We start from the raw sequence: 69899 nt of genomic DNA, 5'->3' as shown, positions 1-69899 counted from the left end.
CCGGCTAGGGCTATATTAAGCCTTGCTCGGAAACAACGAACCCGGAGGGTCCAGTTGCATGTGGGGCTCCGTAAAGGCTCCCCTGGGGAGTTCACTTGTACCCAAAGCCTTCCTTTGGGGGCATTTTTGGATGGGTGAAAGGGGCTCGCAACGCGTTTTCTGGGGAATGATTTTCAGTTTTCTCCCAATCCGGCTAGGGATGTATTTAGGTTTCCTCGGAAAGATCGAACCCGGAGGTTCCAGTTGCATGTGGGGCTGCGTAAAGGCTCCCCTGGGGAGTTCACTTGTACCCAAAGCCTTCCTTTGCGGGCACTTTTGAATGGGCGAAAGGGGATCGCAACGCGTTTTCTGGGGCCCAATTTTTCAGTCGTCTTCGATGACGGCTAGGGATATATTTAGGGTTGCTCGGAAACAGTGAACGCAAAGGGTCCAGTTGCATGTGGGGCTGCGTAAAGCCTACCCTCGGGAGTTCACTTGTACACAAAGCCTTCCGTTGGTGGCACATTTGGATGGTCCAAGGGGAATCGCAATGCGTTTTCTGAGGCCCGCTTTTTCAGTCTTCTCCCTTTGCGGCTAGGGATATATTTAGTCTTTCGGTGAAAGAGTGAACGCGGAGGGTCCAGTTGCATGTGGGGCTGCATAAAGGCTCCCCTGGGGAGTTCAGTTCTACCCATAGCCTTCCTTTGGGGGCACTTCTGGATGGGCGAATGGGGCTTGAAACGCTTTTTCTGTGGCCCGTGGCTCGAGTTTTCAGTCTTCTGCCATGCTGTCCAGGGTTATATTTAGGGTTGCTCGTAAACACCGAACACGGAGGGTCCAGTTGCATGTGGGGCTGCGTAAAGGCTCCCCTGGGGAGTTCACTTGTACTCAAAGCCTTCCTTTGGGGGCACTTTTGGATGGGTGTAAGGGCCTTGCAACGCGTTTCCTGGGGCTCGATTTTTCAGACGTCTTCTATGCCAGCTACGGCTATATTAAGGCTTGCTCGGAAACAACGAACCCGGAGGGTCCAGTTGCATGTGGGGCTGCGTAAAGGCTCCACTGGGGAGTTTACTTGTACCTAAAGCCTTCCTTTCGGGGCTCTTTTGGATGGGTGTAAGGACCTTGCAACGCGTTTCCTGGGGCCCGATTTTTCAGTCTTCTCTGATGCCGGCCAGGGATATGTTTCGGGTTGCTCGGGATGAGTGAACTCGGAGGGTCCAATTGCATGTGGGGCTGCGTAAAGGCTCCCCTGGGGAGTTCACTTCTACCCCAAGCCCTCCTTTGGGGGCACTTTTGGATGGGCGAAAGGGGCTCGCAACGCGTTTTCTCGGGCTTGGTTTTTCAGTCTTGACCCAAGACGCCTAGGGATATATTTACGTTTGCTCAGAAAGAGCGAACCTGGAGGGTCCCGTTCCATGTGGGGCTGCGTAAAGGCTCCCCTGGGGAGTTCACTTGTACCCAAAGCCTTCCTTTGGGGGCACTTTTGGATGGGCGAAAGGGGCTCGCAACAGTTTTCCTGGGGCCCAATTTTTCAGACGTCTTCTATGCCGGCTAGGGCTATATTAAGGCTTGCTCAGAAACAACGAACCCGGAGGGTCCAGTTGCATGTGGGGCTGCGTAAAGGCTCCCCTTGGGAGTTCACTTGTACCCAAAGCCTTCCTTTGCAGGCACTTTTGGATGGGCGAAAGAGACTCGCAATGCGTTTTCTGAGGCCCGCTTTTTCAGTCATCTCTGATGACGGCTAGGGTTATGTTTAGTGTTGATCGGAAAGAGCGAAACCGGAGGGTCCAGTTGCATTTGGGGCTGCGTAAAGGCTCCCCTGCGGAGTTCAGTGGTACTCAAAGCCTTCCTCTGGGGGCACTTTTGGATGGGCGAAAGGGGCTCGGAATGCGTTTTCTGGGGCCTGAGTTTTCAGTCTTCTCCAAAGCCGGCTAGGGTTATGTTTAGTGTTGATCGGAAAGAGCGAAACCGGAGGGTCCAGTTGCATGTGGGGCTGCGTAAAGGCTCCCCTGCGGAGTTCACCTATACCCAAAGCCTTCCTTTGGGGGCACTTTTGGATGGTCGAACGACACTCGCAATGCGTTTTCTGAGGCCCGCTTTTTCAGTCTTCTCGCTTTCCGCCGAGGGCTTTATTTAGGCTTGCGGTGAAAGAGTGAACGCGGAGGGTCCAGTTGCATGTGAGGCTGCATAAAGGCTCCCCTGGGGAGTTCACTTGTACCCATAGCCTTCTTTTGGGGACATTTTTGAATGGGCGAAAGGGGCTTGTAAGGCATATTCTTTGCCCGATTTTTCAGTCATCTCTGATGCCAGGAAGGCTAGATTTAGGCTTTCCGTGAAAGAGCGAATAAGGAGGGTCCAGTTGCATGTGGGGCTGCATAAAGGCTCCCCTGGGGAGTTCAGTTCTACCCATAGCCTTCCTTTGGGGGCACTTCTGGATGGGCGAATAGGGCTTGAAACGCTTTTTCTGGGGCCCCAGTTTTCAGTCGTCTCCCATGCCGGCTATGGCTATGTTTAGTGTTGCTCGGAAAGAGCGAACCCGGAGGGTCCAGTTGCATGTGGGGATGCATAAGGCTCCCCTTGGGGAATACAGTTCTACCCAAAGCCTTCCATTGGGGGCACTTTTGGTTTTGCGAATGGGGCTTGTAAGGCGTTTTCTGGGGCCCGATTTTTCAGTCGTCTGCCATGCGAGCCACGGCTATATTTAGGGTTGCTGTGAAAGAGCGAAACCGGAGGGTCATGTTGCATGTGGGGCTGCATAAAGGCTCCCCTGGGGAGTTCAGTTGTACCCAAAGCCTACCTCTGGGGACACTTTTGGATGGGCAAAAGGGGCTCGGAAAGCGTTTTCTGGGGCCCGAGTTTTCAGTCATCTCCCATGCCGTCTAGGGCTATGTTAGTGTTGCTCGGGAAGATCGAATACGGAGGGTCCAGTTTCATGTGGGGCTGCATAAAGGCTCCCCTGGGGAGTTCAGATGTACCCAAAGCCTTCCTTTGGGGGCACTTTTCGATGGTCCAAAGAGACTCGCAATTTATTTTCGGAGGCCCACTTTTTCAGTCATCTCCTTTAAACCTAGGGATATATTTAGGCTTGCGTAGAAAGAGTGAATGCGGAGGGTCCAGTTGCATGTGGGGCTGCGTAAAGGCTCCCCTGGGGAGTTCACTTGTACCCAAAGCCTTCCTTTGGGGGCACTTTTGGATGGGCGAATGGGGCTTGTAACGCGTTTTCTAGGGCCCGACTTTTCAGTCGTCTGCCAAGCGGGCCGGGGATATATTTAGGATTGCTGTGAAAGAGCGAATACGGAGGGTCCAGTTGCATGTGGGGCTGCATAAAGGCTCCCCTGGGGAGTTCAGTTGTACCCAAAGCCTTCCTTTGGGGGCACTTTTGGATGGGCGAAAGGGGCTCTGATAGCGTTTTCTGGGGCACGATTTTTCAGTCATCTCCCATGCCGGCTAGGGCTATGTTTAGTGTTGCTCGGAAAGATCGAACCCGGAGGGTCCAGTTTCATGTGGGGCTGCATAAAGGCTCGCCTGGGGAGTTCTGATGTTCCCAAAGCCTTCCTTTAGAAGCACTTTTCGATGATCCAAAGAGACTCGCAATGCATTTTCTGAAGCCCGCTTTTTCAGTCATCTCCCTTTAAAGCTAGGGCTATATTTAGGCTTGCGTAGAAAGATTGAACGCGGAGGGTCCAGTTGCATGTGGGACTGCAAAAAGGCTCCCCTGGGGAAGTCAGTTGTACCCAAAGCCTTCCTTTGGGGGCACTTTTTGATGGTCCAAAGAGATTCGCAATGCATTTTCTGAGGCCCGCTTTTTCAGTCATCTCCCTTTATTGCTAGGGCTATATTTAGTCTTGCGTAGAAAGAGTGAACGCGGAGGGTCCAGTTGCATGTGGGGCTGCAAAAAGGCTCCCCTGGGGAGTTCAGTTCTACCCAAAGCCTTCCTTCGGGGGCACTTCTGGATGGGCGAATGGGGCTTGTAACGCGTTTTCTGGGGCCCAATTTTTCAGTCGTCTGCCATGCGGGCCAGGGCTATATTTAGGGTTGCTGTGAAAGAGCGAATACGGAGGGTCCAGTTGCATGTGGGGCTGCATAAAGGCTCCCCTGGGGAGTTCAGATGTACCCAAAGCCTTCCTTTGGGGGCACTTCTGGATGGGCGAATACGGCTTTAAACGCTTTTTCTGGGGCCCAATTTTTCAGTCGTCTGCCATGCGGGCCAGGGCTATATTTAGGGTTGCTGTGAAAGAGCGAAACCGGAGGGTCCAGTTGCATGTGGGGCTGCGTAAAGGCTCCCCTGGGAGTTCAGTTGTACCCAAAGCCTTCCTCTGGGGGCACTTCTGGATGGGCAAATGGGGCTTTTAACGCATTTTCTGGGGCCCGAGTTTTCAGTCGACAGCCAGGCGGGCCAGGGCGATATTTAGGTTTGCTGTGAAAGAGCGAACACGGAGGGTCCAGTTGCATGTGCGGATGCTCAAAGGCTCCCCTGGGGAGTTCACTTGTACCCATAGCCATCCTTTGGGAGCACTTTTGGATGGTCCAAGGGGAATCGCAATGCGTTTTCTGAGGCCCACTTTTTCAGTCTTCTCCCATTGCGCCGAGGGATATATTTAGGCGTTCGGTGAAAGAGTGAACCTGGATGGTCCAGTTGCATGTGGGGCTGCGTGAAGGCTCCCCTGGGGAGTTCACTTGTACCCAAAGCCTTCCTTTGGGGGCACTTCTGGATGGGCGAATGGGGCTTGAAACGCTTTTTCTGTGGCCCGAGTTTTCAGTCTTCTTCCATGCTTGCTAGCGTTATATTTAGTGTTGCTCATAAACAGCGAACACGGAGGGTCCAGTTGCATGTGGGGCTGCATAAAGGCTCCCCTGGGGAGTTCAGTTGTACCTAAAGCCTTCCTCTGGGGGCACTTTTGGATGGGCGAAAGGGGCTCGGAATGCGTTTTCTGGGGCCCGACTTTTCAGTCGTCTCCCATGCCGGCTAGGGCTATATTTAGGCTTGCGTAGAAAGAGTGAACGCGGAGGATCCAGTTGCATGTTGGGCTGCGTAATGGCTTCCCTGGGATGTTCAGTTGTACCCAAAGCCTTCATTTGGGGGCACTTTTGAATGGTCCAAGGGGAATCGCAATGCGTATTCTGAGGCCCGCTTTTTCAGTCTTCTCCCATTGCGCCGAGGGCTATATTTAGTCTTGCGTAGAAAGAGTGAACGCGGAGGGTCCAGTTGCATGTGGGGCTGCGTGAAGGCTCCCCTGGGGAGTTCAGTTGTACCCAAAGCCTTCCTTTGGGGGCACTTCTGGATGGGCGAATGGGGCTTGAAACGCTTTTTCTGTGGCCCGAGTTTTCAGTCTTCTTCCATTCTGGCTAGCGTTATATTTAGTGTTGCTCATAAACAGCGAACACGGAGGGTCCATTTGCATGTGGGGCTGCATAAAGGCTCCCCTTGGGGAGTTCAATTGTACCCCAAGCCTTCCTTTGGGGGCACTTCTGGATGGGCAAAAGGGGTTCAGAAAGCGATTTCTGGGGCCCGAGTTTTCAGTCGTCTCCCATGCCGGCTATGGATATATATAGTGTTGCTCGGAAAGAGTGAACCCGGAGGGTCCAGTTGCATATGGGGCTGCATAAAGGCTCCCCTGGGGAGTTCAGTTGTACCCAAAGCCTTCCTTTGGGGGCACTCCTGGATTGGCGAAAGAGTCTTATAATGCGTTTTCTTTGGCCCGATTTTTCAGTCATCTTCGATGCTGGCTAGGGCTATATTTAGGCTTGTTGTGAAAGAGCGAATAAGGATGGTCCAGTTGCATGTGGGGCTGCATAAAGGCTCCCCTGGGTAGTTCAGTTGTGTACAAACCCTTCCTTTAGGGGCACTTTTGGATGGTCCAAGCGAATCGAAATGCGTTTTTCTGAGAATCACAGAATTTCTAGGTTGGAAGAGACCTCAAGATCATCGAGTCCAACCTCTAAGCTAACACTAACAGTCCCCACTAAACCATATCCCTGAGCTCTACATCTAAACGTCTTTTGAAGACTTCCAGGGATGGTGACTCCACCACCTCCCTGGGCAGCCCGTTCCAGTGCCTAACAACCCTTTCAGTAAAGAAATTCTTCCTAACATCTAACCTAAAACTCCCCTGGCGTAACTTTAGCCCATTCCCCCTCGTCCTGTCACCAGGCACATGGGAGAACAGGCCAACCCCCACCTCGCTACAGCCTCCTTTAATGTACTTATACAGAGCAATAAGGTCACCCCTGAGCCTCCTCTTCTCTAGGCTGAACAAGCCCAGCTCCTTCAGCCGCTCCTCATAGGACTTGCTCTCCAGGCCCCTCACGAGCTTCGTCGCCCTTCTTTGGACCCGCTCAAGCCCGCTTTTTCAGTCTTCTCCCATTGCGCCGAGGGATATATTTAGGCTTGCGGTGAAAGAGTGAACGCGGAGGGTCCAGTTGCATGTGGCGCTGCATAAAGGCTCCCCTGGGGAGTTCAGTTGTACCCAAAGCCTTCCTTTGGGGGCACTTTTGGATGGGCGAAAGGCTCTTGTAAGCGTTTTATTTGGCCCGATTGTTCAGTCGTCTCCAATGCCGGATAGGGATATATTTAGTGTTTCTCAGACACAGCGAACCCGGAGGGTCCAGTTGCATGTGGGGCTGCATAAAGGCTCCCCTGGGGAGTTCACTTGTACCCAAAGCCTTCCATTGGGGGCATTTCTGCATGGGCGAATGGGGCTCGGATTGCGTTTTCTGGAGCAAGAGTTTTCAGTCGTCTCCCATGCCGGCTAGGGCTATATTTAGTATTGCTCGGAAAGAGTGAACCCGGAGGGTCCAGTTGCATGTGGGGCTGCATAAAGGCTACCCTCGGGAGTTCACTTGTACCCAAAGCCTTCGTTTGGGGGCACTTTTGGTTGGTCCAAGGGGAATCGCAATGCGTTTTCTAAAGCCCGCTTTTTCAGTCTTCTCCCACTGCGTTGAGGGCTATATTTAGGCTTGCGGAGAAAGAGTGAACCCGGAGGGTCCAGTTTCATGTGGGGCTGCGTAAAGGCTCCCCTGGGGAGTTCAGTTGTACCCAAAGCCTTCCTTTCGGGGCACTTTTGAATGGGCGAATGGGGCTTGTAACGCCTTTTCTGAGTCACGATTTTTCAGTCTTCTCCCTTTGCGGCTAGGGCTCTCTTTAGTCTTGCGGTGAAAGAGTGAACCCGGAGGGTGCAGTTGCATGTAAGGCTGCGTAAAGGCTCCCCTGGGGAGTTCACTTGTACCCAAAGCCTTCCTTTGGGGGCACTTTTGGATGGTCCAAGGGGAATCACAATGCGTTTTCTAAGGCCCGCTTTTTCAGTCTTCTCCCATTGCGTTGAGGGCTATATTTAGGCTTGCGGTGAAAGAGTGAACCCGGAGGGTCCAGTTTCATGTGGGGCTGCATAAAGACTCCCCTGGGGAGTTCAGTTGTACCCAAAGCCTTCCTTTCGGGGCACTTTTGAATGGGCAAATGGGGCTTGTAACGCGTTTTCTGAGGCACGATTTTTCAGTCTTCTCCCTTTTCGGCTAGGGCTCTCTTTAGTCTTGCGGTGAAAGAGTGAACCCGGAGGGTGCAGTTGCATGTAAGGCTGCGTAAAGGCTCCCCTGGGGAGTTCACTTGTACCCAAAGCCTTCCTTTGGGGGTACTTCTGGATGGGCGAATGGGGCTTGTAAGGCGTTTTCTGGGGCCCGAGTTTTCAGTCGTCTGCCATGTGGGCCAGGGTTATATTTAGGGTTGCTCGTAAACAGCGAACACGGAGGGTCCAGTTGCATGTGGGGCTGCATAAATGCTCCCATAGGTAATTCAATTGTACCCAAAGCCTTCCTTTGGGGGCACGTCTGGATGGGCGAAAGGGACTCGGAAAGCGTTTTCTGGGGCCCGAGTTTTCAGTAGTCTCCCAAGCTGGCCAGGGCTATACTTAGTGTTGCTCGCTAAGATCGAACCCGGAGGGTCCAGTTGCATGTGGGGCTGCATAAAGGCTCCGTTGGGGAGTTCACTTGTACCCAAAGCCTTCCTTTGGGGGCCCTTTGGGATGGTCGAAAGAGACTCGCAATGCGTTTTCTGAGGCTTGATTTTTCAGTCTTCTCCCTTTGCGGCTAGGGCTATATTTAGGATTGTGTAGAAAGAGTGAACGCGTAGGATCCAGTTGCATGTGGGGCTGCGTAATGGCTCCCCTGGGGTGTTCAGTTATACCCAAAGCCTTCCTTTGCGGGCACTTCTGGATGGGCGAAAGGGGCTTGGAATGAGTTTTCTGGGGCCCGATTTTTCAGTCGTCTCCCATGCCGGCAAGGGATATATTTAGTTTTGCTTGGAAAGAGCGAAACCGGAGGGTCCAGTTGCATGTGGGGCTGCGTAAAGGCTCCCCTGGGGAGTTCAGTTGTACCCAAAGCCTTCCTTTGGGGGCACTTCTGGATGGGCGAATGGGGCTTTTAACGCATTTTCTGGGGCACGAGTTTTCAGTCGACTGCCAGGCGGGCCAGGGCGATATTTAGGTTTGCTGTGAAAGAGCGAATACGGAGGGTCATGTTGTATGTGGGGCTGCATGAAGGCTCCCCTGGGGAGTTCAGTTGTACCCAAAGCCTTCCTTTAGGGGCACTTTTGGAAGGGCGAAAGGGTCTTGTAAGGCGTTTTATTTGGCCCGATTTTTCAGTCGTCTCCCATGCAGGCTAGGGATATATTTAGTGTTGCTCGGAAAGAGCAAAACCGGAGGGTCCAGTTGCATGTGGGGCTGCGTAAAGGCTCCCCTGGGAGTTAAGTTGTACCCAAAGCCTTCCTCTGGGGGCACTTCTGGATGGGCAAATGGGGCTTTTAACGCATTTTCTGGGGCCCGAGTTTTCAGTCGACTGCCAGGCGGGCCAGGGCGATATTTAGGTTTGCTGTGAAAGAGCGAACACGGAGGGTCCAGTTGCATGTGCGGATGCTCAAAGGCTCCCCTGGGGAGTTCACTTGTACCCAAAGCCATCCTTTGGGAGCACTTTTGGATGGTCCAAGGGGAATCGCAATGCGTTTTCTGAGGCCCGCTTTTTCAGTCTTCTCCCATTGCGCCGAGGGTTATATTTAGGCTTGCGGTGAAAGAGTGAACCCGGATGGTCCAGTTGCATGTGGGGCTGCATAAAGGCTCCACTGGGGAGTTCAGTTGTACCCAAAGCCTTCCTTTGGGGGTACTTTTGGATGGGCGAAAGGGGCTCGGAATGCGTTTTCTGAGGCCTGAGTTTTCAGTCGTCTCCAATGCCAGCTAGGGTTATATATATTGTGTTTCTCGGAAACAGCGAACCCGGAGTGTCCAGTTGCATGTGGTGCTGCATAAAGGCTCCCCTGGGGAGTTCAGTTGTACCCAAAGCCTTCCTCTGGGGGCACTTTTGGATGGGCGAAAAGGGCTCTCAAGGCATTTCCTGGGGCCTGATTTTTCAGTCGTCTTCAATGCCGGCTAAGGCTATGTTTAGGGTTGCTCGTAAACAGTGAACATGGAGGGTCCAGTTGCATATGGGGCTGTATAAAGGCTCCCCTGGGGAGTTCACTTGTACCCAAAGCCTTCCTTTGGGGGCACTTCTGGATGGTCTAAGGGCAATCGCATTGCGTTTTCTGAGGCCCGCTTTTTCAGTTTTCTCCCATTGCGCCGAGGGCTATATTCAGGCTTGCGGTGAAAGAGTGAACCCGGAGCGTCCATTTGCATGTGGGGCTGCATAAAGGCTCCCCTGGGGAGTTCAGTTATACCCAAAGCCTTCCTTTGGGGGCACTTTTGGATGGGCGAAAGGGGCTCGGAATGCGTATTCTGAGGCCCGAGTTTTCAGTCGTCTCCAATGCCAGCTAGGGCTATGTTTAGTGTTGCTCGGAAACAGCGAACCCGGAGGGTCCAGTTGCATGTGGGGCTGCGTAAAGGCTCCACTGGGGAATTCACTTGTACCTAAAGCCTTCCTTTGGGGGCACTTCTGGATCGTCCAAGGGGAATCGCAATGCGTTTTCTGAGGCTCAATTTTTCTGTCTTCTCCCATTGCGCCGAGGGCTATATTTAAGCTTGCGGTGAAAGAGTGAACCCGGAGGGTCCAGTTGCATGTGGGGCTGCATAAAAGCTCCCCTGGGGAGTTCACTTGTACCCAAAGCCTTCCTTTGGGGGCACTTTTGGATGGGCGAATTGGGCTTGTAACGCGTTTTGGGGGGCCCGAGTTTTCAGTCTTCTGCAATGCTGGCTAGGGTTATATTTAGGGTTGCTCGTAAACAGCGAACACGGAGGGTCCAGTTGCATGTGGGGCTGCATAAAGGCTCCCCTGGGGAGTTCACTTGTACCCAAAGCCTTCCTCTGGGGCCACTTTTGGATGGGTGAAAGGGGCTCGGAAAGCGTTTTCTGGGGCCTCAGTTTTCAGTAGTCTCCCATGCCGGCTAGGGTTATGTTTAGTGTTGCTCGGAAAGAGCGTGTCGTGGTTTAACCCGGCCGGCAGGTAAACACCACGCAGCCGTTCGCTCACCCTCCCCCCTCCCTCTCTGGGACGGGGGAGAGAAATGGAGAGTGAAGCCCGTGAGTTGAGATAAAGACAGTTTAATAAGACAGGAAAATAAGAATAACAAAAATATTAATAACAATAATAATAATAATGATACAATGGTGATAATACGAAAGTAATAGTATGTACAAACAAGTGATGCACAATGCAATTGCTCACCACCCGCTGACCGATGCCCAGCCTAACCCCGAGCAGTCCGGCCCCCTCCCCCCAGCTAGCCACCCCTATATATTGTTTAGCATGACGTCAGATGGTATGGAATACCCCTTTGGCTAGTTTGGGTCACCTGTCCTGGGTCTGTCCCCTCCCAGCTCTTACTGCACCCCCAGCCTGCCTGTTTGCAGGACAGAGCAAAAGGCTGAGATGTCCTTGGCTTAGTATAAGCACTGCTCTGCAACAATTAAAGCATCGGGGTGTTATCAGCACTCTTCTCATCCTAAGCCAAAACACAGCATTCCACCAGCTACTAGGAAGAAAATTAATTCTGTGCTAACTGAAACCAGGACAGAGCGAACCCGGAGGGTCCATCTGCATGTGGGGCTGCATAAAGGCTCCCGTGGGGAGTTCACTTGTACCCAAAGCCTTCCTTTGGCGGCAGTTTTGGATTGTCCAAGGGGAATCGCAATGCGTTTTCTGAGGCCCGCTTTTTCAGTCTTCTCCCATTGCGCCAAGGGCTATATTTAGGCTTGCGGTGAAAGAGTGAACCCGGAGGGTCCAGTTGCATGTGGGGCTGCATAAAGGCTCCCCTGGGGAGTTCACTTGTACCCAAAGCCTTCCTCTGGGGCCACTTTTGGATGGGCGAAAGGGGCTCGGAAAGCGTTTTCTGTGGCCCGAGTTTTCAGTCTTCTGCAATGCTGGCTAGGGATATATTTAGGGTTGCTCGGAAAGAGCGAACCCGGAGGGTCCAGTTGCATGTGGGGCTGCATAAAGGCTCCCCTGGTAGGTTCACTTGTACCCAAAGCCTTCCTTTGGGGGCACTTTTGGATGGGCGAAAAGGGCTCGTAACGCATTTCCTGGGTCTAGATTTTTCAGTCGTCATCGATGCTGGCTAGCGCTATGTTTAGGGATGCTTGGAAACAGCGAACCCGGAGGGTCCAGTTGCATGTGGGGCTGCATAAAGGCTCCCCTGGGGAGTTCACTTGTACCCAAAGCCTTCCTTTGGGGGCACTTTTGGATGGGCGAAAAGGGCTCTCAACGCATTTCCTGGGGCCTGATTTTTCAGTCGTCTTCGATGACGGCTAGGGCTATGTTTAGGGATGCTCGGAAACAGCGAACCCGGAGGGTCCAGTTGCATGTGGGGCTGCGTAAAGGCTCCCCTGGGGAGTTCTCTTGTACCCAAAGCCTTCCTTTGGGGCACTTTTGGATGGGCGAAAAGGGCTTGCAACGCATTTCCTGGGTCCTGATTTTTCAGTCGTCTTCGATGCCGGCTAGGGATATATTTAGGGTTGCTCGGAAAAATCGAACCCGGATGGTCCAGTTGCATGTGGGGCTGCGTAAAGGCTCCCCTGGGGAGTTCACTTGTACCCAAAGACTTCCTTTGCGGGCACTTTTGGATGGGCGAATGGGGCTTGTAACGCATTTCCTGGGGCCTGATTTTTCAGTCGTCATCGATGCCGGCTAGCGCTATGTTTAGGGATGCTTGGAAACAGCGAACCCGGAGGGTGCAGTTGCATGTGGGGCTGCGTAAAGGCTCCCCTGGGGAGTTCACTTGTACCCAAAGCCTTCCTTTGGGGGCACTTTTGGATGGTCGAAAAAGGCTTGCAACGCATTTCCTGGGGCCTGATTTTTCAGTCGTCTTTGATGCCGGCTAGGGTTATGTTTAGGGATGCTCAGAAACAGCGAACCCGGAGGGTCCAGTTGCATGTGGGGCTGCGTAAAGGCTCCCCTGGGGAGTTCACTTGTACCCAAAGCCTTCCTTTGGGGGCACTTCTGGATGGGCGAATGGGGCTTGTAACGCATTTCCTGGGGCCTGATTTTTCTGTCGTCATCGATGCCGGCTAGGGCTATGTTTAGGGTTGCTCGTAAACAGCGAACCCGGAGGGTCCAGTTGCATGTGGGGCTGCGTAAAGGCTCCCCTGGGGAGTTCACTTGTACCCAAAGCCTTCCTTTGGGGACACTTTGGGATGGTCCAAAGGGGCTTGCAAGGCGTTTTCTGGGGCCCGGGTTTTCAGTTTTCTCCCATGCCGGCTAGGGATATATTTAGGGTTGCTCGGAAAATTTGAACCCGGAGGGTCCAGTTGCATGTGGGGCTGCATAAAGGCTCCCCTGGGGAGTTCACTTGTACCCATAGTCTTCTTTTGGGAGCTCCTTTGGATGGACGAAATGGGCTCGGAACGCTTTTCCTGGGGCCTGATTTTTCAGTCCTCTTTGATGCCGGCTACGGCTATGTTTAGGGATGCTCGGAAACAGCGAACCCGGAGGGTCCAGTTGCATGTGGGGCTGCGTAAAGGCTCCCCTGGGGAGTTCACTTGTACCCAAAGCCTTCCTTTGGTGACACTTTTGGATGGTCCAAAGGGGCTCGGAACGCATTTCCTGGGCCCTGATTTTTCACTCGTCTCTGATGACTGCTAGGGCTATGTTTAGTGTTGCTCGGAAACAGCGAACCCGGAGGGTCCAGTTGCATGTGGGGCTGCGTAAAGGCTCCCCTGGGGAGTTCACTTGTACCCAAAGCCTTCCTTTGGTGACACTTTGGGATGGTCCAAAGGGGCTTGCAACGCGTTTCCTGTGGCCTGATTTTTCAGTTGTCTTCGATGCCGGCTAGGGCTATGTTTAGGGATGCTCGGAAACAGCGAACCCGGAGGGTCCAGTTGCATGTGGGGCTGCGTAAAGGCTCCCCTGGGGAGTTCACTTGTACCCAAAGCCTTCCTTTGGTGACGCTTTTGGATGGTCCAAAGGGGCTCGGAACGCATTTCCTTGGGCCTGATTTTTCACTCGTCTCCGATGACTGCTAGGGCTATGTTTAGGGATGCTCGGAAACAGCGAACCCGGAGGGTCCAGTTGCATGTGGGGCTGCATAAAGGCTCCCCTGGGGAGTTCACTTGTACCCAAAGCCTTCCTTTGGGGCACTTCTGGATCGTCCAAGAGGAATCGCAATGCCTTTTCTGAGGCCCGCTTTTTCGGTCTTCTCCCATTGCGCCGAGGGCTATATTTAGGCTTGCGGTGAAAAAGTGAACCCGGAGTGTCCAGTTGCATGTGGGGCTGCATAAAATACTCCCCTGGGGAGTTCACTTGTACCCAAAGCCTTCCTTTGGGGGCACTTTTGGATGGGCGAATTGGGCTTGTAACGCGTTTTGGGGGGCCCGAGTTTTCAGTCTTCTGCAATGCTGGCTAGGGTTATATTTAGGGTTGCTCGTAAACAGCGAACCCGTAGGGTCCAGTTGCATGTGGGGCTGCATAAAGGCTCCCCTGGGGAGTTCACTTGTACCCAAAGCCTTCCTCTGGGGCCACTTTTGGATGGGCGAAAGGGGCTCGGAAAGCGTTTTCTGGGGCCTCAGTTTTCAGTAGTCTCCCATGCCGGCTAGGGTTATGTTTAGTGTTGCTCGGAAAGAGCGTGTCGTGGTTTAACCCGGCCGGCAGGTAAACACCACGCAGCCGTTCGCTCACCCTCCCCCCTCCCTCTCTGGGACGGGGGAGAGAAATGGAGAGTGAAGCCCGTGAGTTGAGATAAAGACAGTTTAATAAGACAGGAAAATAAGAATAACAAAAATATTAATAACAATAATAATAATAATGATACAATGGTGATAATACAAAAGTAATAGTATGTACAAACAAGTGATGCACAATGCAATTGCTCACCACCCGCTGACCGATGCCCAGCCTAACCCCGAGCAGTCCGGCCCCCTCCCCCCAGCTAGCCACCCCTATATATTGTTTAGCATGACGTCAGATGGTATGGAATACCCCTTTGGCTAGTTTGGGTCACCTGTCCTGGGTCTGTCCCCTCCCAGCTCTTACTGCACCCCCAGCCTGCCTGTTTGCAGGACAGAGCAAAAGGCTGAGATGTCCTTGGCTTAGTATAAGCACTGCTCTGCAACAATTAAAGCATCGGGGTGTTATCAGCACTCTTCTCATCCTAAGCCAAAACACAGCATTCCACCAGCTACTAGGAAGAAAATTAATTCTGTGCTAACTGAAACCAGGACAGAGAGAACCCGGAGGGTCCATCTGCATGTGGGGCTGCATAAAGGCTCCCGTGGGGAGTTCACTTGTACCCAAAGCCTTCCTTTGGCGGCAGTTTTGGATTGTCCAAGGGGAATCGCAATGCGTTTTCTGAGGCCCGCTTTTTCAGTCTTCTCCCATTGCGCCAAGGGCTATATTTAGGCTTGCGGTGAAAGAGTGAACCCGGAGGGTCCAGTTGCATGTGGGGCTGCATTAAGGCTCCCCTGGGGAGTTCACTTGTACCCAAAGCCTTCCTCTGGGGCCACTTTTGGATGGGCGAAAGGGGCTCGGAAAGCGTTTTCTGTGGCCCGAGTTTTCAGTCTTCTGCAATGCTGGCTAGGGTTATATTTAGGGTTGCTCGGAAAGAGCGAACCCGGAGGGTCCAGTTGCATGTGGGGCTGCATAAAGGCTCCCCTGGGGAGTTCACTTGTACCCAAAGCCTTCCTCTGGGGCCACTTTTGGATGGGCGAAAGGGGCTCGGAAAGCGTTTTCTGTGGCCCGAGTTTTCAGTCTTCTGCAATGCTGGCTAGGGTTATATTTAGGGTTGCTCGGAAAGAGCGAACCCGGAGGGTCCAGTTGCATGTGGGGCTGCATAAAGGCTCCCCTGGGGAGTTCACTTGTACCCAAAGCCTTCCTCTGGGGGCACTTTTGGATGGGCGAATGGGGAATCGCAATGCGTATTCTGAGGCCCGCTTTTTCGGTCTTCTCCCATTGCGCCGAGGGTTATATTTAGGCTTGCAGTGAAAGAGCGAAAAACGAGGGTCCATTTGCATGTGGGGCTGCATAAAGGCTCCCCTGGGGAGATCAGATGTACCCAAAGCCTTCCTTTGGGGGCACTTCTGGATGGGCGAAAGGGGCTTGGAATGAGTTTTTTGGGGCCTGTGTTTTCAGTCGTCTCCCATGCCGGCTAGGGCTATGTTAAGTGTTGCTCGGAAAGAGCGAACGGGGAGTGTCCAGTTGCATGTGGGGCTGCGTAAAGGCTCCCCTGGGGAGTTCACTTGTACCCAAAGCCTTCCTTTGGGGGCACTTCTGGATGGGCGAATGGGGCTTGTAACGCGTTTTCGGGGGCCCGATTTTTCAGTCTTCTGCAATGCTGGCTAGGGTTATATTTAGGGTTGCTCGTAAACAGCGAACCCGGAGGGTCCAGTTGCATGTGGGGCTGCGTAAAGGCTCCCCTGGGGAGTTCACTTGTATCCAAAGCCTTCCTTTGGTGACACTTTGGGATGGTCCAAAGGGGCTTGCAACGCGTTTTCTGGGGCCCGGGTTTTCAGTTTTCTCCCATGCCGGCTAGGGATATATTTAGGGTTGCTCGGAAAATTCGAACCCGAAGGGTCCAGTTGCATGTGGGGCTGCGTAAAGGCTCCCCTGGGGAGTTCTCTTGTACCCAAAGCCTTCCTTTGTTGACACTTTTGGATGGTCCAAAGGGGCTTGCAACGCGTTTTCTGGGGCGTGATTTTTCAGTCTTCTCCCATGCCGGCAAGGGATATATATAGGGTTGCTCGGAAAAGTCGAACCCGGAGGGTCCAGTTGCATGTGGGGCTGCGTAAAGGCTCCCCTGGGGGTTCACTTGTACCCAAAGCCTTCCTTTGGTGACACTTTGGGATGGTCCAAAGGGGCTTGCAACGCGTTTTCTGGGGCCCGGGTTTTCAGTTTTCTCCCATGCCGGCTAGGGATATATTTAGGGTTGCTCGGAAAATTCGAACCCGAAGGGTCCAGTTGCATGTGGGGCTGCGTAAAGGCTCCCCTGGGGAGTTCTCTGGTACCCAAAGCCTTCCTTTGGGGGCACTTTTGGATGGGCGAAAAGGGCTCGAAACGCATTTCCTGGGGCCTGATTTTTCAGTCGTCTTCGATGCCGGCTAGGGTTATGTTTAGGGATGTTCGGAAACAGCGAACCCGGAGGGTCCAGTTGCATGTGGGGCTGCGTAAAGGCTCCCCTGGGGAGTTCACTTGTACCCATAGTCTTCTTTTGGGGGCTCCTTTGGATGGACGAAATGGGCTCGGAACGCATTTCCTGGGGCCTGATTTTTCAGTCGTCTTCGATGCCGGCTAGTGTTATGTTTAGGGATGCTCGGAAACAGCGAACCCGGAGGGTCCAGTTGCATGTGGGGCTGCGTAAAGGCTCCCCTGGGGAGTTCACTTGTACCCAAAGCCTTCCTTTGGTGACACTTTTGGATGGTCCAAAGGGGCTCGGAACGCATTTCCTGGGCCCTGATTTTTCACTCGTCTCCGATGACTGCTTGGGCTATGTTTAGTGTTGCTCGGAAACAGCGAACCCGGAGGGTCCAGTTGCATGTGGGGCTGCGTAAAGGCTCCCCTGGGGAGTTCACTTGTATCCAAAGCCTTCCTTTGGGGGCACTTTTGGATGATCCAAAGGGGCTTGCAACGCGTTTTCTGGGGCCCGGGTTTTCAGTATTCTCCCATGCCGGCTAGTGATATATTTAGCGTTGCTAGGAAAATCGAACCCGGAGGGTCCAGTTGCATGTGGGGCTGCGTAAAGGCTCCCCTGGGGAGTTCACTTGTACCCAAAGCCTTCCTTTGGTGACACTTTTGGGTGGTCCAAAGGGGATTGCAACGCGTTTTCTGGGGCCTGATTTTTCAGTCTTCTCCCATGCCGGCAAGGGATATATATAGGGTTGCTCGGAAAAGTCAAACCCGGAGGGTCCAGTTGCATGTGGGGTTGCGTAAAGGCTCCCCTGGGGAGTTCACTTGTACCCAAAGCCTTCCTTTGGGGGCACTTTTGGATGGGCGAAAAGGGCTTGCAACGCATTTCCTGGGGCCTGATTTTTCATTCGTCATCGATGCCAGCTAGATATATGTTTAGGGATGCTCAGAAACAGCGAACCCGGAGGGTCCAGTTGCATGTGGGGCTGCATAAAGGCTCCCCTGGGGAGTTCACTTGTATCCAAAGCCTTCCTTTGGTGACACTTTTGGATGGTCCAAAGGGGCTCGGAACGCATTTCCTGGGCCCTGATTTTTCACTCGTCTCCGATGACTGCTTGGGCTATGTTTAGTGTTGCTCGGAAACAGCGAACCCGGAGGGTCCAGTTGCATGTGGGGCTGCGTAAAGGCTCCCCTGGGGAGTTCACTTGTATCCAAAGCCTTCCTTTGGGGGCACTTTTGGATGGACGAAAAGGGCTCGGAAGGCATTTCCTGGGGCCTGATTTTTCAGTCGTCTTCAATGCCGGCTAGGGCTATGTTTAGGGATGCTAGGAAACAGCGAACCCGGAGGGTCCAGTTGCATGTGGGGCTGCGTAAAGGCTCCCCTGGGGAGTTCACTTGTACCCAATGTCTTCCTTTGGGGGCACTTTTGGATGGGCGAAAAGGGCTTTTAACGCATTTCCTGGGGCCTGATTTTTCAGTCTTCATCGATGCCGGCTAGGGCTATGTTTAGGGATGCTCGGAAACAGCGAACCCGGATGGTCCAGTTGCATGTGGGGCTGCGTAACGGCTCCCCTGGGGAGTTCTCTTGTACCCAAAGCCTTCCTTTGATGACACTTTTGGATGGGCGAAAAGGGCTCGCAACGCATTTCCTGGGGCCTGATTTTTCACTCGTCTCCAATGACGGCTAGGGCTAAGTTTAGGTTTGCTCAGGAACAGCGAACCCGTAGGGTCCAGTTGCATGTGGGGCTGCGTAAAGGCTCCCCTGGGGAGTTCACTTGTACCCAAAGCCTTCCTTTGGGGGCACTTTTGGATGGGCGAAAGGGGCTCGCAACGCATTTCCTGGGGCCTGATTTTTCACTTGTCTCCAAAGACGACTAGGGCTACGTTTAGGTTTGCTCATGAACAGCGAACCCGGAGGGTCCAGTTGCATGTGGGGCTGCGTAAAGGCTCCCCTGGGGAGTTCACTTGTACCCAAAGCCTTCCTTTGGGGGCACTTCTGGATGGGCGAATGGGGCTTGTAACGCGTTTTCGGGGGCCCGATTTTTCAGTCTTCTGCAATGCTGGCTAGGGTTATATTTAGGGTTGCTCGTAAACAGCGAACCCGGAGGGTCCAGTTGCATGTGGGGCTGCGTAAAGGCTCCCCTGGGGAGTTCACTTGTATCCAAAGCCTTCCTTTGGTGACACTTTGGGATGGTCCAAAGGGGCTTGCAACGCGTTTTCTGGGGCCCGGGTTTTCAGTTTTCTCCCATGACGGCTAGGGATATATTTAGGGTTGCTCGGAAAATTCGAACCCGAAGGGTCCAGTTGCATGTGGGGCTGCGTAAAGGCTCCCCTGGGGAGTTCTCTTGTACCCAAAGCCTTCCTTTGGTGACACTTTTGGATGGTCCAAAGGGGCTTGCAACGCGTTTTCTGGGGCCTGATTTTTCAGTCTTCTCCCATGCCGGCAAGGGATATATATAGGGTTGCTCGGAAAAGTCGAACCCGGAGGGTCCAGTTGCATGTGGGGCTGCGTAAAGGCTCCCCTGGGGGTTCACTTGTACCCAAAGCCTTCCTTTGGTGACACTTTGGGATGGTCCAAAGGGGCTTGCAACGCGTTTTCTGGGGCCCGGGTTTTCAGTTTTCTCCCATGCCGGCTAGGGATATATTTAGGGTTGCTCGGAAAATTCGAACCCGAAGGGTCCAGTTGCATGTGGGGCTGCGTAAAGGCTCCCCTGGGGAGTTCTCTGGTACCCAAAGCCTTCCTTTGGGGGCACTTTTGGATGGGCGAAAAGGGCTCGAAACGCATTTCCTGGGGCCTGATTTTTCAGTCGTCTTCGATGCCGGCTAGGGTTATGTTTAGGGATGTTCGGAAACAGCGAACCCGGAGGGTCCAGTTGCATGTGGGGCTGCGTAAAGGCTCCCCTGGGGAGTTCACTTGTACCCATAGTCTTCTTTTGGGGGCTCCTTTGGATGGACGAAATGGGCTCGGAACGCATTTCCTGGGGCCTGATTTTTCAGTCGTCTTCGATGCCGGCAAGGGCTATGTTTAGGGATGCTCGGAAACAGCGAACCCGGAGGGTCCAGTTGCATGTGGGGCTGCGTAAAGGCTCCCCTGGGGAGTTCACTTGTACCCAAAGCCTTCCTTTGGTGACACTTTTGGATGGTCCAAAGGGGCTTGCAACGCGTTTTCTGGGGCCCGGGTTTTCAGTATTCTCCCATGCCGGCTAGTGATATATTTAGCGTTGCTAGGAAAATCGAACCCGGAGGGTCCAGTTGCATGTGGGGCTGCGTAAAGGCTCCCCTGGGGAGTTCACTTGTACCCAAAGCCTTCCTTTGGTGACACTTTTGGGTGGTCCAAAGGGGATTGCAACGCGTTTTCTGGGGCCTGATTTTTCAGTCTTCTCCCATGCCGGCAAGGGATATATATAGGGTTGCTCGGAAAAGTCAAACCCGGAGGGTCCAGTTGCATGTGGGGTTGCGTAAAGGCTCCCCTGGGGAGTTCACTTGTACCCAAAGCCTTCCTTTTGGGGCACTTTTGGATGTGCGAAAAGGGCTTGCAACGCATTTCCTGGGGCCTGATTTTTCATTCGTCATCGATGCCAGCTAGATATATGTTTAGGGATGCTCAGAAACAGCGAACCCGGAGGGTCCAGTTGCATGTGGGGCTGCATAAAGGCTCCCCTGGGGAGTTCACTTGTATCCAAAGCCTTCCTTTGGTGACACTTTTGGATGGTCCAAAAGGGCTCGGAATGCATTTCCTGGGCCCTGATTTTTCACTCGTCTATGATGACTGCTAGGGCTATGTTTAGGGTTGCTCGGAAACAGCGAACCCGGAGGGTCCAGTTGCATATGGGGCTGCGTAAAGGCTCCCCTGGGGAGTTCACTTGTACCCAAAGCCTTCCTTTGGGGGCACTTTTGGATGGACGAAAAGGGCTCGTAATGCATTTCCTGGGGCCTGATTTTTCAGTCGTCTTCAATGCCGGCTAGGGCTATGTTTAGGGATGCTAGGAAACAGCGAACCCGGAGGGTCCAGTTGCATGTGGGGCTGCGTAAAGGCTCCCCTGGGGAGTTCACTTGTACCCAATGTCTTCCTTTGGGGGCACTTTTGGATGGGCGAAAAGGGCTTTTAACGCATTTCCTGGGACCTGATTTTTCAGTCTTCATCGATGCCGGCTAGGGCTATGTTTAGGGATGCTCGGAAACAGCGAACCCGGATGGTCCAGTTGCATGTGGGGCTGCGTAACGGCTCCCCTGGGGAGTTCTCTTGTACCCAAAGCCTTCCTTTGATGACACTTTTGGATGGGCGAAAAGGGCTCGCAACGCATTTCCTGGGGCCTGATTTTTCACTCGTCTCCAATGACGGCTAGGGCTAAGTTTAGGTTTGCTCAGGAACAGCGAACCCGTAGGGTCCAGTTGCATGTGGGGCTGCGTAAAGGCTCCCCTGGGGAGTTCACTTGTACCCAAAGCCTTCCTTTGGGGGCACTTTTGGATGGGCGAAAGGGGCTCGCAACGCATTTCCTGGGGCCTGATTTTTCACTTGTCTCCAAAGACGACTAGGGCTAGGTTTAGGTTTGCTCATGAACAGCGAACCCGGAGGGTCCAGTTGCATGTGGGGCTGCGTAAAGGCTCCCCTGGGGAGTTCACTTGTACCCAAAGCCTTCCTTTGGTGACACTTTTGGATGGTCCAAAGGGGCTTGCAACGCGTTTTTGGGGCCAGGGTTTTCAGTCTTCTCCCATGCCGGCTAGGGATATATTTAGCGTTGCTTGGAAAAATCGAACCCGGAGGGTCCAGTTGCATGTGGGGCTGCGTAAAGGCTCCCCTGGGGAGTTCACTTTTACCCAAAGCCTTCCTTTGGGGGCACTTATGGATGGGCGAAAAGGGCTCGCAACGCATTTCCTGGGGCCTGATTTTTCAGTCGCCATCTATGCCGGCTAGCGCTATGTGTAGGGATGCTCGGAAACAGCGAACCCGTAGGGTCCAGTTGCATGTGGGGCTGCGTAAAGGCTCCCCTGGGGAGTTCACTTGTACCCAAATCCTTCCTTTGGGGGCACTTTTGGATGGGCGAAAAGGGATCGGAACACATTTCCTGGGGCCTTATTTTTCAGTCGTCATCGATGCCGGCTAGGGCTATGTTTAGGGATGCTCGGAAACAGCGAATACGGAGGGTCCAGTTGCATATGGGGCTCCATAAAGGCTCCCCTGGGGAGTTCACTTGTACCCAAAGCCTTCCTCTGGGGCCACTTTTGGATGGGTGAAAGGGGCTCGGAAAGCGTTTTCTGGGGCCTCAGTTTTCAGTAGTCTCCCATGCCGGCTAGGGTTATGTTTAGTGTTGCTCGGAAAGAGCGTGTCGTGGTTTAACCCGGCCGGCAGGTAAACACCACGCAGCCGTTCGCTCACCCTCCCCCCTCCCTCTCTGGGACGGGGGAGAGAAATGGAAAGTGAAGCCCGTGAGTTGAGATAAAGTCAGTTTAATAAGACAGGAAAATAAGAGTAACAAAAATATTAATAACAATAATAATAATAATGATACAATGGTGATAATACGAAAGTAATAGTATGTACAAACAAGTGATGCACAATGCAATTGCTCACCACCCGCTGACCGATGCCCAGCCTAACCCCGAGCAGTCCGGCCCCCTCCCCCCAGCTAGCCACCCCTATATATTGTTTAGCATGACGTCAGATGGTATGGAATACCCCTTTGGCTAGTTTGGGTCACCTGTCCTGGGTCTGTCCCCTCCCAGCTCTTACTGCACCCCCAGCCTGCCTGTTTGCAGGACAGAGCAAAAGGCTGAGATGTCCTTGGCTTAGTATAAGCACTGCTCTGCAACAATTAAAGCATCGGGGTGTTATCAGCACTCTTCTCATCCTAAGCCAAAACACAGCATTCCACCAGCTACTAGGAAGAAAATTAATTCTGTGCTAACTGAAACCAGGACAGAGCGAACCCGGAGGGTCCATCTGCATGTGGGGCTGCATAAAGGCTCCCGTGGGGAGTTCACTTGTACCCAAAGCCTTCCTTTGGCGGCAGTTTTGGATTGTCCAAGGGGAATCGCAATGCGTTTTCTGAGGCCCGCTTTTTCAGTCTTCTCCCATTGCGCCAAGGGCTATATTTAGGCTTGCGGTGAAAGAGTGAACCCGGAGGGTCCAGTTGCATGTGGGGCTGCGTAAAGGCTCCCCTGGGGAGTTCACTTGTACCCAAAACCTTCCTCTGGGGGCACTTTTGGATGGGCGAATGGGGAATCGCAGTGCGTATTCTGAGGCCCGCTTTTTCGGTCTTCTCCCATTGCGCCAAGGGTTATATTTAGGCTTGCAGTGAAAGAGCGAAAAACGAGGGTCCATTTGCATGTGGGGCTGCATAAAGGCTCCCCTGGGGAGATCAGATGTACCCAAAGCCTTCCTTTGGGAGCACTTCTGGATGGGCGAAAGGGGCTTGGAATGAGTTTTTTGGGGCCTGTGTTTTCAGTCGTCTCCCATGCCGGCTAGGGCTATGTTAAGTGTTGCTCGGAAAGAGCGAACGGGGAGTGTCCAGTTGAATGTGGGGCTGCGTAAAGGCTCCCCTGGGGAGTTCACTTGTACCCAAAGCCTTCCTTTGGGGGCACTTCTGGATGGGCGAATGGGGCTTGTAACGCGTTTTCGGGGGCCCGATTTTTCAGTCTTCTGCAATGCTGGCTAGGGTTATATTTAGGGTTGCTCGTAAACAGCGAACCCGGAGGGTCCAGTTGCATGTGGGGCTGCGTAAAGGCTCCCCTGGGGAGTTCACTTGTACCCAAAGCCTTCCTTTGGTGACACTTTGGGATGGTCCAAAGGGGCTTGCAACGCGTTTTCTGGGGCCCGGGTTTTCAGTTTTCTCCCATGACTGCTAGGGCTATGTTTAGGGTTGCTCGGAAACAGCGAACCCGGAGGGTCCAGTTCCATATGGGGCTGCGTAAAGGCTCCCCTGGGGAGTTCACTTGTACCCAAAGCCTTCCTTTGGGGGCACTTTTGGATGGACGAAAAGGGCTCGGAAGGCATTTCCTGGGGCCTGATTTTTCAGTCGTCTTCAATGCCGGCTAGGGTTATGTTTAGGGATGCTAGGAAACAGCGAACCCGGAGGGTCCAGTTGCATGTGGGGCTGCGTAAAGGCTCCCCTGGGGAGTTCACTTGTACCCAAAGCCTTCCTTTGGGGGCACTTTTGGATGGGCGAAAAGGGCTTTTAACGCATTTCCTGGGGCCTGATTTTTCAGTCGTCATCGATGCCGGCTAGGGCTATGTTTAGGGATGCTCGGAAACAGCGAACCCGGATGGTCCAGTTGCATGTGGGGCTGCGTAACGGCTCCCCTGGGGAGTTCTCTTGTACCCAAAGCCTTCCTTTGGTGACACTTTTGGATGGGCGAAAAGGGCTCGCAACGCATTTCCTGGGGCCTGATTTTTCAGTCGCCATCGATGCCGGCTAGCGCTATGTGTAGGGATGCTCGGAAACAGCGAACCCGTAGGGTCCAGTTGCATGTGGGGCTGCGTAAAGGCTCCCCTGGGGAGTTCACTTGTACCCAAAGCCTTCCTTTGGGGGCACTTTTGGATGGGCGAATAGGGATCGGAACACATTTCCTGGGGCCTTATTTTTCAGTCGTCATCGATGCCGGCTAGGGCTATGTTTAGGGATGCTCGGAAACAGCGAATACGGAGGGTCCAGTTGCATATGGGGCTCCATAAAGGCTCCCCTGGGGAGTTCACTTGTACCCAAAGCCTTCCTCTGGGGCCACTTTTGGATGGGCGAATGGGGAATCGCAGTGCGTATTCTGAGGCCCGCTTTTTCGGTCTTCTCCCATTGCGCCAAGGGTTATATTTAGGCTTGCAGTGAAAGAGCGAAAAACGAGGGTCCATTTGCATGTGGGGCTGCATAAAGGCTCCCCTGGGGAGATCAGATGTACCCAAAGCCTTCCTTTGGGGGCACTTCTGGATGGGCGAAAGGGGCTTGGAATGAGTTTTTTGGGGCCTGTGTTTTCAGTCGTCTCCCATGCCGGCTAGGGATATGTTAAGTGTTGCTCGGAAAGAGCGAACGGGGAGTGTCCAGTTGCATGTGGGGCTGCGTAAAGGCTCCCCTGGGGAGTTCACTTGTACCCAAAGCCTTCCTTTGGTGACACTTTTGGATGGTCCAAAGGGGCTTGCAACGCGTTTTCTGGGGCCCGGGTTTTCAGTTTTCTCCCATGCCGGCTAGGGATATATTTAGGGTTGCTCGGAAAATTCGAACCCGAAGGGTCCAGTTGCATGTGGGGTTGCGTAAAGGCTCCCCTGGGGAGTTCTCTTGTACCCAAAGCCTTCCTTTGGGGGCACTTTTGGATGGGCGAAAAGGGCTCGAAACTCATTTCTGGTGCCTGATTTTTCATTCGTCTTCGATGCCGGCTAGGGTTATATTTAGGGATGCTCGGAAACAGCGAACCCGGAGGGTCCAGTTGCATGTGGGGCTGCGTAAAGGCTCCCCTGGGGAGTTCACTTGTACCCATAGTCTTCTTTTGGGGGCTCCTTTGGATGGACGAAATGGGCTCGGAACGCATTTCCTGGGGCCTGATTTTTCAGTCGTCTTCGATGCCGGCAAGGGCTATGTTTAGGGATGCTCGGAAACAGCGAACCCGGAGGGTCCAGTTGCATGTGGGGCTGCGTAAAGGCTCCCCTGGGGAGTTCACTTGTACCCAAAGCCTTCCTTTGGTGACACTTTTGGATGGTCCAAAGGGGCTCGGAACGCATTTCCTGGGCCCTGATTTTTCACTCGTTCCGATGACTGCTAGGGCTATGTTTAGTGTTGCTCGGAAACAGCGAACCCGGAGGGTCCAGTTGCATGTGGGGCTGCGTAAAGGCTCCCCTGGGGAGTTCACTTGTACCCAAAGCCTTCCTTTGGGGGCACTTTTGGATGGGCGAAAGGGGCTCGCAACGCATTTCCTGGGGCCTGATTTTTCACTTGTCTCCAAAGACGACTAGGGCTACGTTTAGGTTTGCTCATGAACAGCGAACCCGGAGGGTCCAGTTGCATGTGGGGCTGCGTAAAGGCTCCCCTGGGGAGTTCACTTGTACCCAAAGCCTTCCTTTGGTGACACTTTTGGATGGTCCAAAGGGGCTTGCAACGCATTTTCTGGGGCCTGATTTTTCAGTCTTCTCCCATGCCGGCAAGGGATATATAGAGGGTTGCTCGGAAAAGTCGAACCTGAAGGGTCCAGTTGCATGTGGGGCTGCGTAAAGGCTCCCCTGGGGAGTTCACTTGTACCCAAAGCCTTCCTTTGGGGGCACTTTTGGATGGGCGAAAAGGGCTCGCAACGCAGTTCCTGGGGCCTGATTTTTCAGTCGTCATCGATGCCAGCTAGGGCTATGTTTAGGGATGCTCGGAAACAGCGAACCCGGAGGGTCCAGTTGCATGTGGGGCTGCGTAACGGCTCCCCTGGGGAGTTCTCTTGTACCCAAAGCCTTCCTTTGGGGGCACTTTTGGATGGGCGAAAGGGGCTCGCAACGCATTTCCTGGGGCCTGATTTTTCACTTGTCTCCAAAGACGACTAGGGCTACGTTTAGGTTTGCTCATGAACAGCGAACCCGGAGGGTCCAGTTGCATGTGGGGCTGCGTAAAGGCTCCCCTGGGGAGTTCACTTGTACCCAAAGCCTTCCTTTGGTGACACTTTTGGATGGTCCAAAGGGGCTCGCAACACATTTCCTGGGGCCTGATTTTTCAATCGTCTCCGATGACGGCTAGTGATTCGTTTAGGTTTTCTCAGGAACAGCGAACTCGGAGGGACCAGTTGCATGTGGGGCTGTGTTGAGGGATTTCTTGAAACAGCAAAAATCCCATGGCTTGCTGTAGCTGAGCAAACCAAGCTACCAGGGCAACTATGAGAAGTTCCCATGACAGTGTTCCCACATCGCCCAATTGAGGGATTCAGAAAAATATTGTTACCAGTAGCTGGCTTCAAGGACAAGGTCTATGTGACTGCTAATCACAAGGGGGTTGTTTTCTTGCAGGTGGGGTTGTTTTCTTGCAGTTGTTTGTCTGAGTGCTTTTGACCAATAATCTTGTGTGAAACACTGTCCACCCCTGTTAAGTTCTCTATAAAAGTTAGGCTATTCGGGCAATAAAATGGAGCATGATCTGACTCTACTGTGTGTCTGTCGTGCTTTCGGCCGTGCTTCCTGCAACATATGGCGCCCGAACAGGCTGAGACCTGAACAGGACCTGAACAGACATCGCACAGGAGCAGGACATCGCAGCACCGGAGCAGACATCGCAGCCGAGCACGGACATCGCAGCGGCGCCGGGGCAAACATCGCAGCGCAGCGGGACACCAGCGGCGCCAGCACATCCGAACGCAGGTAGACCAGGAGACCAGCGGCGCCGGGACCGGCGGCGCCGGGACCAGCGGCGCCGCGATCTCGCCGCGCCGTCGGGACTTCGGAGCGCCCATCCGACCGGCGCTTGAGCAGACCGGACACCGGCCCGGACACACGGTACACGGGCCTCACGGTGAGACGCGGTACTCCCGCTGAGAGACGCGTGAAAACGGTGGGAAACGGGGTTTTTGCGGCGGGACGTGGAATTGCGGAGGGCCGCGGGTAAACGGAGTTGCGGCGAGACGTGGAATTGCGGAGGGCCGCGGGAAAAAGAGTTGCGGCGAGACGTGGAATTGCGGAGGGCCGCGGGAAAAAGAGTTGCGGCGAGACGTGGAATTGCGGAGGGCCGCGGGAAAAAGAGTTGCGGCGAGACGTGGAATTGCGGAGGGCCGCGGGAAACGGAGTTGCGGCGAGACGTGGAATTGCGGAGGGCCGCGGGAAAAAGAGTTGCGGCGAGACGTGGAATTGCGGAGGGCCGCGGGAAACGGAGTTGCGGCGAGACGTGGAATTGCGGAGGGCCGCGGGAAAAGGAGTTGCGGCGGGACGTGGAATTGCGGAGGGCCGCGGTAAACGGAGTTGCGGCGGGACGTGGAATTGCGGAGGGCCGCGGGTAAACGGAGTTGCGGCGAGACGTGGAATTGCGGAGGGCCGCGGGTAAACGGAGTTGCGGCGGGACGTGGAATTGCGGAGGGCCGCGGGTAAACGGAGTTGCGGCGAGACGTGGAATTGCGGAGGGCCGCGGGTAAACGGAGTAGCGGCGAGACGTGGAATTGCGGAGGGCCGCGGGAAATAGAGTTGCGGCGGGACGTGGAATTGCGGAGGGCCGCGGGAAACGGAGTTGCGGCGGGACGTGGAATTGCGGAGGGCCGCGGGAAATTGACGTGATCACGGTGTGATGCGGGACATCCGAGATCGAGTTGCTACGGGAGACCAGAGACATCAGTGGACAACGGCAGCCGACCCTCACCGTGTGGCGAGTCGGCACAGAGCAGAGGGGCGGACATCAGGACCCTGCAGCCTGTCTGACGTAACCATGGAGGCAGCAGCAGCGGCTGTGCTGCTTCTCTTCGGCATTCTTTTTATAAGAGGTTTATCTTGCAATGCAAAAAGGACTATTCGTCCCCAGATCGGTGTTATAACTATGTTTCTGGATAACATTCCGTGGGGTTGCCTCATTCTACGGACTATTAATGACGATTTAGCTCTATTGCAGGGCAGGAGTGCAGAGACGCAGATTACACTGCCAAATGACCACCGGCAGGCTCGTTCACAAACAGCTTCTAGGATTGCAGCTGGCACTGCCTGCAGCTGTATAGCAGACGTTACACTCTCTTTCCTAACTAGTAATCATGTGTCTTATCCATTTGTGGTGAATGGTCAGTGGCAAAAAGAAAAGGGGGAGAGTAAGGGGCGGCAAAGACAGAAACGGTACCAGGAGGATGCCACTGACACTACTAGCACGGGTAATAGGAGTAGTATAAGTGACATAGGTGCAGGGCGGCGGCAGGCACTGCCACGCTGTGGGGCATTCTGCCTGCTGCTCGCCCTCACCTGCCTGTGCACTGCTGCCGACAGTGCTAGAGCAAAATGTGAAGACTGCTCAGACGGCAGTGATGAGAGTGCTTGTGTGAAGAAGACGTGTGCTGAATCTGACTTTGTGTGCAACAGTGGTCAGTGTGTGCCAAACAGATGGCAGTGTGATGGGGATCCGGACTGTGAAAATGGGTCTGATGAGATTGCTGATCTGTGTTATACGAGAACATGCCAGGTAAATGAAATCAGCTGTGGTCCTCAGTCAACCCAGTGTATCCTGGTGTCCTGGAAATGTGATGGTGAAAAAGACTGTGACAGAGATCCTGATTGCAAGGATGGAAGTGATGAAATTAACTGCCCTTCTCAGACCTGCAGGCCAGACCAGTTCAGATGTGAAGATGGGAACTGTGTCCATGGGAGTAGGCAGTGCAGTGGTGTGAGAGACTGTCTGGATGGCACTGATGAAGCAAACTGTAACAATGTTATTCAGTGCTCTGGACCTGGCAAATTCAAGTGCAGAAGTGGAGAATGCATAGATATCAACAAAGTGTGTAACCAGCAGAGAGACTGCAAGGACTGGGGTGCTGAGCCCCTGAAGGAATGCAACATACATGAATGTGACTGTCCAGCTGGGTTTGAGTTTGTAGACAAGAGAAACTGTGGAGATATTGATGAATGTCAAAACCCTGGTATCTGTAGTCAAATCTGTATCAATCTGAAAGGTGGCTACAAATGTGAACGTAGCCGTGGCTATCAGGTGAATCCTGCTACAGGAACCGGGAAAGGGCCATACTGGTACAAAAACACAAATAACACCTGTGATTACAATGACGCTGCTAAGCAGGGTTTAGGGGTTTGTAGCATGGAGACAAGGGGTAACAACTACAGTGTTTGGAACAATTGTGCAGCTTTGGCCTTACCTCCTGATGTGCTTCTGATTTGTGGGGATGGGGCCTGGCAAGGTATCCCTGCAAATGCTATCAGATGTCCATGTTACTTAGATAAACTCATTGTATTTGCTCCTAGCTTGTTACAGTTGCGTGAGATCACCAGACATAAATGGGCATTGCTTGCATCGGATTGCAATGATAATGTTGAATTGTGTGGGGTTGCAGCTAGAGCGGCATTAGCAATTTCAATGCCTGGAGTGGCATCTGCGGCCGCACGTAACAACTTAGAAAAATTGGTATGCTGGGCCAAGAGGCAAGCCTATGCCACGACAGAGATACTTGAGGAGATGTTACCAGATCAAAATAGTCTGCGACATCTGCTTTTACAGGATCAAGCTGCTATTGACATCTTGCTTTTGGCTCAAAGGAATGGGTGTGAGGACTTTAAGGGAATGTACTGTTTAAACCTTTCTGATCATAATGAGTCAATTCACAAATCCATTACTTTCCTGAAAGAGCATATGAGAAAGATTCAGTATGGTATCAATTCTTTCAATCAATGGTTCACTGACTTGTTTGAAACAAGGTGTAGATGGTTGCTGGGTTTAGTCACAAGGGGATTAAGGATTTGGTTTATGGTGGTGGTAATCATCGTTGTGTGTTGTAAGTATAGCTATAGAGTCACTTGTAAAACTGCTGTGTCGGGCTTGGTTTGCTCAAAAGAAGAAGGGGGAATTGTTGAGGGATTTCTTGAAACAGCAAAAATCCCATGGCTTGCTGTAGCTGAGCAAACCAAGCTACCAGGGCAACTATGAGAAGTTCCCATGACAGTGTTCCCACATCGCCCAATTGAGGGATTCAGAAAAATATTGTTACCAGTAGCTGGCTTCAAGGACAAGGTCTATGTGACTGCTAATCACAAGGGGGTTGTTTTCTTGCAGGTGGGGTTGTTTTCTTGCAGTTGTTTGTCTGAGTGCTTTTGACCAATAATCTTGTGTGAAACACTGTCCACCCCTGTTAAGTTCTCTATAAAAGTTAGGCTATTCGGGCAATAAAATGGAGCATGATCTGACTCTACTGTGTGTCTGTCGTGCTTTCGGCCGTGCTTCCTGCAACAGGGCTGCGTAAAGGCTCCCCTGGGGAGTTCACTTGTACCCAAAGCCTTCCTTTGGTGACACTTTTGGATGGGCGAAAAGGGCTCGTAACACATTTCCTGGGGCCTTATTTTTCAGTCGTCTTCGATGCCGGCTAGGGCTATGTTTAGGGATGCTCGGAAACAGCGAACCCGGAGGGTCCAGTTGCATGTTGGGCTGCGTAAAGGCTCCCCTGGGGAGTTCTCTTGTACCAAAAGCCTTCCTTTGGGGGCACTTTTGGATGGTCCAAAGGGGCTTGCAACGCGTTTCCTGAGGCCTGATTTTTCATTCGACTTCGATGCTGGCTAGGGATATGTTTAGGGATGCTCAGAAACAGCGAACCCGGAGGGTCCAGTTGCATGTGGGGCTGTGTAAAGGCTCCCCTGGGGAGTTCTCTTGTACCCAAAGCCTTCCTTTGGGGGCACTTTTGGATGGGAGAAAAGGGCTCGGAACGCATTTCCTGGGGCCTAATTTTTCACTCGTCTTCGATTCCGGCTAGGGCTATGTTTAGGGATGCTCGGAAACAGCGAACCCGGAGGGTCCAGTTGAATGTGGGGCTGCGTAAAGGCTCCCCTGGGGGTTCACTTGTACCCAAAGCCTTCCTTTTGTGACACTTTTGGATGGTCCAAAGGGGCTTGAAACTAGTTTTCTGGGGCCCGGGTTTTCAGTCTTCTCCCATGCCGGCTAGGGATATATTAAGGGTTGCTCGGAAAAATCGAACCCGGAGGGTCCAGTTGCATGTGGGGCTGCGTAAAGGCTCCCCTGGGGAGTTCACTTGTATCCAAAGCCTTCCTTTGGGGGCACTTTTGGATGGTCCAAAGGGGCTCGAAACGCATTTCCTGGGGCCTGATTTTTCAGTCGTCTCCGATGACGGCTAGGGCTTTGTTTAGGTTTGCTCAGGAACAGCGAACCCGGAGGGTCCAGTTGCATGTGGGGCTGCGTAAAGGCTCCCCTGGGGAGTTCTCTTGTACCCAAGACTTCCTTTGGGGGCACTTTTGGATGGGCGAAAAGGGCTCGCAACGCATTTCCTGGGGCCTGATTTTTCAGTCGTCTTCGATGCCGGCTAGGGCTATGTTTAGGGATGCTCGGAAACAGCGAACCCGGATGGTCCAGTTGCATGTGGGGCTGCGTAAAGGCTCCCCTGGGGAGTTCACTTGTACCCAAAGCCTTCCTTTGGTGACACTTTTGGATGGTCCAAAGGGGCTTGCAACGCATTTTCTGGGGCCTGATTTTTCAGTCTTCTCCCATGCCGGCAAGGGATATATAGAGGGTTGCTCGGAAAAGTCGAACCTGAAGGGTCCAGTTGCATGTGGGGCTGCGTAAAGGCTCCCCTGGGGAGTTCACTTGTACCCAAAGCCTTCCTTTGGGGGCACTTTTGGATGGGCGAAAAGGGCTCGCAACTCATTTCCTGGGGCTTGATTTTTCAGTCGTCTTCGATGCCGGCTAGGTTTATGTTTAGGGATGCTCGGAAACAGCGAACCCGGAGGGTCCAGTTGCATGTGGGGCTGCATAAAGGCTCCCCTGGGGAGTTCACTTGTATCCAAAGCCTTCCTTTGGTGACACTTTTGGATGGTCCAAAGGGGCTCGGAACGCATTTCCTGGGCCCTGATTTTTCACTCGTCTATGATGACTGCCAGGGCTATGTTTAGGGTTGCTCGGAAACAGCGAACCCGGAGGGTCCAGTTGCATATGGGGCTGCGTAAAGGCTCCCCTGGGGAGTTCACTTGTACCCAAAGCCTTCCTTTGGGGGCACTTTTGGATGGACGAAAAGGGCTCGGAACGCATTTCCTGGGGCCTGATTTTTCAGTCGTCTTCAATGCCGGCTAGGGCTATGTTTAGGGATGCTCGGAAACAGCGAACCCGGAGGGTCCAGTTGCATGTGGGGCTGCGTAACGGCTCCCCTGGGGAGTTCTCTTGTACCCAAAGCCTTCCTTTGGTGACACTTTTGGATGGGCGAAAAGGGCTCGCAACGCATTTCCTGGGGCCTGATTTTTCACTCGTCTCCAATGACGGCTAGGGCTACGTTTAGGTTTGCTCAGGAACAGCGAACCCGTAGGGTCCAGTTGCATGTGGGGCTGCGTAAAGGCTCCCCTGGGGAGTTCACTTGTACCCAAAGCCTTCCTTTGGGGGCACTTTTGGATGGTCCAAAGGGGCTTGAAACTAGTTTTCTGGGGCCCGGGTTTTCAGTCTTCTCCCATGCCGGCTAGGGATATATTAAGGGTTGCTCGGAAAAATCGAACCCGGAGGGTCCAGTTGCATGTGGGGCTGCGTAAAGGCTCCCCTGGGGAGTTCACTTGTACCCAAAGCCTTCCTTTGGGGGCACTTTTGGATGGGCGAAAGGGGCTCGCAACGCATTTCCTGGGGCCTGATTTTTCACTTGTCTCCAAAGACGACTAGGGCTACGTTTAGGTTTGCTCATGAACAGCGAACCCGGAGGGTCCAGTTGCATGTGGGGCTGCGTAAAGGCTCCCCTGGGGAGTTCACTTGTATCCAAAGCCTTCCTTTGGGGGCACTTTTGGATGGTCCAAAGGGGCTCGCAACACATTTCCTGGGGCCTGATTTTTCAATCGTCTCCGATGACGGCTAGTGATTCGTTTAGGTTTTCTCAGGAACAGCGAACTCGGAGGGTCCAGTTGCATGTGGGGCTGCGTAAAGGCTCCCCTGGGGAGTTCACTTGTACCCAAAGCCTTCCTTTGGTGACACTTTTGGATGGTCCAAAGGGGCTTGCAACGCGTTTCCTGAGGCCTGATTTTTCATTCGACTTCGATGCTGGCTAGGGATATGTTTAGGGATGCTCAGAAACAGCGAACCCGGAGGGTCCAGTTGCATGTGGGGCTGTGTAAAGGCTCCCCTGGGGAGTTCTCTTGTACCCAAAGCCGTCCTTTGGGGGCACTTTTGGATGGGAGAAAAGGGCTCGGAACGCATTTCCTGGGGCCTAATTTTTCACTCGTCTTCGATTCCGGCTAGGGCTATGTTTAGGGATGCTCGGAAACAGCGAACCCGGAGGGTCCAGTTGCATGTGGGGCTGCGTAAAGGCTCCCCTGGGGGTTCACTTGTACCCAAAGCCTTCCTTTTGTGACACTTTTCGATGGTCCAAAGGGGCTTGAAACTAGTTTTCTGGGGCCCGGGTTTTCAGTCTTCTCCCATGCCGGCTAGGGATATATTAAGGGTTGCTCGGAAAAATCGAACCCGGAGGGTCCAGTTGCATGTGGGGCTGCGTAAAGGCTCCCCTGGGGAGTTCACTTGTATCCAAAGCCTTCCTTTGGGGGCACTTTTCGATGGTCCAAAGGGGCTCGAAACGCATTTCCTGGGGCCTGATTTTTCAGTCGTCTCCGATGACGGCTAGGGCTTTGTTTAGGTTTGCTCAGGAACAGCGAACCCGGAGGGTCCAGTTGCATGTGGGGCTGCGTAAAGGCTCCCCTGGGGAGTTCTCTTGTACCCAAGACTTCCTTTGGGGGCACTTTTGGATGGGCGAAAAGGGCTCGCAACGCATTTCCTGGGGCCTGATTTTTCAGTCGTCTTCGATGCTGGCTAGGGCTATGTTTAGGGATGCTCAGAAACAGCGAACCCGGAGGGTCCAGTTGCATGTGGGGCTGCGTAAAGGCTCCCCTGGGGAGTTCACTTGTACCCAAAGCCTTCCTTTGCGGGCACTTCTGGATGGGCGAATGGGGCTTGAAACGCTTTTTCTGTGGCCCGAGTTTTCAGTCTTCTTCCATGCTTGCTAGCGTTATATTTAGTGTTGCTCATAAACAGCGAACACGGAGGGTCCAGTTGCATGTGGGGCTGCATAAAGGCTCCCCTGGGGAGTTCAGTTGTACCTAAAGCCTTCCTCTGGGGGCACTTTTGGATGGGCGAAAGGGGCTCGGAATGCGTTTTCTGGGGCCCGAGTTTTCAGTCGTCTCCCATGCCAGCTAGGGCTATATTTAGGCTTGCGTAGAAAGAGTGAACGCGGAGGATCCAGTTGCATGTTGGGCTGCGTAATGGCTTCCCTGGGGTGTTCAGTTGTACCCAAAGCCTTCATTTGGGGGCACTTTTGAATGGTCCAACGGGAATCGCAATGCGTATTCTGAGGCCCGCTTTTTCAGTCTTCTCCCATTGCGCCGAGGGCTATATTTAGTCTTGCGTAGAAAGAGTGAACGCGGAGGGTCCAGTTGCATGTGGGGCTGCGTGAAGGCTCCCCTGGGGAGTTCAGTTGTACCCAAAGCCTTCCTTTGGGGGCACTTCTGGATGGGCGAATGGGGCTTGAAACGCTTTTTCTGTGGCCCGAGTTTTCAGTCTTCTTCCATTCTGGCTAGCGTTATATTTAGTGTTGCTCATAAACAGCGAACACGGAGGGTCCATTTGCATGTGGGGCTGCATAAAGGCTCCCCTTGGGGAGTTCAATTGTACCCCAAGCCTTCCTTTGGGGGCACTTCTGGATGGGCAAAAGGGGTTCGGAAAGCGATTTCTGGGGCCCGAGTTTTCAGTCGTCTCCCATGCCGGCTATGGATATATATAGTGTTGCTCGGAAAGAGTGAACCCGGAGGGTCCAGTTGCATATGGGGCTGCATAAAGGCTCCCCTGGGGAGTTCAGTTGTACCCAAAGCCTTCCTTTGGGGGCACTCCTGGATTGGCGAAAGAGTCTTATAATGCGTTTTCTTTGGCCCGATTTTTCAGTCATCTTCGATGCTGGCTAGGGCTATATTTAGGCTTGTTGTGAAAGAGCGAATAAGGATGGTCCAGTTGCATGTGGGGCTGCATAAAGGCTCCCCTGGGTAGTTCAGTTGTGTACAAACCCTTCCTTTAGGGGCACTTTTGGATGGTCCAAGCGAATCGAAATGCGTTTTTCTGAGAATCACAGAATTTCTAGGTTGGAAGAGACCTCAAGATCATCGAGTCCAACCTCTAAGCTAACACTAACAGTCCCCACTAAACCATATCCCTGAGCTCTACATCTAAACGTCTTTTGAAGACTTCCAGGGATGGTGACTCCACCACCTCCCTGGGCAGCCCGTTCCAGTGCCTAACAACCCTTTCAGTAAAGAAATTCTTCCTAACATCTAACCTAAAACTCCCCTGGCGTAACTTTAGCCCATTCCCCCTCGTCCTGTCACCAGGCACATGGGAGAACAGGCCAACCCCCACCTCGCTACAGCCTCCTTTAATGTACTTATACAGAGCAATAAGGTCACCCCTGAGCCTCCTCTTCTCTAGGCTGAACAAGCCCAGCTCCTTCAGCCGCTCCTCATAGGACTTGCTCTCCAGGCCCCTCACGAGCTTCGTCGCCATTCTTTGGACCCGCTCAAGCCCGCTTTTTCAGTCTTCTCCCATTGCGCCGAGGGATATATTTAGGCTTGCGGTGAAAGAGTGAACGCGGAGGGTCCAGTTGCATGTGGCGTTGCATAAAGGCTCCCCTGGGGAGTTCAGTTGTACCCAAAGCCTTCCATTGGGGGCACTTCTGCATGGGCGAATGGGGCTCGGAATGCGTTTTCTGGTGCCCGAGTTTTCAGTCGTCTCCAATGCCAGCTAGGGCTATATTTAGTATTGCTCGGATAGAGCAAACCCAGAGGGTCCAGTTGCATGTGGGGCTGCGTAAAGTTTCTCTTGGGGTGTTCAGTTGTACCCAAAGCCTTACTTTGGGGGCACTTCTGGATGGGCGAATGGGGCTTGTAACGCGTTTTCGGGGGCGCGATTTTTCAGTCGTCTGCCATGCGGGCCAGGGTTATATTTAGGGTTGCTGTGAAACAGCGAATACGGAGGGTCCAGTTGCATGTGGGGCTGTATAAAGGCTCCCCTGGGGAGTTCACTTGTAACTAAACCTTCCTTTGGGGCCACTTTTCGATGGTCCAAGGGGAATCGCAATGCGTATTCTGAGGCCCGCTTTTTCAGTCTTCTCCCATTGCGCCGAGGGCTATATTTAGTATTGCTCGGAAAGAGTGAACCCGGAGGGTCATGTTGCATGTGGGGCTGCATAAAGGCTCCCCTGGGGAGTTCACTTGTACCTAAAGACTTCCTTTAGGGGCACTTTTGGATGGGCGAAAGGCTCTTGTAAGCGTTTTATTTGGCCCGATTGTTCAGTCGTCTCCAATGCCGGATAGGGATATATTTAGTGTTTCTCAGACACAGCGAACCCGGAGGGTCCAGTTGCATGTGGGGCTGCATAAAGGCTCCCCTGGGGAGTTCACTTGTACCCAAAGCCTTCCATTGGGGGCATTTCTGCATGGGCGAATGGGGCTCGGATTGAGTTTTCTGGAGCCCGAGTTTTCAGTCGTCTCCAATGCCAGCTAGGGCTATATTTAGTATTGCTCGGAAAGAGCGAACCCGGAGGGTCCAGTTGCATGTGGGGCTGCGTAAAGGCTCTCTTGGGGTGTTCAGTTGTACCCAAGGCCTTCCTTTGGGGGCACTTCTGGATGGGCGAATGGGGCTTGGAATGAGTTTTCTGGGGCCCAAGTTTTCAGTCGTCTCCCATGCCGGCTAGGGCTATATTTAGTATTGCTCGGAAAGAGTGAACCCGGAGGGTCCAGTTGCATGTGGGGCTGCATAAAGGCTACCCTCGGGAGTTCACTTGTACCCAAAGCCTTCGTTTGGGGGCACTTTTGGTTGGTCCAAGGGGAATCGCAATGCGTTTTCTAAAGCCCGCTTTTTCAGTCTTCTCCCACTGCGTTGAGGGCTATATTTAGGCTTGCGGTGAAAGAGTGAACCCGGAGGGTCCAGTTTCATGTGGGGCTGCGTAAAGGCTCCCCTGGGGAGTTCAGTTGTACCCAAAGCCTTCCTTTCGGGGCACTTTTGAATGGGCGAATGGGGCTTGTAACGCCTTTTCTGAGTCACGATTTTTCAGTCTTCTCCCTTTGCGGCTAGGGCTCTCTTTAGTCTTGCGGTGAAAGAGTGAACCCGGAGGGTGCAGTTGCATGTAAGGCTGCGTAAAGGCTCCCCTGGGGAGTTCACTTGTACCCAAAGCCTTCCTTTGGGGGTACTTCTGGATGGGCGAATGGGGCTTGTAAGGCGTTTTCTGGGGCCCGAGTTTTCAGTCGTCTGCCATGTGGGCCAGGGTTATATTTAGGGTTGCTCGTAAACAGCGAACACGGAGGGTCCAGTTGCATGTGGGGCTGCATAAATGCTCCCATAGGTAATTCAATTGTACCCAAAGCCTTCCTCTGGGGGCACGTCTGGATGGGCGAAAGGGACTCGGAAAGCGTTTTCTGGGGCCCGAGTTTTCAGTAGTCTCCCAAGCTGGCCAGGGCTATACTTAGTGTTGCTCGCTAAGATCGAACCCGGAGGGTCCAGTTGCATGTGGGGCTGCATAAAGGCTCCCCTGGGGAGTTCACTTGTACCCAAAGCCTTCCTTTGGGGGCCCTTTGGGATGGTCGAAAGAGACTCGCAATGCGTTTTCTGAGGCTTGATTTTTCAGTCTTCTCCCTTTGCGGCTAGGGCTATATTTAGGATTGTGTAGAAAGAGTGAACGCGTAGGATCCAGTTGCATGTGGGGCTGCGTAATGGCTCCCCTGGGGTGTTCAGTTATACCCAAAGCCTTCCTTTGCGGGCACTTCTGGATGGGCGAAAGGGGCTTGGAATGAGTTTTCTGGGGCCCGATTTTTCAGTCGTCTCCCATGCCGGCAAGGTATATATTAATTTTGCTTGGAAAGAGCGAAACCGGAGGGTCCAGTTGCATGTGGGGCTGCGTAAAGGCTCCCCTGGGGAGTTCAGTTGTACCCAAAGCCTTCCTTTGGGGGCACTTCTGGATGGGCGAATGGGGCTTTTAACGCATTTTCTGGGGCCCGAGTTTTCAGTCGACTGCCAGGCGGGCCAGGGCGATATTTAGGTTTGCTGTGAAAGAGCGAATACGGAGGGTCATGTTGTATGTGGGGCTGCATGAAGGCTCCCCTGGGGAGTTCAGTTGTACCCAAAGCCTTCCTTTAGGGGCACTTTTGGATGGGCGAAAGGGTCTTGTAAGGCGTTTTATTTGGCCCGATTTTTCAGTCGTCTCCCATGCCGGCTAGGGATATATTTAGTGTTGCTCGGAAAGAGCAAAACCGGAGGGTCCAGTTGCATGTGGGGCTGCGTAAAGGCTCCCCTGGGAGTTAAGTTGTACCCAAAGCCTTCCTCTGGGGGCACTTCTGGATGGGCAAATGGGGCTTTTAACGCATTTTCTGGGGCCCGAGTTTTCAGTCGACTGCCAGGCGGGCCAGGGCGATATTTAGGTTTGCTGTGAAAGAGCGAACACGGAGGGTCCAGTTGCATGTGCGGATGCTGAAAGGCTCCCCTGGGGAGTTCACTTGTACCCAAAGCCATCCTTTGGGAGCACTTTTGGATGGTCCAAGGGGAATCGCAATGCGTTTTCTGAGGCCCGCTTTTTCAGTCTTCTCCCATTGCTCCGAGGGTTATATTTAGGCTTGCGGTGAAAGAGTGAACCCGGATGGTCCAGTTGCATGTGGGGCTGCATAAAGGCTCCCCTGGGGAGTTCAGTTGTACCCAAAGCCTTCCTTTGGGGGCACTTTTGGATGGGCGAAAGGGACTCGGAATGCGTTTTCTGAGGCCTGAGTTTTCAGTCGTCTCCAATGCCAGCTAGGGTTATATATATTGTGTTTCTCGGAAACAGCGAACCCGGAGTGTCCAGTTGCATGTGGGGCTGCGTAAAGGCTCCCCTGGGGAGTTCACTTGTACCCAAAGCCTTCCTCTGGGGCCACTTTTGGATGGGTGAAAGGGGCTCGGAAAGCGTTTTCTGGGGCCTCAGTTTTCAGTAGTCTCCCATGCCGGCTAGGGTTATGTTTAGTGTTGCTCGGAAAGAGCGTGTCGTGGTTTAACCCGGCCGGCAGGTAAACACCACGCAGCCGTTCGCTCACCCTCCCCCCTCCCTCTCTGGGACGGGGGAGAGAAATGGAGAGTGAAGCCCGTGAGTTGAGATAAAGACAGTTTAATAAGACAGGAAAATAAGAATAACAAAAATATTAATAACAATAATAATAATAATGATACAATGGTGATAATACGAAAGTAATAGTATGTACAAACAAGTGATGCACAATGCAATTGCTCACCACCCGCTGACCGATGCCCAGCCTAACCCCGAGCAGTCCGGCCCCCTCCCCCCAGCTAGCCACCCCTATATATTGTTTAGCATGACGTCAGATGGTATGGAATACCCCTTTGGCTAGTTTGGGTCACCTGTCCTGGGTCTGTCCCCTCCCAGCTCTTACTGCACCCCCAGCCTGCCTGTTTGCAGGACAGAGCAAAAGGCTGAGATGTCCTTGGCTTAGTATAAGCACTGCTCTGCAACAATTAAAGCATCGGGGTGTTATCAGCACTCTTCTCATCCTAAGCCAAAACACAGCATTCCACCAGCTACTAGGAAGAAAATTAATTCTGTGCTAACTGAAACCAGGACAGAGCGAACCCGGAGGGTCCATCTGCATGTGGGGCTGCATAAAGGCTCCCGTGGGGAGTTCACTTGTACCCAAAGCCTTCCTTTGGCGGCAGTTTTGGATTGTCCAAGGGGAATCGCAATGCGTTTTCTGAGGCCCGCTTTTTCAGTCTTCTCCCATTGCGCCAAGGGCTATATTTAGGCTTGCGGTGAAAGAGTGAACCCGGAGGGTCCAGTTGCATGTGGGGCTGCATAAAGGCTCCCCTGGGGAGTTCACTTGTACCCAAAGCCTTCCTCTGGGGCCACTTTTGGATGGGCGAAAGGGGCTCGGAAAGCGTTTTCTGTGGCCCGAGTTTTCAGTCTTCTGCAATGCTGGCTAGGGTTATATTTAGGGTTGCTCGGAAAGAGCGAACCCGGAGGGTCCAGTTGCATGTGGGGCTGCATAAAGGCTCCCCTGGGGAGTTCACTTGTACCCAAAGCCTTCCTCTGGGGGCACTTTTGGATGGGCGAATGGGGAATCGCAATGCGTATTCTGAGGCCCGCTTTTTCGGTCTTCTCCCATTGCGCCGAGGGTTATATTTAGGCTTGCAGTGAAAGAGCGAAAAACGAGGGTCCATTTGCATGTGGGGCTGCATAAAGGCTCCCCTGGGGAGATCAGATGTACCCAAAGCCTTCCTTTGGGGGCACTTCTGGATGGGCGAAAGGGGCTTGGAATGAGTTTTTTGGGGCCTGTGTTTTCAGTCGTCTCCCATGCCGGCTAGGGCTATGTTAAGTGTTGCTCGGAAAGAGCGAACGGCGAGTGTCCAGTTGCATGTGGGGCTGCGTAAAGGCTCCCCTGGGGAGTTCACTTGTACCCAAAGCCTTCCTTTGGGGGCACTTCTGGATGGGCGAATGGGGCTTGTAACGCGTTTTCGGGGGCCCGATTTTTCAGTCTTCTGCAATGCTGGCTAGGGTTATATTTAGGGTTGCTCGTAAACAGCGAACCCGGAGGGTCCAGTTGCATGTGGGGCTGCGTAAAGGCTCCCCTGGGGAGTTAACTTGTATCCAAAGCCTTCCTTTGGTGACACTTTGGGATGGTCCAAAGGGGCTTGCAACGCGTTTTCTGGGGCCCGGGTTTTCAGTTTTCTCCCATGCCGGCTAGGGATATATTTAGGGTTGCTCGGAAAATTCGAACCCGAAGGGTCCAGTTGCATGTGGGGCTGCGTAAAGGCTCCCCTGGGGAGTTCTCTTGTACCCAAAGTCTTCCTTTGGGGGCACTTTTGGATGGGCGAAAAGGGCTCGAAACGCATTTCCTGGGGCCTGATTTTTCAGTCGTCTTCGATGCCGGCTAGGGTTATGTTTAGGGATGCTCGGAAACAGCGAACCCGGAGGGTCCAGTTGCATGTGGGGCTGCGTAAAGGCTCCCCTGGGGAGTTCACTTGTACCCATAGTCTTCTTTTGGGGGCTCCTTTGGATGGACGAAATGGGCTCGGAACGCATTTCCTGGGGCCTGATTTTTCAGTCGTCTTCGATGCCAGCAAGGGCTATGTTTAGGGATGCTCGGAAACAGCGAACCCGGATGGTCCAGTTGCATGTGGGGCTGCGTAAAGGCTCCCCTGGGGAGTTCACTTGTACCCAAAGCCTTCCTTTGGTGACACTTTTGGATGGTCCAAAGGGGCTCGGAACGCATTTCCTGGGCCCTGATTTTTCACTCGTCTCCGATGACTGCTAGGGATATGTTTAGTGTTGCTCGGAAACAGCGAACCCGGAGGGTCCAGTTGCATGTGGGGCTGCGTAAAGGCTCCCCTGGGGAGTTCACTTGTATCCAAAGCCTTCCTTTGGGGGCACTTTTGGATGGTCCAAAGGGGCTTGCAACGCGTTTTCTGGGGCCCGGGTTTTCAGTATTCTCCCATGCCGGCTAGTGATATATTTAGCGTTGCTAGGAAAATCGAACCCGGAGGGTCCAGTTGCATGTGGGGCTGCGTAAAGGCTCCCCTGGGGAGTTCTCTTGTACCCAAAGCCTTCCTTTGGTGACACTTTTGGATGGTCCAAAGGGGCTTGCAACGCGTTTTCTGGGGCCTGATTTTTCAGTCTTCTCCCATGCCGGCAAGGGATATATATAGGGTTGCTCGGAAAAGTCGAACCCGGAGGGTCCAGTTGCATGTGGGGCTGCGTAAAGGCTCCCCTGGGGAGTTCACTTGTACCAAAAGCCTTCCTTTGGGGACAATTTTGGATGGTCCAAAGGGGCTTGCAACGCGTTTTCTGGGGCCCGGGTTTTCAGTTTTCTCCCATGCCGGCTAGGGATATATTTAGGGTTGCTCGGAAAATTCGAACCCGAAGGGTCCAGTTGCATGTGGGGCTGCGTAAATGCTCCCCTAGGGAGTTCTCTTGTACCCAAAGCCTTCCTTTGGGGGCACTTTTGGATGGGCGAAAAAGGCTCGAAACGCATTTCCTGGGGCCTGATTTTTCACTTGTCTCCAAAGACGACTAGGGCTACGTTTAGGTTTGCTCATGAACAGCGAACCCGGAGGGTCCAGTTGCATGTGGGGCTGCGTAAAGGCTCCCCTGGGGAGTTCACTTGTACCCATAGTCTTCTTTTGGGGGCTCCTTTGGATGGACGAAATGGGCTCGGAACGCATTTCCTGGGGCCTGATTTTTCAGTCGTCTTCGATGCCGGCAAGGGCTATGTTTAGGGATGCTCGGAAACAGCGAACCCGGAGGGTCCAGTTGCATGTGGGGCTGCGTAAAGGCTCCCCTGGGGAGTTCACTTGTATCCAAAGCCTTCCTTTGGGGGCACTTTTGGATGGTCCAAAGGGGCTTGCAACGCGTTTTCTGGGGCCCGGGTTTTCAGTATTCTCCCATGCCGGCTAGTGATATATTTAGCGTTGCTAGGAAAATCGAACCCGGAGGGTCCAGTTGCATGTGGGGCTGCGTAAAGGCTCCCCTGGGGAGTTCACTTGTACCCAAAGCCTTCCTTTGGTGACACTTTTGGGTGGTCCAAAGGGGCTTGCAACGCGTTTTCTGGGGCCTGATTTTTCAGTCTTCTCCCATGCCGGCAAGGGATATATATAGGGTTGCTCGGAAAAGTCAAACCCGGAGGGTCCAGTTGCATGTGGGGCTGCGTAAAGGCTCCCCTGGGGAGTTCACTTGTACCCAAATTCTTCCTTTGGGGGCACTTTTGGATGTGCGAAAAGGGCTCGCAACGCATTTCCTGGGGCCTGATTTTTCATTCGTCATCGATGCCGGCTAGATATATGTTTAGGGATGCTCAGAAACAGCGAACCCGGAGGGTCCAGTTGCATGTGGGGCTGCATAAAGGCTCCCCTGGGGAGTTCACTTGTATCCAAAGCCTTCCTTTGGGGGCACTTTTGGATGGGCGAAAAGGGCTCGCAACGCATTTCCTGGGGCCTGATTTTTCACTCGTCTCCAATGACGGCTAGGGCTACGTTTAGGTTTGCTCAGGAACAGCGAACCCGTAGGGTCCAGTTGCATGTGGGGCTGCGTAAAGGCTCCCCTGGGGAGTTCACTTGTACCCAAAGCCTTCCTTTGCGGGCACTTTTGGATGGGCGAAAGGGGCTCGCAACGCATTTCCTGGGGCCTGATTTTTCACTTGTCTCCAAAGACGACTAGGGCTACGTTTAGGTTTGCTCATGAACAGCGAACCCGGAGGGTCCAGTTGCATGTGGGGCTGCGTAAAGGCTCCCCTGGGGAGTTCACTTGTACCCAAAGCCTTCCTTTGGTGACACTTTTGGATGGTCCAAAGGGGCTTGCAACGCGTTTTTGGGGCCAGGGTTTTCAGTCTTCTCCCATGCCGGCTAGGGATATATTTAGCGTTGCTTGGAAAAATCGAACCCGGAGGGTCCAGTTGCATGTGGGGCTGCGTAAAGGCTCCCCTGGGGAGTTCACTTGTACCCAAAGCCTTCCTTTGGGGGCACTTTTGGATGGACGAAAAGGGCTCGGAAGGCATTTCCTGGGGGCTGATTTTTCAGTCGTCTTCAATGCCGGCTAGGGCTATGTTTAGGGATGCTCGGAAACAGCGAACCCGGAGGGTCCAGTTGCATGTGGGGCTGCGTAAAGGCTCCCCTGGGGAGTTCACTTGTACCCAAAGCCTTCCTTTGGGGGCACTTTTGGATGGGCGAAAAGGGCTTTTAACGCATTTCCTGGGGCCTGATTTTTCAGTCGTCATCGATGCCGGCTAGGGCTATGTTTAGGGATGCTCGGAAACAGCGAACCCGGATGGTCCAGTTGCATGTGGGGCTGCGTAACGGCTCCCCTGGGGAGTTCTCTTGTACCCAAAGCCTTCCTTTGGTGACACTTTTGGATGGGCGAAAAGGGCTCGCAACGCATTTCCTGGAGCCTGATTTTTCACTCGTCTCCAAAGACGACTAGGGCTACGTTTAGGTTTGCTCAGGAACAGCGAACCCGTAGGGTCCAGTTGCATGTGGGGCTGCGTAAAGGCTCCCCTGGGGAGTTCACTTGTACCCAAAGCCTTCCTTTGGGGGCACTTTTGGATGGGCGAAAGGGGCTCGCAACGCATTTCCTGGGGCCTGATTTTTCACTTGTCTCCAAAGACGACTAGGGCTACGTTTAGGTTTGCTCATGAACAGCGAACCCGGAGGGTCCAGTTGCATGTGGGGCTGCGTAAAGGCTCCCCTGGGGAGTTCACTTGTACCCAAAGCCTTCCTTTGGTGACACTTTTGGATGGTCCAAAGGGGCTTGCAACGCGTTTTTGGGGCCAGGGTTTTCAGTCTTCTCCCATGCCGGCTAGGGATATATTTAGCGTTGCTTGGAAAAATCGAACCCGGAGGGTCCAGTTGCATGTGGGGCTGCGTAAAGGCTCCCCTGGGGAGTTCACTTTTACCCAAAGCCTTCCTTTGGGGGCACGTTTGGATGGGCGAAAAGGGCTCGCAACGCATTTTTTGGGGCCTGATTTTTCAGTCGTCTTCGATGCCGGCTAGCGCTATGTTTAGGGATGCTCGGAAACAGCGAACCCGGAGGGTCCAGTTTCATGTGGGGCTGCGTAAAGGCTCCCCTGGGGAGTTCTCTTGTACCCAAAGCCTTCCTTTGGGGGCACTTTTGGATGGGCGAAAAGGGCTCGCAACGCATTTCCTGGGGCCTGATTTTTCAGTCGTCAGCGATGCCGGCTAGCGCTATGTGTAGGGATGCTCGGAAACAGCGAACCCGGAGGGTCCAGTTGCATGTGGGGCTGCGTAAAGGCTCCCCTGGGGAGTTCACTTGTACCCAAAGCCTTCCTTTGGGGGCACTTTTGGATGGGCGAATAGGGATCGGAACACATTTCCTGGGGCCTTATTTTTCAGTCGTCATCGATGCCGGCTAGGGCTATGTTTAGGGATGCTCGGAAACAGCGAATACGGAGGGTCCAGTTGCATATGGGGCTCCATAAAGGCTCCCCTGGGGAGTTCACTTGTACCCAAAGCCTTCCTCTGGGGCCACTTTTGGATGGGTGAAAGGGGCTCGGAAAGCGTTTTCTGGGGCCTCAGTTTTCAGTAGTCTCCCATGCCGGCTAGGGTTATGTTTAGTGTTGCTCGGAAAGAGCGTGTCGTGGTTTAACCCGGCCGGCAGGTAAACACCACGCAGCCGTTCGCTCACCCTCCCCCCTCCCTCTCTGGGACGGGGGAGAGAAATGGAGAGTGAAGCCCGTGAGTTGAGATAAAGTCAGTTTAATAAGACAGGAAAATAAGAATAACAAAAATATTAATAACAATAATAATAATAATGATACAATGGTGATAATACGAAAGTAATAGTATGTACAAACAAGTGATGCACAATGCAATTGCTCACCACCCGCTGACCGATGCCCAGCCTAACCCCGAGCAGTCCGGCCCCCTCCCCCCAGCTAGCCACCCCTATATATTGTTTAGCATGACGTCAGATGGTATGGAATACCCCTTTGGCTAGTTTGGGTCACCTGTCCTGGGTCTGTCCCCTCCCAGCTCTTACTGCACCCCCAGCCTGCCTGTTTCCAGGACAGAGCAAAAGGCTGAGATGTCCTTGGCTTAGTATAAGCACTGCTCTGCAACAATTAAAGCATCGGGGTGTTATCAGCACTCTTCTCATCCTAAGCCAAAACACAGCATTCCACCAGCTACTAGGAAGAAAATTAATTCTGTGCTAACTGAAACCAGGACAGAGCGAACCCGGAGGGTCCATCTGCATGTGGGGCTGCATAAAGGCTCCCGTGGGGAGTTCACTTGTACCCAAAGCCTTCCTTTGGCGGCAGTTTTGGATTGTCCAAGGGGAATCGCAATGAGTTTTCTGAGGCCCGCTTTTTCAGTCTTCTCCCATTGCGCCAAGGGCTATATATAGGCTTGCGGTGAAAGAGTGAACCCGGAGGGTCCAGTTGCATGTGGGGCTGCGTAAAGGCTCCCCTGGGGAGTTCACTTGTACCCAAAGCCTTCCTCTGGGGCCACTTTTGGATGGGCGAAAGGGGCTCGGAAAGCGTTTTCTGTGGCCCGAGTTTTCAGTCTTCTGCAATGCTGGCTAGGGTTATATTTAGGGTTGCTCGGAAAGAGCGAACCCGGAGGGTCCAGTTGCATGTGGGGCTGCATAAAGGCTCCCCTGGGGAGTTCACTTGTACCCAAAGCCTTCCTCTGGGGCCACTTTTGGATGGGCGAAAGGGGCTCGGAAAGCGTTTTCTGGGGCCTCAGTTTTCAGTAGTCTCCCATGCCGGCTAGGGTTATGTTTAGTGTTGCTCGGAAAGAGCGTGTCGTGGTTTAACCCGGCCGGCAGGTAAACACCACGCAGCCGTTCGCTCACCCTCCCCCCTCCCTCTCTGGGACGGGGGAGAGAAATGGAGAGTGAAGCCCGTGAGTTGAGATAAAGTCAGTTTAATAAGACAGGAAAATAAGAATAACAAAAATATTAATAACAATAATAATAATAATGATACAATGGTGATAATACGAAAGTAATAGTATGTACAAACAAGTGATGCACAATGCAATTGCTCACCACCCGCTGACCGATGCCCAGCCTAACCCCGAGCAGTCCGGCCCCCTCCCCCCAGCTAGCCACCCCTATATATTGTTTAGCATGACGTCAGATGGTATGGAATACCCCTTTGGCTAGTTTGGGTCACCTGTCCTGGGTCTGTCCCCTCCCAGCTCTTACTGCACCCCCAGCCTGCCTGTTTGCAGGACAGAGCAAAAGGCTGAGATGTCCTTGGCTTAGTATAAGCACTGCTCTGCAACAATTAAAACATCGGGGTGTTATCAGCACTCTTCTCATCCTAAGCCAAAACACAGCATTCCACCAGCTACTAGGAAGAAAATTAATTCTGTGCTAACTGAAACCAGGACAGAGCGAACCCGGAGGGTCCATCTGCATGTGGGGCTGCATAAAGGCTCCCGTGGGGAGTTCACTTGTACCCAAAGCCTTCCTTTGGCGGCAGTTTTGGATTGTCCAAGGGGAATCGCAATGAGTTTTCTGAGGCCCGCTTTTTCAGTCTTCTCCCATTGCGCCAAGGGCTATATATAGGCTTGCGGTGAAAGAGTGAACCCGGAGGGTCCAGTTGCATGTGGGGCTGCATAAAGGCTCCCCTGGGGAGTTCACTTGTACCCAAAGCCTTCCTCTGGGGCCACTTTTGGATGGGCGAAAGGGGCTCGGAAAGCGTTTTCTGTGGCCCGAGTTTTCAGTCTTCTGCAATGCTGGCTAGGGTTATATTTAGGGTTGCTCGGAAAGAGCGAACCCGGAGGGTCCAGTTGCATGTGGGGCTGCATAAAGGCTCCCCTGGGGAGTTCACTTGTACCCAAAGCCTTCCTCTGGGGGCACTTTTGGATGGGCGAATGGGGAATTGCAGTGCGTATTCTGAGGCCCGCTTTTTCGGTCTTCTCCAATTGCGCCAAGGGTTATATTTAGGCTTGCAGTGAAAGAGCGAAAAACGAGGGTCCATTTGCATGTGGGGCTGCATAAAGGCTCCCCTGGGGAGATCAGATGTACCCAAAGCCTTCCTTTGGGGGCACTTCTGGATGGGCGAAAGGGGCTTGGAATGAGTTTTTTGGGGCCTGTGTTTTCAGTCGTCTCCCATGCCGGCTAGGGCTATGTTAAGTGTTGCTCGGAAAGAGCGAACGGGGAGTGTCCAGTTGCATGTGGGGCTGCGCAAAGGCTCCCCTGGGGAGTTCACTTGTACCCAAAGCCTTCCTTTGGGGGCACTTCTGGATGGGCGAATGGGGCTTGTAACGCGTTTTCGGGGGCCCGATTTTTCAGTCTTCTGCAATGCTGGCTAGGGTTATATTTAGGGTTGCTCGTAAACAGCGAACCCGGAGGGTCCAGTTGCATGTGGGGCTGCGTAAAGGCTCCCCTGGGGAGTTCACTTGTACCCAAAGCCTTCCTTTGGTGACACTTTTGGATGGTCCAAAGGGGCTTGCAACGCGTTTTCTGGGGCCCGGGTTTTCAGTTTTCTCCCATGCCGGCTAGGGATATATTTAGGGTTGCTCGGAAAATTCGAACCCGAAGGGTCCAGTTGCATGTGGGGCTGCGTAAAGGCTCCCCTGGGGAGTTCTCTTGTACCCAAAGCCTTCCTTTGGGGGCACTTTTGGATGGGCGAAAAGGGCTCGAAACTCATTTCCTGGGGCCTGATTTTTCAGTCGTCTTCGATGCCGGCTAGGGTTATTTTTAGGGATGCTCGGAAACAGCGAACCCGGAGGGTCCAGTTGCATGTGGGGCTGCGTAAAGGCTCCCCTGGGGAGTTCACTTGTACCCATAGTCTTCTTTTGGGGGCTCCTTTGGATGGACGAAATGGGCTCGGAACGCATTTCCTGGGGCCTGATTTTTCAGTCGTCTTCGATGCCGGCTAAGGATATGTTTAGGGATGCTCGGAAACAGCGAACCCGGAGGGTCCAGTTGCATGTGGGGCTGCGTAAAGGCTCCCCTGGGGAGTTCACTTGTACCCAAAGCCTTCCTTTGGTGACACTTTTGGATGGTCCAAAGGGGCTCGGAACGCATTTCCTTGGCCCTGATTTTTCACTCGTCTCCGATGACTGCTTGGGCTATGTTTAGTGTTGCTCGGAAACAGCGAACCCGGAGGGTCCAGTTGCATGTGGGGCTGCGTAAAGGCTCCCCTGGGGAGTTCACTTGTACCCAAAGCCTTCCTTTGGGGGCACTTTTGGATGGTCCAAAGGGGCTTGCAACGCGTTTTCTGGGGCCCGGGTTTTCAGTCTTCTCCCATGCCGGCTAGTGATATATTTAGCGTTCCTAGGAAAATCGAACCCGGAGGGTCCAGTTGCATGTGGGGCTTCGTAAAGGCTCCCCTGGGTAGTTCACTTGTACCCAAAGCCTTCCTTTGGTGACACTTTTGGATGGTCCAAAGGGGCTTGCAACGCATTTTCTGGGGCCTGATTTTTCAGTCTTCTCCCATGCCGGCAAGGGATATATAGAGGGTTGCTCGGAAAAGTCTAACCTGAAGGGTCCAGTTGCATGTGGGGCTGCGTAAAGGCTCCCCTGGGGAGTTCACTTGTACCCAAAGCCTTCCTTTGGGGGCACTTTTGGATGGGCGAAAAGGGCTCGTAACGCATTTCCTGGGGCTTGATTTTTCAGTCGTCTTCGATGCCGGCTAGGTTTATGTTTAGGGATGCTCGGAAACAGCGAACCCGGACGGTCCAGTTGCATGTGGGGCTGCGTAAAGGCTCCACTGGGGAGTTCACTTGTATCCAAAGCCTTCCTTTGGTGACACTTTTGGATGGTCCAAAGGGGCTCGGAACGCATTTCATGGGCCCTGATTTTTCACTCGTCTATGATGACTGCTAGGGCTATGTTTAGGGATGCTCGGAAACAGCGAACCCGGAGGGTCCAGTTGCATGTGGGGCTGCGTAAAGGCTCCCCTGGGGAGTTCACTTGTACTCAAAGCCTTCCTTTGGTGACACTTTTGGATGGTCCAAAGGGGCTCGGAACGCATTTCCTTGGCCCTGATTTTTCACTCGTCTCCGATGACTGCTAGGGCTATGTTTAGTGTTGCTCGGAAACAGCGAACCCGGAGGGTCCAGTTGCATGTGGGGCTGCGTAAAGGCTCCCCTGGGGAGTTCACTTGTACCCAAAGCCTTCCTTTGGGGGCACTTTTGGATGGTCCAAAGGGGCTTGCAACGCGTTTTCTGGGGCCCGGGTTTTCAGTCTTCTCCCATGCCGGCTAGTGATATATTTAGCGTTGCTAGGAAAATCGAACCCGGAGGGTCCAGTTGCATGTGGGGCTTCGTAAAGGCTCCCCTGGGTAGTTCACTTGTACCCAAAGCCTTCCTTTGGTGACACTTTTGGATGGTCCAAAGGGGCTTGCAACGCATTTTCTGGGGCCTGATTTTTCAGTCTTCTCCCATGCCGGCAAGGGATATATAGAGGGTTGCTCGGAAAAGTCGAACCTGAAGGGTCCAGTTGCATGTGGGGCTGCGTAAAGGCTCCACTGGGGAGTTCACTTGTACCCAAAGCCTTCCTTTGGGGGCACTTTTGGATGGGCGAAAAGGGCTCGTAACGCATTTCCTGGGGCTTGATTTTTCAGTCGTCTTCGATGCCGGCTAGGTTTATGTTTAGGGATGCTCGGAAACAGCGAACCCGGACGGTCCAGTTGCATGTGGGGCTGCGTAAAGGCTCCACTGGGGAGTTCACTTGTATCCAAAGCCTTCCTTTGGTGACACTTTTGGATGGTCCAAAGGGGCTCGGAACGCATTTCATGGGCCCTGATTTTTCACTCGTCTATGATGACTGCTAGGGCTATGTTTAGGGTTGCTCGGAAACAGCGAACCCGGAGGGTCCAGTTGCATATGGGGCTGCGTAAAGGCTCCCCTGGGGAGTTCACTTGTACCCAAAGCCTTCCTTTGGGGGCACTTTTGGATGGACGAAAAGGGCTCGGAACGCATTTCCTGGGGCCTGATTTTTCAGTCGTCTTCAATGCCGGCTAGGGCTATGTTTAGGGATGCTCGGAAACAGCGAACCCGGAGGGTCCAGTTGCATGTGGGGCTGCGTAAAGGCTCCCCTGGGGAGTTCACTTGTACCCAAAGCCTTCCTTTGGGGGCACTTTTGGATGGGCGAAAAGGGCTCGTAACGCATTTCCTGGGTCCTGATTTTTCAGTCGTCTTCGATGCCGGTAAGGGCTATGTTTAGGGATGCTCGGAAACAGCGAACCCGGAGGGTCCAGTTGCATGTGGGTCTGCGTAAAGGCTCCCCTGGGGAGTTCTCTTGTACCCAAAGACTTCCTTTGGGGGCACTTTTGGATGGGCGAAAAGGGCTCGTAATGCATTTCCTGGTGCCTGATTTTTCAGTCGTCTTCGATGCCGGCTAGGGATATGTTTAGGGATGCTCGGAAACAGCGAACCCGGAGGGTCCAGTTGCATGTGGGGCTGCGTAAAGGCTCCCCTGGGGAGTTCACTTGTACCCAAAGCCTTCCTTTGGGGGCACTTTTGGATTGGCGAATGGGGCTCGCAACGCATTTCCTGGGACCCGGGTTTTCAGTCTTCTCTCATGCCGGCTAGGGATATATTTAGGGTTGTTCGGAAAAATCGAACCCGGAGGGTCCAGTTGCATGTGGGGCTGCGTAAAGGCTCCCCTGGGGAGTTCACTTGTACCCAAAGCCTTCCTTTGGGGGCACTTTTGGATGGGCGAAAAGGGCTCAGAACGCATTTCCTGGGGCCTGATTTTTCAGTCGTCTTCCATGCCGGCAAGGGATATGTATAGGGATGCTCGGAAACAGCGAACCCGGAGGGTCCAGTTGCATGTGGGGCTGCGTAAAGGCTCCCCTGGGGAGTTCACTTGTACCCAAAGCCTTCCTTTGGGGGCACTTTTGGATGGGTGAAAGGGGCTCGTAATGCATTTCCTGGGGCCTGATTTTTCAGTCGTCTTCGATGCCGGCTAGGGATATGTTTAGGGATGCTTGGAAACAGCGAACCCGGAGGGTCCAGTTGCATGTGGGGCTGCGTAAAGGCTCCCCTGGGGAGTTCTCTTGTACCCAAAGTCTTCCTTTGGGGGCACTTTTTAATTGGCGAAAAGGGCTCGCAACACATTTCCTGGTGCCTGATTTTTCATTCGTCTTCCATGCCGTCAAGGGATATGTATAGGGATGCTCGGAAACAGCGAACCCGGAGGGTCCAGTTGCATGTGGGGCTGCGTAAAGGCTCCCCTGGGGAGTTCACTTGTACCCAAAGCCTTCCTTTGGTGACACTTTTGGATGGTCCAAAGGGGCTTGCAACGCGTTTCCTGGTGCCTGATTTTTCAGTCGTCTTCGATGCCGGCTAGGGATATGTTTAGGGATGCTCGGAAACAGCGAACCCGGAGGGTCCAGTTGCATGTGGGGCTGCGTAAAGGCTCCCCTGGGGAGTTCACTTGTACCCAAAGCCTTCCTTTCGGGGCACTTTTGGATGGGCGAAAAGGGCTTGCAACGTATTTCCTGGGGCCTGATTTTTCAGTCGTCTTCGATGCTGGCTAGGGCTATGTTTAGGGATGCTCGGAAACAGCGAACCCGGAGGGTCCAGTTGCATGTGGGGCTGCGTAAAGGCTCCCCTGGGGAGTTCACTTGTACCCAAAGCCTTCCTTTGGGGGCACTTTTGGATGGGTGAAAAAGGCTTGCAACGCATTTCCTGGGACCCGGGTTTTCAGTCTTCTCTCATGCCGGCTAGGGATATATTTAGGGTTGTTCAGAAAAATCGAACCCGGAGGGTCCAGTTGCATGTGGGGCTGCGTAAAGGCTCCCGTGGGGAGTTCACTTGTACCCAAAGCCTTCCTTTGGGGGCACTTTTGGATGGGCGAAAAGGGCTCGTAACGCATTTCCTGGGGCCTGATTTTTCAGTCTTCATCGATGCCGGCTAGGGGTATGTTTAGGGATGCTCGGAAACAGCGAACCCGGAGGGTCCAGTTGCATGTGGGGCTGCGTAAAGGATCCCATGGGGAGTTCACTTGTACCCAAAGCCTTCCTTTGGGGGCACTTTTGGATGGGCGAAAAGGGCTCGCAACGCATTTCCTGGGGCCTGATTTTTCAGTCGTCTTCGATGCCGGCTAGGACTATGTTAAGTGTTGCTCGGAAAGAGCGAACGGGGAGTGTCCAGTTGCATGTGGGGCTGCGTAAAGGCTCCCCTGGGGAGTTCACTTGTACCCAAAGCCTTCCTTTGGGGGCACTTTTGGATGGGCGAAAAGGGCTCGCAACGCATTTCCTGGGGCCTGATTTTTCAGTCGTCTTCGATGCCGGCTAGGTCTTTGTTTAGGGATGCTCGGAAACAGCGAACCCGGAGGGTCCAGTTGCATGTGGGGCTGCGTAAAGGCTCCCTTTGGGAGTTCACTTGTACCCAAAGCCTTCCTTTGGGGGCACTTTTGGATGGGCGAAAAAGGCTTGCAACGCATTTCCTGGGACCCGGGTTTTCAGTCTTCTCTCATGCCGGCTAGGGATATATTTAGGGTTGTTCGGAAAAATCGAACCCGGAGGGTCCAGTTGCATGTGGGGCTGCGTAAACGCTCCCCTGGGGAGTTCACTTGTACCCAAAGCCTTCCTTTGGGGGCACTTTTGGATGGGCGAAAAGGGCTCGCAACGCATTTCCTGGGGCCTGATTTTTCAGTCGTCTTCGATGCCGGCTAGGGCTATGTTAATTGTTGCTCGGAAAGAGCGAACGGGGAGTGTCCAGTTGCATGTGGGGCTGCGTAAAGGCTCCCCTGGGCGTTCACTTGTACCCAAAGCCTTCCTTTTGTGACACTTTTGGATGGTCCAAAGGGGCTTGAAACTCGTTTTCTGGGGCCCGGGTTTTCAGTCTTCTCCCATGCCGGCTAGGGATATATATAGGGTTGCTCGGAAAAATCGAACCCGGAGGGTCCAGTTGCATGTGGGGCTGCGTAAAGGCTCCCCTGGGGAGTTCACTTGTACCCAAAGCCTTCCTTTGGTGACACTTTTGGATGGTCCAAAGGGGCTTGCAACGCGTTTCCTGGGGCCTGATTTTTCAGTCGTCTTCGATGCCGGCTAGGGCTATGTTTAGGGATGCTCGGAAACAGCGAACCCGGAGGGTCCAGTTGCATGTGGGGCTGCGTAAAGGCTCCCCTGGGGAGTTCTCTTGTACCCAAAGCCTTACTTTGGGGGCACTTTTGGATGGGCGAAAAGGGCTCAGAACGCATTTCCTGGGGCCTGATTTTTAAGTCGTCATCGATGCGGGCTAGGGATATGTTCAGGGATGCTCGGAAACAGCGAACCCGGAGGGTCCAGTTGCATGTGGGGCTGCGTAAAGGCTCCCCTGTGGAGTTCTCTTGTACCCAAAGTCTTCCTTTGGGGGCACTTTTGAATTGGCGAAAAGGGCTCGCAACACATTTCCTGGTGCCTGATTTTTCATTCGTCTTCCATGCCGTCAAGGGATATGTATAGGGATGCTCGGAAACAGCGAACCCGGAGGGTCCAGTTGCATGTGGGGCTGCGTAAAGGCTCCCTTTGGGAGTTCACTTGTACCCAAAGCCTTCCTTTGGCGGCACTTTTGGATGGGCGAAAAGGGCTCGCAACGCATTTCCTGGGGCCTGATTTTTCAGTCGTCTTCGATGCTGGCTAGGGATATGTTTAGGGATGCTCGGAAACAGCGAACCCGGAGGGTCCAGTTGCATGTGGGGCTGCGTAAAGGCTCCCCTGGGGAGTTCACTTGTACCCAAAGCCTTCCTTTGGGGGCACTTTTGGATTGGCGAATGGGGCTCGCAACGCATTTCCTGGGACCCGGGTTTTCAGTCTTCTCTCATGCCGGCTAGGGATATATTTAGGGTTGTTCGGAAAAATCGAACCCGGAGGGTCCAGTTGCATGTGGGGCTGCGTAAAGGCTCCCCTGGGGAGTTCACTTGTACCCAAAGCCTTCCTTTGGGTGCATTTTTCGATGGGCGAAAAGGGCTCAGAACGCATTTCCTGGGGCCTGATTTTTCAGTCGTCTTCAATGCCGGCAAGGGATATGTATAGGGATGCTCGGAAACAGCGAACCCGGAGGGTCCAGTTGCATGTGGGGCTGTGTAAAGGCTCCCCTGGGGAGTTCACTTGTACCCAAAGCCTTCCTTTGGGGACACTTTTGGATGGGTGAAAAGGGCTCTTAATGCATTTCCTGGTGCCTGATTTTTCAGTCGTCTTCGATGCCGGCTAGGGATATGTTTAGCGATGCTCGGAAACAGCGAACCCGGAGGGTCCAGTTGCATGTGGGGCTAGGTAAAGGCTCCCCTGGGGAGTTCACTTGTACCCAAAGCCTTCCTTTGGGGGCACTTTTGGATGGGCGAAAAGGGCTCAGAACGCATTTCCTGGGGCCTGATTTTTCAGTCTTCATCGATGCCGGCTAGGGCTATGTTTAGGGATGCTCGGAAACAGCGAACCCGGAGGGTCCAGTTGCATGTGGGGCTGCGTAAAGGCTCCCCTGGGGAGTTCACTTGTACCAAAAGCCTTCCTTTGGGGGCACTTTTGGATGGGCGAAAAGGGCTTAGAACGCATTTCCTGGTGCCTGATTTTTCAGTCGTCTTCGATGCCTGCTCGGGATATGTTTAGGGATGCTCGGAAACAGCGAACCCGGAGGGTCCAGTTGCATGTGGGTCTGCGTAAAGGCTCCCCTGGGGAGTTCACTTGTACCCAAAGTCTTCCTTTGGGGCACTTTTGAATTGGCGAAAAGGGCTCGCAACACATTTCCTGGTGCCTGATTTTTCATTCGTCTTCCATACCGTCAAGGGATATGTATAGGGATGCTCGGAAACAGCGAACCCGGAGGGTCCAGTTGCATGTGGGGCTGCGTAATGGCTCCCCTGGGGAGTTCACTTGTACCCAAAGCCTTCCTTTGGTGACACTTTTGGATGGTCCAAAGGGGCTTGCAACGCGTTTCCTGGGTCCTGATTTTTCAGTCGTCTTCGATGCCGGCTAGGGATATGTTTAGGGATGCTCGGAAACAGCGAACCCGGAGGGTCCAGTTGCATGTGGGGCTGCGTAAAAGCTCCCCTGGGGAGTTCACTTGTACCCAAAGCCTTCCTTTGGGGGCACTTTTGGATGGGCGAAAAGGGCTCGCAACGCATTTCCTGGGGCCTGATTTTTCAGTCGTCTTCGATGCTGGTTAGGGCTATGTTTAGGGATGCTCGGAAACAGCGAACCCGGAGGGTCCAGTTGCATGTGGGGCTGCGTAAAGGCTCCCCTGGGGAGTTCACTTGTACCCAAAGCCTTCCTTTGGGGGCACTTTTGGATGGGCGAAAAGGGCTCGCAACGCATTTCCTGGGGCCTGATTTTTCAGTCTTCATCGATGCCGGCTAGGGGTATGTTTAGGGATGCTCGGAAACAGCGAACCCGGAGGGTCCAGTTGCATGTGGGGCTGCGTAAAGGCTCCCCTGGGGAGTTCACTTGTACCCAAAGCCTTCCTTTGGGGGCACTTTTGGATGGGCGAAAAGGGCTCGCAACGCATTTCCTGGGGCCTGATTTTTCAGTCGTCTTCGATGCCGGCTAGGGCTATGTTAAGTGTTGCTCGGAAAGAGCGAACGGGGAGTGTCCAGTTGCATGTGGGGCTGCGTAAAGGCTCCCCTGGGGAGTTCACTTGTACCCAAAGCCTTCCCTTGGGTGCACTTTTGGATGGGCGAAAAGGGCTCGCAACGCATTTCCTGGGGCCTGATTTTTCAGTCGTCTTCGATGCCGGCTAGGGATATGTTTAGGGATGCTCGGAAAAGCGAACCCGGAGGGTCCAGTTGCATGTGGGGCTGCGTAAAGGCTCCCCTGGGGAGTTCACTTGTACCCAAAGCCTTCCCTTGGGTGCACTTTTGGATGGGCGAAAAGGGCTCGCAACGCATTTCCTGGGGCCTGATTTTTCAGTCGTCTTCGATGCCGGCTAGGGATATGTTTAGGGATGCTCAGAAACAGCGTACCCGGAGGGTCCAGTTGCATGTGGGGCTGCGTAAAGGCTCCCCTGGGGAGTTCACTTGTACCCAAAGCCTTCCTTTGGGGGCACCTTTGGATGGTCCAAAGGGGCTTGCAACAAGTTTCCTGGGGCCTGATTTTTCATTCGTCATTGATGCCGGCTAGAGATATGTTTAGGGATGCTCAGAAACAGCGAACCCGGAGGGTCCAGTTGCATGTGGGGCCGCGTAAAGACTACTCTGGGGAGTTCACTTGTACCCAAAGCCTTCCTTAGGGGGCACTTTTGGATGGGCGAAAAGGGCTCGGAACGCATTTCCTGGGGCCTAATTTTTCAGTCGTCTTCGATAACAGCTAGGGCTATGTATAGGGATGCTCGGAAACAGCGAACCCGGAGGGTCCAGTTGCATGTGGGGCTGCGTAAAGGCTCCCCTGGGCGTTCACTTGTACCCAAAGCCTTCCTTTTGTGACACTTTTGGATGGTCCAAAGGGGCTTGAAACTCGTTTTCTGGGGCCCGGGTTTTCAGTCTTCTCCCATGCCGGCTAGGGATATATATAGGGTTGCTCGGAAAAATCGAACCCGGAGGGTCCAGTTGCATGTGGGGCTGCGTAAAGGCTCCCCTGGGGAGTTCTCTTGTACCCAAAGCCTTCCTTTGGTGACACTTTTGGATGGTCCAAAGGGGCTTGCAACGCGTTTCCTGGGGCCTGATTTTTCAGTCGTCTTCGATGCCGGCTAGGGCTATGTTTAGGGATGCTCGGAAACAGCGAACCCGGAGGGTCCAGTTGCATGTGGGGCTGTGTAAAGGCTCCCCTGGGGAGTTCTCTTGTACCCAAAGCCTTACTTTGGGGGCACTTTTGGATGGGCGAAAAGGGCTCAGAACGCATTTCCTGGGGCCTGATTTTTAAGTCGTCATCGATGCGGGCTAGGGATATGTTCAGGGATGCTCAGAAACAGCGAACCCGGAGGGTCCAGTTGCATGTGGGGCTGCGTAAAGGCTCCCCTGTGGAGTTCTCTTGTACCCAAAGTCTTCCTTTGGGGGCACTTTTGAATTGGCGAAAAGGGCTCGCAACACATTTCCTGGTGCCTGATTTTTCATTCGTCTTCCATGCCGTCAAGGGATATGTATAGGGATGCTCGGAAACAGCGAACCCGGAGGGTCCAGTTGCATGTGGGGCTGCGTAAAGGCTCCCTTTGGGAGTTCACTTGTACCCAAAGCCTTCCTTTGGCGGCACTTTTGGATGGGCGAAAAGGGCTCAGAACGCATTTCCTGGGGCCTGATTTTTCAGTCGTCTTCGATGCTGGCTAGGGCTATGTTTAGGGATGCTCGGAAACAGCGAACCCGGAGGGTCCAGTTGCATGTGGGGCTGCGTAAAGGCTCCCCTGGGGAGTTCACTTGTACCCAAAGCCTTCCTTTGGGGGCACTTTTGGATTGGCGAATGGGGCTCGCAACGCATTTCCTGGGACCCGGGTTTTCAGTCTTCTCTCATGCCGGCTAGGGATATATTTAGGGTTGTTCGAAAAAATCGAACCCGGAGGGTCCAGTTGCATGTGGGGCTGCGTAAAGGCTCCCCTGGGGAGTTCACTTGTACCCAAAGCCTTCCTTTGGGGGCACTTTTGGATGGGCGAAAAGGGCTCAGAACGCATTTCCTGGGGCCTGATTTTTCAGTCGTCTTCAATGCCGGCTAGGGGTATGTATAGGGATGCTCGGAAACAGCGAACCCGGAGGGTCCAGTTGCATGTGGGGCTGCGTAAAGGCTCCCCTGGGGAGTTCACTTGTACCCAAAGCCTTCCTTTGGGGGCACTTTTGGATGGGTGAAAAGGGCTCTTAATGCATTTCCTGGTGCCTGATTTTTCAGTCGTCTTCGATGCCGGCTAGGGATATGTTTAGCGATGCTCGGAAACAGCGAACCCGGAGGGTCCAGTTGCATGTGGGGCTAGGTAAAGGCTCCCCTGGGGAGTTCACTTGTACCCAAAGCCTTCCTTTGGGGGCACTTTTGGATGGGCGAAAAGGGCTCAGAACGCATTTCCTGGGGCCTGATTTTTCAGTCTTCATCGATGCCGGCTAGGGCTATGTTTAGGGATGCTCGGAAACAGCGAACCCGGATGGTCCAGTTGCATGTGGGGCTGCGTAAAGGCTCCCCTGGGGAGTTCACTTGTACCAAAAGCCTTCCTTTGGGGGCACTTTTGGATGGGCGAAAAGGGCTCAGAACGCATTTCCTGGTGCCTGATTTTTCAGTCGTCTTCGATGCCTGCTCGGGATATGTTTAGGGATGCTCGGAAACAGCGAACCCGGAGGGTCCAGTTGCATGTGGGTCTGCGTAAAGGCTCCCCTGGGGAGTTCTCTTGTACCCAAAGTCTTCCTTTGGGAGCACTTTTGAATTGGCGAAAAGGGCTCGCAACACATTTCCTGGTGCCTGATTTTTCATTCGTCTTCCATACCGTCAAGGGATATGTATAGGGATGCTCGGAAACAGCGAACCCGGAGGGTCCAGTTGCATGTGGGGCTGCGTAATGGCTCCCCTGGGGAGTTCACTTGTACCCAAAGCCTTCCTTTGGTGACACTTTTGGATGGTCCAAAGGGGCTTGCAACGCGTTTCCTGGGTCCTGATTTTTCAGTCGTCTTCGATGCCGGCTAGGGATATGTTTAGGGATGCTCGGAAACAGCGAACCCGGAGGGTCCAGTTGCATGTGGGGCTGCGTAAAGGCTCCCTTTGGGAGTTCACTTGTACCCAAAGCCTTCCTTTGCGGGCACTTTTGGATGGGCGAAAAGGGCTCGCAACGCATTTCCTGGGGCCTGATTTTTCAGTCGTCTTCGATGCTGGCTAGGGCTATGTTTAGGGATGCTCGGAAACAGCGAACCCGGAGGGTCCAGTTGCATGTGGGGCTGCGTAAAGGCTCCCCTGGGGAGTTCACTTGTACCCAAAGCCTTCCTTTGGGGGCACTTTTGGATGGGTGAAAAAGGCTTGCAACGCATTTCCTGGGACCCGGGTTTTCAGTCTTCTCCCATGCCGGCTAGGTATATATATAGGGTTGCTCGGAAAAATCGAACCCGGAGGGTCCAGTTGCATGTGGGGCTGCGTAAAGGCTCCCCTGGGGAGTTCTCTTGTACCCAAAGCCTTCCTTTGGGGGCACTTCTGGATGGTCCAAAGGGGCTTGAAACGCGTTTCCTGGGGCCTGATTTTTCAGTCGTCTTCGATGCCGGCTAGGGCTATGTTTAGGGATGCTCGGAAACAGCGAACCCAGAGGGTCCAGTTGCATGTGGGGCTGCGTAAAGGCTCCCCTGGGGAGTTCTCTTGTACCCAAAGCCTTACTTTGGGGGCACTTTTGGATGGGCGAAAAGGGCTCAGAACGCATTTCCTGGGGCCTGATTTTTAAGTCGTCATCGATGCGGGCTAGGGATATGTTCAGGGATGCTCGGAAACAGCGAACCCGGAGGGTCCAGTTGCATGTGGGGCTGCGTAAAGGCTCCCCTGTGGAGTTCTCTTGTACCCAAAGTCTTCCTTTGGGGGCACTTTTGAATTGGCGAAAAGGGCTCGCAACACATTTCCTGGTGCCTGATTTTTCATTCGTCTTCCATGCCGTCAAGGGATATGTATAGGGATGCTCGGAAACAGCGAACCCGGAGGGTCCAGTTGCATGTGGGGCTGCGTAAAGGCTCCCTTTGGGAGTTCACTTGTACCCAAAGCCTTCCTTTGGGGGCACTTTTGGATGGGCGAAAAGGGCTCGCAACGCATTTCCTGGGGCCTGATTTTTCAGTCGTCTTCGATGCTGGCTAGGGCTATGTTTAGGGATGCTCGGAAACAGCGAACCCGGAGGGTCCAGTTGCATGTGGGGCTGCGTAAAGGCTCCCCTGGGGAGTTCACTTGTACCCAAAGCCTTCCTTTGGGGGCACTTTTGGATGGGCGAAAAGGGCTCAGAACGCATTTCCTGGGGCCTGATTATTCAGTCGTCTTCAATGCCGGCAAGGGATATGTATAGGGATGCTCGGAAACAGCGAACCCGGAGGGTCCAGTTGCATGTGGGGCTGCGTAAAGGCTCCCCTGGGGAGTTCTCTTGTACCCAAAGCCTTCCTTTGGGGGCACTTTTGGATGGGTGAAAAGGGCTCGTAATGCATTTCCTGGGGCCTGATTTTTCAGTCGTCTTCGATGCCGGCTAGGGATATGTATAGCGATGCTCGGAAACAGCGAACCCGGAGGGTCCAGTTGCATGTGGGGCTAGGTAAAGGCTCCCCTGGGAAGTTCACTTGTACCCAAAGCCTTCCTTTGGGGGCACTTTTGGATGGGCGAAAAGGGCTCGCAACGAATTTCCTGGGGCCTGATTTTTCAGTCTTCATCGATGCCGGCTAGGGCTATGTTTAGGGATGCTTGGAAACAGCGAACCCGGATGGTCCAGTTGCATGTGGGGCTGCGTAAAGGCTCCCCTGGGGAGTTCACTTGTACCCAAAGCCTTCCTTTGGGGGCACTTTTGGATGGGCGAAAAGGGCTCAGAACGCATTTCCTGGTGCCTGATTTTTCAGTCGTCTTCGATGCCTGCTAAGGGGTATGATTAGGGATGCTCGGAAACAGCGAACCCGGAGGGTCCAGTTGCATGTGGGTCTGCGTAAAGGCTCCCCTGGGGAGTTCTCTTGTACCCAAAGCCTTCCTTTGGGGGCACTTTTGGATGGGCGAAAAGGGCTCGCAACGCATTTCCTGGGGCCTGATTTTTCAGTCGTCTTCGATGCCGGCTAGGGCTATGTTAAGTGTTGCTCGGAAAGAGCGAACGGGGAATGTCCAGTTGCATGTGGGGCTGCGTAAAGGCTCCCCTGGGGAGTTCACTTGTACCCAAAGCCTTCCTTTGGGGGCACTTTTGGATGGGCGAAAAGGGCTCGCAACGCATTTCCTGGGGCCTGATTTTTCAGTCGTCTTCGATGCCGGCAAGGGATATGTATAGGGATGCTCGGAAACAGCGAACCCGGAGGGTCCAGTTGCATGTGGGGCTGCGTAAAGGCTCCCCTGGGGAGTTCACTTGTACCCAAAGCCTTCCTTTGGGGGCACTTTTGGATGGGTGAAAAGGGCTCGTAATGCATTTCCTGGGGCCTGATTTTTCAGTCGTCTTCGATGCCGGCTAGGGATATGTATAGCGATGCTCGGAAACAGCAAACCCGGAGGGTCCAGTTGCATGTGGGGCTAGGTAAAGGCTCCCCTGGGAAGTTCACTTGTACCCAAAGCCTTCCTTTGGGGGCACTTTTGGATGGGCGAAAAGGGCTCGCAACGAATTTCCTGGGGCCTGATTTTTCAGTCTTCATCGATGCCGGCTAGGGCTATGTTTAGGGATGCTTGGAAACAGCGAACCCGGATGGTCCAGTTGCATGTGGGGCTGCGTAAAGGCTCCCCTGGGGAGTTCACTTGTACCCAAAGCCTTCCTTTGGGGGCACTTTTGGATGGGCGAAAAGGGCTCAGAACGCATTTCCTGGTGCCTGATTTTTCAGTCGTCTTCGATGCCTGCTAAGGGGTATGTTTAGGGATGCTCGGAAACAGCGAACCCGGAGGGTCCAGTTGCATGTGGGTCTGCGTAAAGGCTCCCCTGGGGAGTTCTCTTGTACCCAAAGCCTTCCTTTGGGGGCACTTTTGGATGGGCGAAAAGGGCTCGCAACGCATTTCCTGGGGCCTGATTTTTCAGTCGTCTTCGATGCCGGCTAGGGCTATGTTAAGTGTTGCTCGGAAAGAGCGAACGGGGAATGTCCAGTTGCATGTGGGGCTGCGTAAAGGCTCCCCTGGGGAGTTCACTTGTACCCAAAGCCTTCCTTTGGGGGCACTTTTGGATGGGCGAAAAGGGCTCGCAACGCATTTCCTGGGGCCTGATTTTTCAGTCGTCTTCGATGCCGGCTAGGGATATGTTTAGGGATGCTCGGAAACAGCGAACCCGGAGGGTCCAGTTGCATGTGGGGCTGCGTAAAGGCTCCCCTGGGGAGTTCTCTTGTACCCAAAGCCTTCCTTTGCGGGCACTTTTGGATGGGCGAAAAGGGCTCGTAACGCATTTCCTGGGGCCTGATTTTTCATTCATCTTCGATGCCGGCTAGGGTTATGTTCAGGGATGCTCGGAAACAGCTAACCCGGAGGGTCCAGTTGCATGTGGGGCTGCGTAAAGGCTTCCCTGGGGAATTCACTTGTACCAAAAGCCTTCCTTTGGTGACACTTTTGGATGGTCCAAAGGGGCTTGCAACGCGTTTCCTGGAGCCTGATTTTTCATTCGTCTTCCATGCCGGCTAGAGATATGTTTAGGGATGCTCAGAAACAGCGAACCCGGAGGGTCCAGTTGCATGTGGGGCCGCGTAAAGACTACCCTGGGGAGTTCACTTGCACTCAAAGCCTTCCTTTGGGGGCACTTTTGGATGGGCGAAAAGGGCTCGTAACGCGTTTCCTGGGGCCTAATTTTTCAGTCGTCTTTGATGCCGGCTAGGGCTATGTTTAGGGATGCTCGGAAACAGCGAACCCGGAGGGTCCAGTTGCATGTGGGGCTGCGTAAAGGCTCCCCTGGGGAGTTCACTTGTACCCAAAGCCTTCCTTTGGGGGCACTTTTGGATGGTCCAAAGGAGCTTGAAACAAGTTTCCTGAGGCCTGATTTTTCATTCGTCATCGATGCCGGCTAGAGATATGTTTAGGGATGCTCAGAAACAGCGAACCCGGAGGGTCCAGTTGCATGTGGGGCCGCGTAAAGACTACTCTGGGGAGTTCACTTGTACCCAAAGCCTTCCTTTGGGGGCACTTTTGGATGGGCGAAAAGGGCTCGCAACGCATTTCCTGGGGCCTAATTTTTCAGTCTCTTCGATAACAGCTAGGGCTATGTATAGGGATGCTCGGAAACAGCGAACCCGGAGGGTCCAGTTGCATGTGGGGCTGCGTAAAGGCTCCCCTGGGGGTTCACTTGTACCCAAAGCCTTCCTTTGGTGACACTTTTGGATGGTCCAAAGGGGCTTGAAACTCGTTTTCTGGGGCCCGGGTTTTCAGTCTTCTCCCATGCCGGCTAGTGATATATTTAGCGTTGCTCGGAAACAGCGAACCCGGAGGGTCCAGTTGCATGTGGGGCTGCGTAAAGGCTCCCCTGGGGAGTTCACTTGTACCCAAAGCCTTCCTTTGGGGGCACTTTTGGATGGGCGAAAAAGGCTCGCAACTCATTTCCTGGGGCCTGATTTTTCAGTCGTCTTCGATGCCGGCTAGGGCTATGTTAAGTGTTGCTCGGAAACAGCGAACGGGGAGTGTCCAGTTGCATGTGGGGCTGCGTAAAGGCTCCCCTGGGGAGTTCACTTGTACCCAAAGCCTTCCTTTGGGGGCACTTTTGGATGGGCGAAAAGGGCTCAGAACGCATTTCCTGGGGCCTGATTTTTAAGTCGTCATCGATGCGGGCTAGGGATATGTTCAGGGATGCTCGGAAACAGCGAACCCGAAGGGTCCAGTTGCATGTGGGGCTGCGTAAAGGCTCCCCTGTGGAGTTCTCTTGTACCCAAAGTCTTCCTTTGGGGGCACTTTTGAATTGGCGAAAAGGGCTCGCAACACATTTCCTGGTGCCTGATTTTTCATTCGTCTTCCATGCCGTCAAGGGATATGTATAGGGATGCTCGGAAACAGCGAACCCGGAGGGTCCAGTTGCATGTGGGGCTGCGTAAAGGCTCCCTTTGGGAGTTCACTTGTACCCAAAGCCTTCCTTTGGGGGCACTTTTGGATGGGCGAAAAGGGCTCGCAACGTATTTCCTGGGGCCTGATTTTTCAGTCGTCTTCGATGCTGGCTAGGGCTATGTTTAGGGATGCTCGGAAACAGCGAACCCGGAGGGTCCAGTTGCATGTGGGGCTGCGTAAAGGCTCCCCTGGGGAGTTCTCTTGTACCCAAAGCCTTCCTTTGGGGGCACTTTTGGATTGGCGAATGGGGCTCGCAACGCATTTCCTGGGACCCGGGTTTTCAGTCTTCTCTCATGCCGGCTAGGGATATATTTAGGGTTGTTCGGAAAAATCGAACCCGGAGGGTCCAGTTGCATGTGGGGCTGCGTAAAGGCTCCCCTGGGGAGTTCACTTGTACCCAAAGCCTTCCTTTGGGGGCACTTTTGGATGGACGAAAAGGGCTCAGAACGCATTTCCTGGGGCCTGATTTTTCAGTCGTCTTCAATGCCGGCAAGGGATATGTATAGGGATGCTCGGAAACAGCGAACCCGGAGGGTCCAGTTGCATGTGGGGCTGCGTAAAGGCTCTCCTGGGGAGTTCACTTGTACCCAAAGCCTTCCTTTGGGGGCACTTTTGGATGGGTGAAAAGGGCTCGTAATGCATTTCCTGGGGCCTGATTTTTCAGTCGTCTTCGATGCCGGCTAGGGATATGTTTAGCGTTGCTCGGAAACAGCGAACCCGGAGGGTCCAGTTGCATGTGGGGCTGCGTAAAGGCTCCCCTGGGGAGTTCACTTGTACCCAAAGCCTTCCTTTGGGGGCACTTTTGGATGGGCGAAAAGGGCTCGCAACGAATTTCCTGGGGCCTGATTTTTCAGTCTTCATCGATGCCGGCTAGGGCTATGTTTAGGGATGCTTGGAACCAGCGAACCCGGATGGTCCAGTTGCATGTGGGGCTGCGTAAAGGCTCCCCTGGGGAGTTCACTTGTACCCAAAGCCTTCCTTTGGGGGCACTTTTGGATGGGCGAAAAGGGCTCAGAACGCATTTCCTGGTGCCTGATTTTTCAGTCGTCTTCGATGCCTGCTAGGGGTATGTTTAGGGATGCTCGGAAACAGCGAACCCGGAGGGTCCAGTTGCATGTGGGTCTGCGTAAAGGCTCCCCTGGGGAATTCTCTTGTACTCAAAGCCTTCCTTTGGGGGCACTTTTGGATGGGCGAAAAGGGCTCGCAACGCATTTCCTGGGGCCTGATTTTTCAGTCGTCTTCGATGCCGGCTAGGGCTATGTTAAGTGTTGCTCGGAAAGAACGAACGGGGAATGTCCAGTTGCATGTGGGGCTGCGTAAAGGCTCCCCTGGGGAGTTCACTTGTACCCAAAGCCTTCCTTTGGGGGCACTTTTGGATGGGCGAAAAGGGCTCGCAACGCATTTCCTGGGGCCTGATTTTTCAGTCGTCTTCGATGCCGGCTAGGGATATGTTTAGGGATGCTCGGAAACAGCGAACCCGGAGGGTCCAGTTGCATGTGGGGCTGCGTAAAGGCTCCCCTGGGGAGTTCTCTTGTACCCAAAGCCTTCCTTTGGGGGCACTTTTGGATGGGCGAAAAGGGCTCGTAACGCATTTCCTGGGGCCTGATTTTTCATTCATCTTCGATGCCGGCTAGGGTTATGTTCAGGGATGCTCGGAAACAGCTAACCCGGAGGGTCCAGTTGCATGTGGGGCTGCGTAAAGGCTCCCCTGGGGAGTTCACTTGTACCCAAAGCCTTCCTTTGGGGGCACTTTTGGATGGGTGAAAAGGGCTCGTAATGCATTTCCTGGGGCCTGATTTTTCAGTCGTCTTCGATGCCGGCTAGGGATATGTTTAGCGTTGCTCGGAAACAGCGAACCCGGAGGGTCCAGTTGCATGTGGGGCTGCGTAAAGGCTCCCCTGGGGAGTTCACTTGTACCCAAAGCCTTCCTTTGGGGGCACTTTTGGATGGGCGAAAAGGGCTCGCAACGAATTTCCTGGGGCCTGATTTTTCAGTCTTCATCGATGCCGGCTAGGGCTATGTTTAGGGATGCTTGGAACCAGCGAACCCGGATGGTCCAGTTGCATGTGGGGCTGCGTAAAGGCTCCCCTGGGGAGTTCACTTGTACCCAAAGCCTTCCTTTGGGGGCACTTTTGGATGGGCGAAAAGGGCTCAGAACGCATTTCCTGGTGCCTGATTTTTCAGTCGTCTTCGATGCCTGCTAGGGGTATGTTTAGGGATGCTCGGAAACAGCGAACCCGGAGGGTCCAGTTGCATGTGGGTCTGCGTAAAGGCTCCCCTGGGGAGTTCTATTGTACTCAAAGCCTTCCTTTGGGGGCACTTTTGGATGGGCGAAAAGGGCTCGCAACGCATTTCCTGGGGCCTGATTTTTCAGTCGTCTTCGATGCCGGCTAGGGCTATGTTAAGTGTTGCTCGGAAAGAGCGAACGGGGAATGTCCAGTTGCATGTGGGGCTGCGTAAAGGCTCCCCTGGGGAGTTCACTTGTACCCAAAGCCTTCCTTTGGGGGCACTTTTGGATGGGCGAAAAGGGCTCGCAACGCATTTCCTGGGGCCTGATTTTTCAGTCGTCTTCGATGCCGGCTAGGGATATGTTTAGGGATGCTCGGAAACAGCGAACCCGGAGGGTCCAGTTGCATGTGGGGCTGCGTAAAGGCTCCCCTGGGGAGTTCTCTTGTACCCAATGTCTTCCTTTGGGGGCACTTTTGGATGGGCGAAAAGGGCTCGTAACGCATTTCCTGGGGCCTGATTTTTCATTCATCTTCGATGCCGCCTAGGGTTATGTTCAGGGATGCTCGGAAACAGCTAACCCGGAGGGTCCAGTTGCATGTGGGGCTGCGTAAAGGCTCCCCTGGGGAGTTCTCTTGTACCCAAAGCCTTCCTTTGGTGACAGTTTTAGATGGTCCAAAGGGGCTTGAAACGCGTTTTCTGGGGCCCGGGTTTTCAGTCTTCTCCCATGCCGGCTAGGGATATATATAGGGTTGCTCGGAAAAATCGAACCCGGAGGGTCCAGTTGCATGTGGGGCTGCGTAAAGGCTCCCCTGGGGAGTTCTCTTGTACCCAAAGCCTTCCTTTGGTGACACTTTTGGATGGTCCAAAGGGGCTTGAAACGCGTTTCCTGGGGCCTGATTTTTCAGTCGTCTTCGATGCCGGCTAGGGCTATGTTTAGGGATGCTCGGAAACAGCGAACCCAGAGGGTCCAGTTGCATGTGGGGCTGCGTAAAGGCTCCCCTAGGGAGTTCTCTTGTACCCAAAGCCTTACTTTGGGGGCACTTTTGGATGGGCGAAAAGGGCTCAGAACGCATTTCCTGGGGCCTGATTTTTAAGTCGTCATCGATGCGGGCTAGGGATATGTTCAGGGATGCTCGGAAACAGCGAACCCGAAGGGTCCAGTTGCATGTGGGGCTGCGTAAAGGCTCCCCTGTGGAGTTCACTTGTACCCAAAGTCTTCCTTTGGGGGCACTTTTGAATTGGCGAAAAGGGCTCGCAACACATTTCCTGGTGCCTGATTTTTCATTCGTCTTCCATGCCGTCAAGGGATATGTATAGGGATGCTCGGAAACAGCGAACCCGGAGGGTCCAGTTGCATGTGGGGCTGCGTAAAGGCTCCCCTGGGGAGTTCACTTGTACCCAAAGCCTTCCTTTGGGGGCACTTTTGGATGGGCGAAAAGGGCTCGCAACGCATTTCCTGGGGCCTGATTTTTCAGTCGTCTTCGATGCTGGCTAGGGCTATGTTTAGGGATGCTCGGAAACAGCGAACCCGGAGGGTCCAGTTGCATGTGGGGCTGCGTATAGGCTCCCCTGGGGAGTTCTCTTGTACCCAAAGCCTTCCTTTGGGGGCACTTTTGGATTGGCGAATGGGGCTCGCAACGCATTTCCTGGGACCCGGGTTTTCAGTCTTCTCTCATGCCGGCTAGGGATATATTTAGGGTTGTTCGGAAAAATCGAACCCGGAGGGTCCAGTTGCATGTGGGGCTGCGTAAAGGCTCCCCTGGGGAGTTCACTTGTACCCAAAGCCTTCCTTTGGGGGCACTTTTGGATGGACGAAAAGGGCTCAGAACGCATTTCCTGGGGCCTGATTTTTCAGTCGTCTTCAATGCCGGCAAGGGATATGTATAGGGATGCTCGGAAACAGCGAACCCGGAGGGTCCAGTTGCATGTGGGGCTGCGTAAAGGCTCCCCTGGGGAGTTCACTTGTACCCAAAGCCTTCCTTTGGGGGCACTTTTGGATGGGTGAAAAGGGCTCGTAATGCATTTCCTGGGGCCTGATTTTTCAGTCGTCTTCGATGCCGGCTAGGGATATGTTTAGCGTTGCTCGGAAACAGCGAACCCGGAGGGTCCAGTTGCATGTGGGGCTGCGTAAAGGCTCCCCTGGGGAGTTCTCTTGTACCCAAAGCCTTCCTTTTGTGACACTTTTGGATGGTCCAAAGGGGCTTGAAACTCGTTTTCTGGGGCCCGGGTTTTCAGTCTTCTCCCATGCCGGCTAGGGATATATATAGGTTTGGTCGGAAAAATCGAACCCGGAGGGTCCATTTGCATGTGGGGCTGCATAAAGGCACCCCTGGGGAGTTCTCTTGTACCCAAAGCCTTCCTTTGGTGACACTTTTGGATGGTCCAAAAGGGCTTGCAACGCGTTTCCTGGGGCCTGATTTTTCAGTCGTCTTCGATGCCGGCTACGGCTATGTTTAGGGATGCTCGGAAACAGCGAACCCGGAGGGTCCAGTTGCATGTGGGGCTGCGTAAAGGCTCCCCTGGGGAGTTCACTTGTACCCAAAGCCTTCCTTTGGTGACACTTTTGGATGGTCCAAAGGGGCTTGAAACTCGTTTTCTGGGGCCCGGGTTTTCAGTCTTCTCCCATGCCGGCTAGTGATATATTTAGCGTTGCTCGGAAACAGCGAACCCGGAGGGTCCAGTTGCATGTGGGGCTGCGTAAAGGCTCCCCTGGGGAGTTCACTTGTACCCAAAGCCTTCCTTTGGGGGCACTTTTGGATGGTCCAAAGGGGCTTGCAACAAGTTTCCTTAGGCCTGATTTTTCATTCGTCATCGATGCCGGCTAGAGATATGTTTAGGGATGCTCAGAAACAGCGAACCCGGAGGGTCCAGTTGCATGTGGGGCCGCGTAAAGACTACTCTGGGGAGTTCACTTGTACCCAAAGCCTTCCTTTGGGGGCACTTTTGGATGGGCGAAAAGGGCTCGGAACGCATTTCCTGGGGCCTGATTTTTCAGTCGTCTTCGATGCTGGCTAGGGCTATGTTTAGGGATGCTCGGAAACAGCGAACCCGGAGGGTCCAGTTGCATGTGGGGCTGCGTAAAGGCTCCCCTGGGGAGTTCACTTGTATCCAAAGCCTTCCTTTGGGGGCACTTTTGGATGGGTGAAAAGGGCTCGCAACGCATTTCCTGGGGCCTGATTTTTCACTCGTCTTCGATGCCGGCTAGGGCTATATTTAGGGATGCTCGGAAACAGCGAACCCGGAGGGTCCAGTTGCATGTGGGGCTGCGTAAAGGATCCCCTGGGGAGTTCTCTTGTACCCAAAGCCTTCCTTTGGTGACACTTTTGGATGGTCCAAAGGGGCTTGCAACGCGTTTCCTGGGGCCTGATTTTTCAGTCGTCTTCGATGCCGGCTAGGGCTATGTTTAGGGATGCTCGGAAACAGCGAACCCGGAGGGTCCAGTTGCATAAGGGGCTGCGTAAAGGCTCCCCTGGGGAGTTCACTTGTACCCAAAGCCTTC

The sequence above is a fragment of the Anas platyrhynchos genome, chromosome 29 (genome assembly GCF_047663525.1).
Source record: "Anas platyrhynchos isolate ZD024472 breed Pekin duck chromosome 29, IASCAAS_PekinDuck_T2T, whole genome shotgun sequence".
Classification (NCBI taxonomy): Eukaryota; Metazoa; Chordata; class Aves; order Anseriformes; family Anatidae; genus Anas; species Anas platyrhynchos.
Note: the sequence above shows the minus strand (reverse complement) of the source record.